Source organism: Mobula hypostoma, chromosome 18, assembly GCF_963921235.1.
Source record: "Mobula hypostoma chromosome 18, sMobHyp1.1, whole genome shotgun sequence".
Taxonomy (NCBI): domain Eukaryota; kingdom Metazoa; phylum Chordata; class Chondrichthyes; order Myliobatiformes; family Myliobatidae; genus Mobula; species Mobula hypostoma.
In genome coordinates, this window is record NC_086114.1 from 19,455,262 (window position 1) to 19,523,733 (window position 68,472).

Genomic DNA, 68,472 nt, shown 5'->3' on the forward strand with positions numbered 1-68,472 from the left:
CCACTACCACTTCACCACAGCTTCTAATAACACAGAACAACAGTACAGGCACAGTCAGGGATTTTAACTTAAACTTTTGGAGGGACATATGGAGAATCAAAACCAGGTTTATCATCCTGACAAAAGTTATGAAGTTTGTTGTTCTGCAGCATCAGTACAATATAGGCATGACAAATGAGAAGAATAAACGGCGCAAATGAGGGATAGTGAGATAGTATTCATCAGTTCATTGTCCATTCAGAAATCTGATGGCAGAAGAGAAGCAGTGCATAAAATATAATGAGCGTGGGTATTCGAGTTCCTGTAACTCCTCCCTGATGGTAGTAATTGTTGGAGTGGATTTCTTTTGGGTAGATGATTTGTTTACACTTAAATGACTTTGGCCACCAGACTTCTATTTTAACTGTTTGACAAAGGACTGTGGATTGAGTCCACAACAATGGACTTCCTAAAAGGGTGTGAATACCAGGTGTTCCTGGTGCCGTAGTTTGACCTGATGCTGTAGTTTCGAAGGCAGTGTCACCTATACATTACAAATATTAATTGTCTTCTATGTTAGCATCGGAAATGCCAAATAAATGTATCGTAGACTTAACTTGCATTTCTAAAGGCTGTGGATACCAACACAAACAACAGGAATTCTGCAGATGCTGGAAATTCAAGCAACACACATCAAAGTTGCTGGTGAACGCAGCAGGCCAGGCAGCATCTGTAGGAAGAGGTGCAGTCGACGTTTCAGGCCGAGACCCTTCGTCAGGACTAACTGAAGGAAGAGTGAATAAGGGATATGAAAGTTGGAGGGGGAGGGGGAGATCCAAAATGATAGGAGAAGACAGGAGGGGGAGGGATAGAGCCGAGAGCTGGACAGGTGATAGGCAAAAGGGGATACGAGAGGATCATGGGACAGGAGGTCCGGGAAGAAAGACGGGGGGGGGGGGACCCAGAGGATGGGCAAGAGGTATATTCAGAGGGACAGAGGGAGAAAAAGGAGAGTGAGAGAAAGAATGTGTGCATAAAAATAAGTTACAGATGAGGTACAAGGGGGAGGTGGGGCCTGAGCGGAAGTTAGAGAAGTCGATGTTCATGCCATCAGGTTGGAGGCTACCCAGACGGAATATAAGGTGTTGTTCCTCCAACCTGAGTGTGGCCGCACATTTTAATTCCAGATCCCATTCCCATTCTGACATGTCTATCCACGGCCTCCTCTACTGTAAAGATGACTACAGACCAGTGGCATTGACCTCCCACATCATGATGACCCTGAAGAGACTTGTTCTGGAGCTGCTTCGGCCTATGGTTAGGCCACACTTAGATCCCCTCCAGTTCGCCTACCAGCCCCAACTAGGAGTTGAGGATGCCATCGTCTACCTGCTGAACCGTGTCTATGCCCACTTGGTCAAGCCAGTGAGCACTGTGAGGGTCATGTTTTTTGACTTCTCCAGTGCATTCAACACCATTCGCCCTGCTCTGCTGGGGGAGAAGCTGACAGCGATGCAGGTGGATGCTTTCCTGGTGTCATGGATTCTTGATTACCTGACTGGCAGACCACAGTACGTGTGCTTGCAACACTGTGTGTCCGACTGAGTGATCAGCAGCACTGGGGCTCCACAAGGGACTGTCTTGTCTCCCTTTCTCTTCACCATTTACACCTCGGACTTCAACTACTGCACAGTCTTGTCATCTTCAGAAGTTTTCTGATGACTCTGCCATAGTTGGATGCATCAGCAAGGGAGATGAGGCTGAGTACAGGGCTACAGTAGGAAACTTTGTCACATGGTGTAAGCAGAATTATCTGCAGCTTAATGTGAAAAAGACTAAGGAGCTGGTGGTAGACCTGAGGAGGGCTAAGGCACTGGTGACCCCTGTTTCCCTCCAGGGGGGTCAGTGTGGACATGGTGGAGGATTACAAATACCTGGGGATACGAATTGACAATAAACTGGACTGGTCAAAGAACACTGAGGCTGTCTACAAGAAGGGTCAGAGCCGTCTCTATTTCCTAAGGAGACTGAGGTCCTTTAACATCTGTTGGACGATGCTGAGGATGTTCTACGAGTCTGTGGTGGCCAGTGCTATCATGTTTGCTGTTGTGTGCTGGGGCAGCAGGCTGAAGGTAGCAGACACCAACAGAATCAACAAACTCATTTGTAAGGCCAGTGATGTTGTGGGGTTGGAACTGGATTCTCTCACGGTGGTCTGAAAAGAGGATGTTGTCTAAGTTGCATGCCATCTTGGACAATGTCTCCCATCCACTACATAATGTACTGGGTGGGCACAGGAGTACATTCAACCAGAGACTCATTCCACCGAGATGCAGCACCGAGCGTCATAGGAAGTCATTCCTGCCTGTGGCCATCAAACTTTACAACTCCTCCCTTGGAGGGTCAGACACCCTGAGCCAATAGGCTGGTCCTGGACTTATTTCCTGGCATAATTTACATATTACTATTTAATTATTTTTGGTTTTATTACTATTTAATTATTTATGGTGCAACTGTAACGAAAACCAATTTCCCTCGGGATCAATAAAGTATGACTATGACTATTTATTTTACTCCTCAAGTAAACGGAGGGAAGATTCCAGGCATCAGACTTTCAGCTGCTATGCTCCAGTTCAGACTGGTCTGTAACCACTGCCTGAAAAACAATTGAAGGCAAGATATTCCTGCACACTGAATCTGAGATCCAGTCAATAAAACACTCTCCAGCTGACTACTGGAAAGCAATAACACTGATATATATTCTTCCACAGAATCCAGGACAATTGAGACAAAGTGAAATGAGGCAGCTTGAATTGAAATGACCTCTTCTCTATGAGCCTGTTTCTCAGTCACTGTAAAAGCTGAGGCATTAAAAGAACTTTTATTCTAAATCACCAAGTGACTTACTGGAATAGTTTGGCATAGTAAACTAAAAAAGGCATTTCAAAGAAAGAAATCATGGGGTGTTTTCCAGGAAACAATGAATCTTGTTTGTGCTTATTTATGTGTTGGGCCAAATAACCTCCCCTTAAATATAAACAAATAGTTAAATAAGATATTCAAAGTGAGATGGACATCATATGCAATGCTTTCCAGTAGCAATAGTGCTCCCCAACCTAACTTAGGGTTTATCTGGAAAGGGAATTCCATTGTGAAACAAGGAGGCAACTCTCCACAGTTGCTGTAGTGAAGTGGGCAAGTAACCAGAATTTTAACCTGGGTTGCTTCTAACTAATTCCCAAAGTAAAGATAATTCAACTTTAAACCCAAAACAAAATGGGTTCTGTATGGCATGGTTTCTTTCACAGCAGCACGTTAATAGTCTTGGCCTGAAGCATTGATTCTTTATTCCTTTCCATAGATGTTGCCTGCCCTGCTGGGTTCCTCCAGCATTTTAGACAGTCGTAAGAAAAAGTTTGTGAACCCTTTGCAATTACTTGGTTTTCTGCATTAATTATTCATATGTGTTCCGATTTTCATCTAAGTCACAATAATAGACAAACACAATCTGCTTAAACTAACAACACAATTATACTTTTCATGCTTTTACTGAACACATTGGTGAATCATCCACAGTCCAGGCTGGAAGAAGTATGTGAACCCTTGTATTTTAATAATTGGTAGAACCTCCATTAGCAGCAATAACCTCACCAAGCATTTCCCGTAGCTGCTGATCAGACTCACACAACAGCTAGGAGGAATTTTAGACCATCCTCCATACAAAACTGTTTCAGTTCATCAGTATTTCTGGGATACCTTGCATGAACAGAACAGCCCTCTTCAGGTTATGCTACAGCATCTCAATTGGGTTAAGGTCTGCATTCTGACTTGGCCGTTTCAAAACATGAATTTTCTTCTTTTTAAACTATTCTGTTGATTTGCTCTTGTGTTTTGGATCATTGTCTTGTTGCATCATCCGACTTCTATTAAACTTCAGGTGATGGACCGCCACCCTAACACTCTACAGTAAAATGTCATGATACAATTTTGAATTGATTGTTCCCGCAATGATTGCAAGCTGTCCAGGTCCTGTGGCAGTAAAGCAGCTCCAAACCATGAGACAGACATCAAAGTTGCTGGTGAACGCAGCAGGCCAGGCAGCATCTCTAGGAAGAGGTACAGTTGACGTTTCGGGCTGAGACCACTCGTCATGATGCTCCTTTCACCATGCTTCACAGTTGGGATGAGGTATTCACCAATGAGAATGAACTTGATGACGGTGAGGACAATATGAGTGAGGTTGATGTTCTGGAGCATGTTGATATTAAGGGAGAAGAGGTGTTGGAGTTGTTAAAATATATTAAGATGGATAAGTCGCCGGGGCCTGACGGAATATTCCTCAGGCTGCTCCACGAGGCGAGGGAAGAGATTGCTGAGTCTCTGGCTAGGATCTTTATGTCCTCGTTGTCCACGGTAATGGTACTGGAGGATTGGAGGGAGGCGAATGTTGTCCCCTTGTTCAAAAAAGGTAGTACGGATAGTCTGGGTAATTATAGACCAATGAGCCTTACATCTGTGGTGGGAAAGCTGTTGGGAAGGATTCTTAGAGATAGGACCTCTGGGCATTTAGAGAATCATGGTCTGATCAGGGACAGTCAGCATGGCTTTGTGAAGGGCAGATCGTGTCTAACAAGCCTGATAAAGTTCTTTGAGGAGGTGACCAGGCATATAGATGAGGGTAGTGCAGAGGATGTGATCTACATGGATTGTAGTAAGGCCTTTGACAAGGTTCCACACGGTAGGCTTATTCAGAAAGTCAGAAGGCATGAGATCCAGGGAAGTTTGGCCAGGTGGATTCAGAATTGGCTTACCTGCAGAAAGCAGAGGGTCGTGGTGGAGGGAGTACATTCAAATTGAAGGGTTGTGACTAGTGGTGTCCCACAAGGATCTGTTCTGGGACCTCTACTTTTCGTGATTTTTATTAATGACCTGGATGTGTGGGTAGAAGGGTGGGTTGGCAAGTTTGCAGACGACACAAAGGTTGGTGGTGTTGTGGATAGTGTAGAGGACTGTCGAAGATTGCAGAGACATTGATAGGATGCAGAAGTGGGCTGAGAAGTGGCAGATGGAGTTCAACCTGGAGAAGTGTGAGGTGGTACACTTTGGAAGGACAAACTCCAAGGCAGAGTACAAAGTAAATGGCAGGATACTTGGTAGTGTGAAGGAGCAGAGGGATCTGGGGTACATATCCAGAGATCCCTGAAAGTTGCCTCACAGGTAGATAGGGTAGTTAAGAAAGCTTATGGGGTGTTAGCTTTCATAAGTCGAGGGATAGAGTTTAAGAGTCGCAATGTAATGATGCAGCTCTGTAAGACTCTGGTTAGGCCACGCTTGGAGTACTGTGTCCAGTTCTGGTCGCTTCACTATAGGAAGGATGTGGAAGCATTGGAAAGGGTACAGAGGAGATTTACCAGGATGCTGCCTGGTTTAGAGAGTATGCATTATGATCAGAGATTAAGGGAGCTAGGGCTTTATTCTTTGGAGAGAAGACATGATAGAGGTATTCAAGATATTAAGAGGAATAGATAGTGGACAGCCAGCACCTCTTCCCCAGGGCACCACTGCTCAGTAGAAGAGGACATGGCTTTAAGGTAAGGGGTGGGAAGTTCAAGGGGATATTAGAGGAAGTTTTTTTTCACTCAGAGAGTGGTTGGTGCGTGGAATGCACTGCCTGAGTCAGTGGTGGAGGCAGATACACTAGTGAAATTTAAGACACTACTAGACAGGTATATGGAGGAATTTAAGGTGTTTGGCGGGGGGACGTTATATGGGAGGCCGGGTTTAAGGGTCAGCACAATATTGTGGGCCAAAGGGCCTCTACTGTGCTGTACTATTCCATGTTCTATTTGGTGTAGGTGTGCAGTGCCCCCTTTCCTCCAAAGGTAGCAGTGTGCATTTGTGCCAAAAAGTTAACTTTTGTCTCATCTGTCCACAGAACATTGTTCCAGAAGTGTTGTGGAACATCCAGGCGGTCTTTTGCAAACATGGGACCTGCACTAAAGTTGTTTTTGGACAGCAGTGCTTTCCTCTATGGTGTCCTTCCATTAAGACCGTTCTTGTTCAGTGTTTTTCTCATAATGGACACATGGACGGAGACTTCAGCAAGTTCTAGAGATTTTTGCGAGCTTTTTGCCATTACCTTTGGGCTCTTTTTCACCTCCTTCAGCATTGCACCTTGTGCTCTTGGTGTGATCTTTGCAGGATGCCCACTCCTTGGGAGAGTACCAACAATACTAAATTTCCTCCATTTGTAGACAATTTCTCTTACTGTACACTGAAGAACACTCAGGTCTTTAGAAATGCTTTTGTAACCTTCTCCAGCTTCATGCATCTCTACAATTCTTCCAAGGTCCTCTGAAAGTTGTTTTGCTCAAGGTATGGTGCACATAAACAGATCTCTCTTGAGAAGAGCAGGCTCTGTCAGTAACCTGACTTTGTCTTTTGTTTTTAAATAGGGATGGGTATCTCTACAACCCACACCTCCAATCTCATCTCATTGATTGGAACACCTGACTCTAGCTTTTGTAGGTTCACATACCTTTCTGAACCTAGACTGATTGTTTGAATGGAGTACTCATTTTTAACCAGAATTACAGTTGTTTGTGTGTTATTAGTTTAGGAACAGTTGTTTCTCTATTCTTATGACTTAGATGAGGATCAGACCACATTTTATGAGTAATTAATCCAGAAAGCCAGATAATTGCAAAGGATTCACAAAATTTTCTTGCAACTCTTATGCCTGTGTTACAGCACGTTCTTGTACACTAGCTGGAAAACACAATAACCTCGCTGGGGATAGAAACTCACACCTACAATGCACTTGTCCTGTCTTCAAGTTTTAGACAGCACTAACCAAAGTCAAGCAGCAATTATATTAAAATATATTTGGACAATGATTCTAAATACAGACCAGTTAAATTAGGAAAGTGATTCAGTCTACATTCCCACACCTTCAAGCCTTGATAATGGGCAGTTCCTCTTGTCTAATGAGAAAACAACATTACCTTCCTGTCATACCATAGTTTTGTTTGGGTTCTCATGTTTCCAGTTCATTTACCAATTGAACTTCCATCCATTTCACACTTGCTTGTTTTCACACAACCTCTGCAACTTCTTCAGCTGATGAATTTCTGGGATTCTGTGCCCCACTGGGCAGAGGAGGCTCAGTCGCTGTGTAGATTCAAGCTGGAAACTGATGTTTTTGAGTATTAAGGGAATCAAGGCAGATGGGGTGTGTGCAGGAAGGTGGCTCTGGCAGAACAGCTGTAAGCATGTTGATGCTAGAAAGTAGCCACTTTATTTGGTACCTGATAAAGTGGAGTGGCTACTGATGCCATGAACTGTGTACGTTTCTGGTCTTCTCCCGCTGTAGCACATCCACTTGAAGGTTCAATATGCTTTTGTGTTCAGAAATGCCCTTCTACACACCACTGTCATAACGCGTGGTTTTTTGAGTTACTGTTGCCTTCCTGCCAGCTTGAACTAATCTGGCTATTCTCCTCTGACCCCTCTTATTAACAAGGTATCTTCACCCATCGGACTGCCACTCACTGGCCGTTGTTTATTTTCCACGCCTTTCTCTGAAAACTCAAGAGTCTGTTGTGCGTGAAAATCCCAAGGGATAAGCAGTCTCTGAAATATGCAAACCATCCTGTCAGTTACCAATAATCATTCCACTGTCAAAAATCACTTAGATCACATTTTTTCTCCATTCTGATGTTTAGTCTGAACAACAACTGGACCTGTTGACCATGTCTGCATGCATTTAATCATTGAGTTGCTGCTGAGTGATTAAATACAGTGTTTGCATTAACAAGGTGTTCCTAAGATAGCAGCCACTGAATGTAAATGGTGCTAAATAGACTTCCTGTGTTATTACTTTATATGACTAACCCTTTCAAATAATAACTCAAGACAATTTGATATCAAAATAAGTTTACTCATGTAACAGATTTTGAAGAAAACTCAAATGTTTGATTTTTAGATAGGTTAAGTCTAAAGCAAATTTTGTGAAGTTGATTTTAAATTTTTTAATGTTCCAAACCCTTTCTCCAAAAATTTGAATTTGACAATTTTCTTTAGAAGCAAAATTAAATCCCACACCATCATTCAAAGCGAGTACAACCACAGATTGCATATGCACCAGCACCTTATAAAGAGTATTTGAAAAAAGTAATGTAAATGTAAATTCTTCAGATTGCCATCAATTCTCAAATACAGAAAAAATAGCGTATTACAATTAAAATAAAACATCGGAATTCTGGAATGACAGAAGTATGAATTATTTTATAGTATCCACAACAGAAATAACAACTTGAAACATCTGTATTTGTATGTTCTGTACCAAGGGAATCAATCTGGAGAAACTCAATTCCCTCAAGGATAATGGAAACTAAATCAAGAACGTTAATTATTTAGATGGATGTATTCTTTTGGGAAAAAAAAACAACTTTAGGTACCATCATTTGAAATAGACACTGCTTTATACAATGAGAAATGATTCAAACGCAGGAACCAATATTTACTCTTCACAGTAAAACCTTCAAAAGTCTGCTTGGGGTTGGAAATCAGCCTCTGATCAATACAAATACTGCATATAAAAGCTAGAACACCAGAGAAGGATTACATGGCAAAAATGCTTAACTGTATAATGAATTATCAAAAATAAAGATTAGTATCTGCATATACCAATTACCCAGATTATCAGAATAGATCTCTTTGCATGTAAAAGAATCTTCATCAAGTGCCTGCATTCTGAAACTGGCTTCTCTTCAGAGTGATAAATCTGTGGGAAAGCTCATTCTAAACGAAGCCATTAGTAGAACATAATCAATTGTGCATCATAACCTAAAATTCAGGGTCAGCCTTGGATGGTATAATTAATACTAAGGGACAACTCTCTCTTTCTCCCCTACAATTACTACTGCAGCTTTCATTGGACTTAAGGTGGTGCATACAAGTCTTCAAAGCTGTTTGCATTCTTCTAGATTATTTCTGGTCGGTGAAAAAAAGTTTCATCAATTGCAAACAAAATGCCCTGATTGTTTTATGTTGCACAGAATTAAGCAAATCCTAATTAGTTCCCAAAACTACCAGTGTCAGAAACCAAACACAACAAGCCAAGAGGCAATGATACAGTTTTAACAGAGTTAAACTCTTATCACTCCAAGCTGTCTCCTACACTTCAATCTACAAGAGGCCAATGTTCTTCCACTGAGATCCAAAAGTTCTTGGTCAATGAGTATAACTGCCATAGTAAAAGCACGGCATTAGCCAATATTGTTTAAATACAAAGGTATTTTGATAATTCTAAAATATATTTTTCCTATTCCACTGCTCTATTTCCAAAAGTATTGTAGCTTGTCCAAGTTTTAAAAGATTTGTTCACAGTTGTCAATTATATTCCCATTCATTTCATATTATACCCAAAATCAAAGCAGAAAAATACTCCATTGTAGCATTTACTGCTGGTAGGTGTCCCAATTGCAATTCCAGACTAGTACAAAAATTAATTCTCATTACACGTATTGGTAAATACACAGAACGCCACAGTGAAATTTCAGTTAGGCGCCACATTACTAATCAGACATAAAACCATTTTTGACGTGGGATGAGGTTCTGAAATGGAACAGAACCAGCTTTAGTCATCTGACCCACATCAACATTTCAACTTGTTGCTATTGCAGCAATTGTTACATAAAGCCACCGAGTATTCCGTAGTATAATTCTGCACCCAATCTGACCGTTGTCATACCAGAATCCACTTGAACATAATTCACTCTTGTATAATCAGCATTCCGTAATATTTAACAAAGAGGGTCTGTCCTCTGAATCTAGTCTAAGTAGCGTTGCCTCCGGAGTCCTTCAGTGCATCTTTCTGCCGACTGCTCGAGATGTTTTCCGATGTGAGCATTGCCCGGTCTTCATCACTGCTGGAGGAACTTTTCTCAGTTCTCGTTTCAGTGTTTTGCCAAAAGGCGTTAGCATCTACAAACATGCCTGGAATGTCACTACCAAAATAAATCTTGCTGTTTGATGATATTGCTTGGTATTTAATCATCTCCAAATACTCTTTGGTCAGTTTCATCTGTTAGGAAGGAACAGTGGGAAAACTGAAATCCTCATTTTATATTTGAATATGTCAATCACATTTTCATCCAATTACTGGGTGCCATGAAAGCAAGGCTCATTATCACCTTTACCCACTTTCTCACAAAACCTGAAGAAACTTTATTTGGAGTATTTGAGAAAAATTGCAAATTCCAAGGCAGTGCATTTTTCCTAACATTTACTAATACTGAGGTACTTTCTATTGGACAACATGAACAAACATTGCAAGAATCTTGCTCCTTCTATTTAAACCAGAATGTTGAGCGAGGAAGCCTATGCTTTAATAATTCAGTTAAGACCTGAGAATGCACATCCTTGTAAGCTTTATGCAAAATGAGAATGAATATTGCCCTAAGATCATAGTTATTGATCAGGAACAGCAATAGTAGATATGGCAGGAAACAGTAATGTGGAACGCTGCAAGTCCAATTCACTGATTTATTGGGAGCTGTCTGGTCTTGGTTAGAGCGAGGACTAGGCCACAAGCCGCGGTGTCACCTGTATACAGCTGCCAGGAGAGAGCTGTCAGAGCCGGTCTGCTCCACCTGGGGCACTGTGGTGTGGTGTTCAGGCTGGAGTCAGTGCTGCCCCCAGTGTTCGCTCGGCAGAAGACAAGCTGTATTGTGGTTGACTGCAGATTTCTGTGGCATTCCTAGACTCAAGGTGTGGAGTACATTTTTTTTTACTGATATCTTCTATGAGCTTGCTACCTTGCATGTGCTGTGTGACTGGTGATATTTGGCCCCAGAGTAATGCTGTCTCTTTTGGCTGTATTCATTCATTGGTATTCAGGTATGGTTCAATGACAATTAAACAAATTGAATTGAATGTTAGACTGATACACATAGATGGATGGACAATCAAAAAAGGCATTGATGGTAACTTCAAACAGATAAGAAGGCAAGGACATTGAGCTAAAAAGATGTTTGGCCCTTTGCGACTATTGTTGAGTTAGTGTGCGCACCCATTATGTTAACTCCCTTGCGATCAGACTTGACTCTCCTCGTATCAAGTTTAAATGTGGCTTATGATTGCAAATAATGGCCCTGTGAATAATACATTGTTTATAAAGGAAGCATAAAATGTTTAGATGAAGTTAATTTTGAGCAGCTTCGGCAGTGTGGATCCAGATTTCTGTCACACTCTTCAGGTAGCTTAGCAGGTGACAAAATGAAAAGTGAACAATCTAAACAGAATTGGGAGAGCGACATTTTTAATCAATGAAAACTGCCTTTCTCATCTCTAACAGCCTGTTCTAATTGTAATAGAAACATTGATGAAGTGTCCCTAAAGGGTAAGACTTGAAGAACATTGAAAGAATTCCAAATTATGTCAACAGATCGAGAAAGAGATGATGGCCAAGGATGTTGCTACACAGTGCTATGCTCCTAAGTATAGATAATTGTGAAATCTCCACTTTCATTAAACACCTATGCTGAAAGAAACACGCGCAACATTGTAGTTTGCATTTTTACAATTATCCTTGGAAATTAAGTGTTTCATACCTGATTTGCTTGTGCTGTTTTCTGGGCAGTGTAGAAATCTGCATCTGCTTTAGCTTTCTCTCTGGCTAAATAGGCAAGATCTACATGCAAAGCAAAATGATTAAATCCACTCCTCACTGAACACTGAAGTTCATTCCTGATCAGTCGTGCCATATGTGCACTGCATGATGCCAGCTCCCTCTACTGACTCTGGGAAATTTATTCCATTAGGTAAATGGACTAAATTTCCAAGGCAGACTGCTGTCATCGCAAAGTACTGTGTCAATGATACTGACTGAGAATGAACTTCTAAAGGAATAATTAGCATATTTGATCACTAACTTTATACTTAGCAACGACTGATGAATGTTGATTCACCAACGCATAGTACAAATGGATGTGTTCTATATGGGTAGTTAATAATTGTTAAAATAATCTCTCTTCTGGGGCCATTGTGGATAAACTATAACATATAAAATTTGTACAAATAATTACAAGTTACTTGAAGATTTAAAGTTGCCAATTGTTATGTAGAGACATCTCTAATTCATAACAGTACACAGAAAACAGTGAAGACTTTATATTTTTTTTCTCCAATGCTCTTTCTGATCAAGGAAAATGTGAATGTGATAATTATCCAAACTCATTGGGTTATCAGGCAATGATTAAAAACATAATAAGGGTCTGAAGAATTCAATGGGTGAAAGCTCATGGGTAATCAGACCTAGGGCTGTAATTACAATTTAATGTTCCACTTGTGCCTCATACACCAGAGAAGGGCTACTGTTTTAGGATGGGTGCTGGAAATCTTGAGAGTAGGAAGGAAACGGTGGGGGAAGCAGTGGAAAATTTCAACCTATGAACCACTAACTCTTCAAATGCAAGACTTTGGCGACTAAAGCCGTTAATACCATCCTAGATAATGGCTTTGAAAGAACTCTGGACTCTTAAGGGAAAAGTATCCTTACTTGAGGCATGCCTACTAAGAATTTAAGATGGTTGTATCACTAGGTTGCTGTCTTACAGAACGATTTGCCAGATCTGCCCATTGAGACGAGGGAGGAATAAAAGTTTTAGTGCTCCATTTCACAAACACCATTCAGCAAAAACATTCTGGAATGACTAATCATCACTGACCCTGGTGTACATATTGTCTGCTGGCACTCACTAATGACTGTTAACAGAAAACCATAAGATATAGGAGCAGAATTAGGCCATTCAGCCCATCAGGTCTGCTCTGCCATTTAATCATGGCAGATCTTTTCCCCCAACCCCATTCTCCTCCCTTCTTCCGCAACCCTTAACTCCCTTTCCAGTCAAGAACTTATCAATCTTTGCCTTAAAAACACCCAATGATGCGGCCTCTATAGCCCTCCATGGCAATGAATTCCACAGACCCATGACAAGAAATTCCACTTCATCTAAGTTTTAAAGGGGCGTCTATTTATACTGAAGCTATGCCTTCAGATCTTAGACTCTCCCACTAAAAGAAACACCTTCTCCACGTCCACCCCATCCAGGCTAGTGGATGCATTGAACTTCAGTGTATCCCTCAACGTGGCACTTATAAAACAGGAGGAGAGCGGAAAATGGAAAGGCAAATAAATGTAAATTAAGTTGGGTGGCACGGTAGTGTAGTGATTAGCATAACGCTATTACAGCACCAGCGACCTGGGTTCAATTCCACCGTTGCCTGTAAGGAGTTTGTACGTTCCCCCTGCGACTGCGTAGGTTTCTTCTGGGTGCTCTGGTCCCCTCCCACTTTCCAAAGACGTACAGGTTAGTAGGTTAATTGATCACATGGTTGTAATTGTGTGGCATGGGCTCGTTGGGATGGAACGGTCTGTCACTGCAGCGCAGAGGGAGAAGGGGAGGAAAGATAGATGGAGCAAGATGAGTGGTCATACAGTTTGTGAGCTATTAACAAGTGGATGACTACCTAATTCAATAAACTACTAGAAGTTTTGAATGTTTCCAAAAAAAAACTCACCTTCAATTTCTGAAATCTTCTTCTGTGTTTCTTTTTCCATAATCTTTTGCTGGAATTGAATCTGCGCTACCTGTGCAAATTTCTCTGCCTCTGTGTACAGGGATAAAACATCTCAATTCACTGCCATGCAAGTTAGCTTTCACAAAACCCAAGCAGGTAAAAAGGGAGTCAATATGCTTCTCAGCTTGCTAATGGCTCTAAGAACTACAGAGCTCAATAAAAGTAGCTTCTCTGATAGGGAAGACATTAGGGTGCTTGACCTGCTTTAAAGCATGTTTTCACCTAAATTGAATCTGAAGAAGTGCATGATTATGTGTAGCAACTGAATAGTTTGTATTAAGCTACTCTGGCTTGTTTAATAGCTCAAGATTAATATACATGTGCCTGAAGGATTCTGTTAAGATCTGCCCTTCTACCACACCTTTCATATCCCTGAACCTCAGAAACTTAAGCAGCTCTTGCATAAACAGCAATGTGATAATGACCAGACAAATATTTTCATGTTGTTGGCTGTGAGGCTAATATTGGCCAGGTTACTGAAATATCTAAGGGGACCTGTGTTGGCGCGTGGCAAAGTGGTTAAGGTGTTCGTCTAGTGATTTGAAGGTCACTAGTTCAAGCCTTGGCTGAAGCAGCGTGTGTCCTTAAGTAAGGCATTTATCCACACACTGCTCTGCAACAACAACGGTGCCAAGCTGTATGGGTCCGAAGGGGACCTGAGGGGGAATGTCTTTACTCAGAGGGTGGTGCAAGTGTGGAACAAGCATCCAGTGTAAGTGGACACAGCTTGATACACTCCACCGGTCAGACAGGTTCTATAGAAGTTGACAGAGATGCAAATTTTCAGATCACAGACCATTTGTCAGCATCCATAATGTTTTTGATTGCAACTTACTGGGGGAAAAATCTCTGCTCTTCCTCAAAATACAACTACAGGATCTTTTTACCAATATCTCAATTAAACACTCATCCAAAAGACTTCACAACTAACAATGCAGCACTCCCTAGGTACTCAATTTTTATGCTGAAGTCTCCTGAGAACTTACAGCCTCTTACTCATCAGCGTTCTACCATCAGAGTCACATAAAATAACAGAAATGCAAACCAAAAGGTCAGAAGTGAAATTTCATGCTTTGAAATTAATGAACTGTGTACAATCGTACCAATGATCACAATGTCTTGGCTGATAATTAAATCATTTTGAAGGGACTGAAGTCATTCACTAAAGTGAACAAGGACTCCAGCTGCTTTTGCAAGACTTGAGGTCTTGCAAAAGCAAGCCAATGCACCCGTGAGAAAAAGCTGCAGAATTCAGTCGACCTTTCACTCAGAGCTACGATTACTCGTTTGTGCCTTTAAGGCTTGAGATGTCAAACTCTAAAATAAAAACTGAATATACTGCAAGCAGCAGTATTGCCAGAATCTGTGACTAGGAGTGAGATTAGGGTTAATAATTCAAGTCAATGACTCTTCTTTACAACTGGAAAATTTTGTAATAAAGGCATGCCTAAACTTGGAGAAAAGACAGTTGGAAGGGCTGAGCCAGGACGGCACAATGTCTTAGCGGTTAGCGCAACGCCATTACAGCATCAACAACCCAGGTTCAATTTCACTATTGTCTGCAAGGAGTTCTCATGTGACCATTGGTTTCCTCCCATACTCCAGACATGCACAGTTAGTAGATCAATTGGCCACACGGGTGTAATTGTTTGGTGTGGGCTTGTTGGGTCAGCAGGGCCTGTTACCATGATGTATATCTAAACACAATAAGCAACCAGAAGAATGTGTGTTATAGGATAGAGACCAAGATAAGGCAGATTACTCAAGACGTTGGCCAGCAGAGTAGATTGAAAGCTTGCCCAAGGGAAATTGAGGGTGGAAAGGGGGCAGAACTCCTGCTGGAACTGTGTGAAATAAAGCACAACATTTGTAGGAAATATGAATTAAAGGACAATGCCAGAAAACCTCAGAAGTTCTGCAGCATCTGTGAGAAAAAAGTTACATTGTAATTGGGCATAGATTGAAAAGCAAAAAATAGATGCAAATGCAGGAAATCTGAAACACAAGGATAAAATTCCTGACGTTCTCAGCAGGTCATGCAGTGAAAAGAAAACAGCCCAGGCTAAAGCCCACCACCAAGTCATTAACTAAAAGTATGAATTTTGTCCCCTCTCTGCTGAGCGCCTCTAAAATTACCTGACTCTACATCAGGACTGGCCAGTTCTGCCTCAGACCTGAAAGGCTGGTTATCTGAAGCTGTTGAATTCAATGTAGAGGACTGAGGGCTGAATCATACCGAGATGGAATAGGAGTTGTCGTTCCTCAAGCTTATCTTGGCCTTTGGTGAAACAGTGTGACAGATGTCTTACACTTAAATAATAATTCTGTCACAGCACATAAAGTAGATTTAGAGATTTGACACCCTAAAGTCAAAACTGACTTGGGAATCAAGGCACAACAAAATTGACATATATAATGGTAGAGAAGAGAATAAATGACACAAGACTCAAATATTCATGGACAGATGATTTTCATCTCAGGGCTTCAAAAGAAATAGCAATGCGCTCAGCAGATGCCCCTACTAATGTTCTGAAATTCTCTCAATTCAGGAACTATTATTTTAGATTTGGACATTCACATCATCCTGAACGAACCTGCTTTGAAGTACATGCATACACAGCTAGTCTTTGCTAAATACTGTGCTAACAAGGGCTTACTTATTACGTAGGCCATTCAGCACTTCAGTTCTCAGTAACACCAACAAGGCAATCACATCAGCCCTACTCCTTCTTGCAGCCATACAATCTGTGCTCTCTCACTTGTTATCAATTCCTCAAACCTACAAGTGGTACTTTTAGTGTAACCAATTAACTTACCATCTTGGCGATGCGAGAGGGAACTAGGGCTTGCAAAAACACAGCATATCAGGTCAGGTTTGAACCTGGTCTGTGAGGCAGTAGCGTTAATTACTGGGCCACACAGCATCTTTCTTTCTGGTTCATGGAGATTGCAATGGTGCATCGAGCATAATATTGACAGCAGTGGGAAATGCCTGCTCATGGTTGAAGTTTAATTTTGAACTCAAAGAAGAAATTCTCTCACAGGAAGACATACCAATAATAGCTCGCTTCCTTTCCGTTTCAGCCTCCTGCTCTACAACCTTTTGCCTCTGTGTAGAAATGAGCAACTTTGTCTTCTCTGCCTCCCTAAATTACAAAAAAACAAGAGGTGGAGAAAAAAAGAAGACTAAGATATTCATCAATAAATCATGGCATTTTGTTTAATAATTACTTTGCACTTGGCAAAAATCTCATTAGAGACAATATCTGTACTCTGGACAAGTACCAAGTTTCCAAAATGACATACTTTAATTTCTAAACTTGGTGGTGTATGCATGTTAGTATAGATGTTTTACTTTTACGTTCAGAGATCAAGTAGAATGGAACTATTTGTTTTAGACTTAATCTACAAATTTTTAGAACAGAGATTGCCACAGTGATAATAAATAATGTGATTTAATGCACTAATTACATTCTTGTAAAAGATTCATGGTGAGAGATTGGCTTATCTGTAGTCGAGTTGTAATTGGTAAATGCAATGTGTTTTACCTAATCTAAATGGCAGCAGATACAGCTTCTTTGGAGCTATCTGATTAAAACATGGTGCAAACTGGTGCCAAAATGTGTGAAGATTAAAGTAAGAACTGTATGTAAAATTTTAAGGTAAGCTTAAAGACTACAATGTGATTTTCTACTTCAGTCTTTAATCAGATGCAGAAAGGATAGTCATTTAACCGTTTATAAATGTGAAGATGTGAGTACTCCTTGCTGAATAAAGCTCCAGAAACATTAAATATAAATGGGCAATTGATCACATACAACTGGTAATATATAGACCAAACAACTTACATAAGTTCAAAATTCCTTCGAATTGCTTCCGGAATTTTAGGCTTTGTAACTCGAACAGCCTGTTGGTACAATGACAAAGAAAATGAATCTCTGAATGGAAACTTGTTATTTTCCAAAAGAATATAAAATTCCAAGACTTCATTTTGTTCCAAGGGCAAAAATTGTTTTATATAAAACACCTGGCACTTAATCGTTGTACTACTTAACATATTTTACCTACTCCATCTCGCCTCGCAATTCTTGTCAATATTTTCTTTATTAAGCCATTTGACAACATAAAACTGGAATTAACTACATCAGGCCCAGATGGAATTTAAGCCATTAGAGTATTGGAATTAAAAAGCCTAAGAATTAGATTTGGCAGGTGTAACAAAAAGTGAATGCACATCAAATATATCTTGATAAGAAAATGTAAAATCAAAGACACTTTCATTTACCTGTATTGTAAGACCAGGTGCCATGACATTCAAGTCTTTTTGTAAAGCCAACTTGAGGTTTTCATCTATTTGATCTACAGCAAGAATAAATCCAAATGTAAGACTATAACATTGTTGGAAAATGCCTTTGAGCATCTATTTTAAACCATTATAAACAGTCCAGTGAAGACACCAAGATACATTCTCAATTCAACTATCATAGTTGGTCTGAAGCAAGAAATAGTTTCAGTAGTCCAGATTTGATTGGAATGAAACTTGCAGCAAACTGTACCAGCAATTCTATACAGGTTGAGTACCCTTTATCTGAAATGCTTGGAGCCAGAAGTGTTTCAGATTTCAGATTTTTTTGAATTTTCTAATATATAACGAGATAGCTTTGGATCGCCATCATTTTCAACTCTGAATTTATGTGCTAACAGTAAGAAGTCTTTGTCATGTACTTGTTCATCACACATATATACTTAACAGTAAAAATATTAGATACCAGTAATATAATGAAAATATAGTGTGTGCAGGTTAACAAAAGCAGCACAATAGCATTGGAAGAATACTTGAATCAGCTGTTGAACAAACAATGTCAGGCTTTCAGTCTCCACCTACAACATTGTGCTTTAATTAAAAGGTGCAGGTACACTGCATTTCTATTTTACTCTTTTTAAAAAAGCGAAGATGTTATGTAAGGTATAAAAATAATTAGCATTGTAGATTTGTTATAGTGTTAGATTTTCATCTGCGACTATCTTGGCAAACATAGTGATTTCCTTTGCTGCTTTGTGATCAGCAGATGCTTAAAATTTATTTATTTTTTTATTAAGTGCAATCGTGAACTTAGCCAGATAGCCAGATCAGAAATGCTCATTAAGTCAACTAGCTCCCAAAGAGAACTCTGACAGGCCAATCAGATGGTTCACTGCTGCTCAGCGATAGAACACAAAAAAAATCATATGTACAATTAAGGAACATTAAAATAGTAGAAATGCTGGAAATACGAGGAAATCTGCAGATGCTGGAAATTCAAGCAACACATATAAAATGCTGGTGGAGCGCAGCAGGCCAAACAGCATCCATAGGAAGAAGCACAGTCGATGTTTCGGGCCGAGACCCTTCGTCAGGACTGGAGTCATGATGATCATGACGAAGTCTGCTGGAAAGAGACATTTATACACATGCTGTCCTCCATAATTCAAAGAGATTGAAGGACAAGGTTGCAGGGTGACAAAACGTGGCAGGAGCACTTGGAACTAAAAACTAATCCCTACCGGGAGAAAACAGCACCTGTTCTTTCCGCACTGTTCTCCAGCAGTTTAAGGACTAAATCCAGCCGGAACATAACTCACAAGTGCTCTTGAAAGTCAGGTGTTAACCCTACCTACCAACAACCAAGCATTGCCATCCTGGTCCCCTTCATGATAGCTTATGAAGGAGCATGTGACTTCCCTCCCAGAGATGAGAGGTGTTTGTGCACTCGACCCCTGAAGGCTTGGACCCCATTGTCACAGATGTTTCCAACCACAACATCTGGAAGGCTGTTCCAAATTCTGATAGCACAGCGAAGGAAGCTTCTATCAGTGTGTAGGTTCTTGCATCTGGCATAGAAACAGCATGAGCAGGCATAGATAAACTTCACCGTGTGGTGTGCCGTCTCTCATAAGATGAAGGCAGCATGGCTCGAAGGTCTGCGGAGCTGTGGCTGGTGTGCATTTTGCATAGCACAGCAGCTGCAGCAACCTGTCGTCTGTGGTGTAAGCTACTGATGGCTAGCTTCTCACGAGCTGTGGCTTCATCTACACCTATAATCCTGAGAGCCTTTCCTTGAATGGAATCAAGCTGGCTGAGGACACTCTGTGAGGCATTCATCCATGTTAAGCAGGCATGCTCCATGATACTTCGTACCTGGGCTTTGTAAACCGTGGCTCTACCCTCTTTGTCTAGTTTGGATGCTATTTTTCTCAGAGCTCCAAGCCTTTGTCCAGCCTTGTTTGAAAGAGTGGAAAGGTGTTTATCCCACACCAACTTGCTGTCAATATTAACACCAAGGATTAGCTCCTTCTTTACATCCAGCTTGCAGTTCCCATAATACAGGTCGGGGTTAGATGGATTCCTCTTCCTAGACATCACCATCGCCTTGCACTTAGTAGGCTCAAAAGTGACATTCCAGTTGTCTGCCCAGGCTTTCATCCTGTCAAGATCCCTATTCAGGCCTGCTGCCACTGTATTACTCTCTCCTGCTCTAATTGGTACAAATAGTGTGGAGTCGTCAGCGTGCAGGTATAGCTCGTTACTGCATGCATCAACCAAGTCATCAATAAAGATGGAAAACAGAGTGGCCCAAGTATTGAACCCTGTGGTACAGATGCATTGATGGTTGAAGAATCAGATGCCTGACCAGAGATAACAACTTTGATGGTCTGTCCATGAAGGTAGCTCTGCAGCCATCTAAGCAGCTTTCCAGATATTCCCTTGGATCTCAGCTTAGCACAGAGTCCATTATGCTGTGACTTTTCTTAAATTTCTGCAATCAGCCTGCTGAATGTTCACAATTACCTTCAATTTTCATTGCGCTGTGCTAGATCTTTGCTTGTTTCATGATCAGGATACCATTAAGCAGCAATTGTTCACTCCAACACTGATGAATCCACTCATTCAATACTCGATCAAAATCTTCATTTTTTCCTTCATGTAGTGTTTTTCTATTCTTCATTAACTTCTGTTCATTACACGTGGGAGGTCACTTCTCAAAACTGTCTATGGTGCGCAGAAAACTGTGTATCACCTGGGAAACTACCCAGCACTTTGTGGAATTTTCCATTTGTGACATCACTTTCAACTTCAGAGGCTCTTGGATTTTGGATAAGGGGTTCTCAACCTGCCCACTATTTTGACAGTTTAAGTTAGAGGATGTCTAAGCTTTGATTGCTAACCCCCACCCCTCCACATCCATGTTTGCAGCTTATTTAAGTCTAAAGTTAGCACTTGCCATGATATTTAATCTTGCAAGCTTTTATTTAAACTATCAAACTGATGCTCTGTTTGCCAAGAGAAACTGACAATTAATTTTTAATTTATAGTTTTTAATCATTGTATTAATGGAAAAATTCTAGTTTATCATCTTTTGAAAGTAAATAAATTTCTTTTAAACCAAGCAAGCACACCTTCACCTGGATAGTAAACAGCCCTTACCAAAGTATTCAATGTAGACTTCCTGTAAGGTGTGTACACTGCAAAACTGGTTCAGTTCATGATGAATTTTGTTGAAAATCAAAGTCTTGTCGTAGTCTGCCGTGTAATTCTTTGCAATATCATACACTAAAAAGAATGAAAATAGATTGCTTAAAATTCATACACTAAGTCCTGATTTTGCATCCAGGTCATTAACATAAATTGTTAGCTACTTGAGTCTCAGTGTGAGTCTTATTTGCCCCTTCACTAGTAACCATCTGCTAACTTGAAGGAAGACAGTCTTTTTGCCTAAGGTATACATTATACCTAACCTTTCAGGCTTTAATAGAACATAGACAGTACAGATAAGGACCTTCGGCAAACAATGTTGTGCCTATTTTTTAATCTACACCAGGGGTAGCCAACCTTTTACATTCCATGCGTCAAATATTTTCACGCACGAGTTCAGACGTGATTTTTTTCAGGCACAAGTTCTATATTAACATATTTTTACAAGAATTGAATGAGGGTACAAGAGTTGTATGGCGCATCTGAACTCGTGAGTGAAAAAATTGACACATGGAGTGTAAAAGATTGGCCACCGCTGATCTACACCAAGATCAATCTAATACTTCCCTCCCACACAGCCAATGTTCCCTCTCAGGTGTGCACATGCACACCTTCAGCTACTAGCGCACAAAGGAATTTACACCACACAAAGGTTGCCACCCTTTACCTTATTGGCATGTTAAGCATATTTCACAATCCTACACAATTACATTTCCTTTTCCGATTTCTGATGTGGATGGGTGTTGACAATGTGAAGTTTGCGATGATTTGTCTGCAGATTTTAGAACTGGCTTATTTTTATCTGTTTTTATTGAAGAAATTACTCTTCAACATTTTGCACACACTGGCCATGACAAATTAGAGGGAACATTACACACAACCCTTCATTTTTCTTTCATCCATCTGCCTAGGTAAAATCTTCAAAATGTATCTGCCTCTACCACCACACCTGACTCTGTTCCACATTTTTACACTCTGTGTAAAAAAAACACTATCTCTGACATCTCCCTCCTAACCTTTCCTCAAATCACCTTAAAATTATGTTCTCTTATACTAGCCATTAATCGTGCATAATGATCTTTTGTTTGGTGGTAGTTCAACAGGAACTAAAATTGAGTTGCCTTGGATACCATTTGTAAAAAAGTTCAGCAATTCCCCATCATTTAGTGGGGATGCTGTATGAACAGATGGAATGTTGGACCCAGTACAGAGGATGTTTCTCCATCCATTTCATTTGAGGGGAACTGAGGAGAATGGCTGCAAAGGCCACAGGAGTTTGATTCAGTTTGAGTTGAACCTTAAGTGTAAGATAGTGGTTTTAGTTTAAAGTTTTTTTTCTGAATTCTTCTAAGCATCTTGGACCTAACCACAAGGGATCAAGCCGGCTCCCAACTACAAGCTGGTTCTAGGAGATCTGCAATAGCCAAGATGGTATAGTATTTGGTAAATGGCAGCAAGTGAAGAGCTCACTGCAAATTCTCATCTGTTCAGGAGGAGACCAATACAACAACTAAGTTAATCTTAACAACACCACATCATCACGTTCCAAAATACGTAAAGCAGAAATGGGGTAAGCATAGTAAACTTCCCAACATGAATGACTATTTATTGAAGTAGATGTTTCATTATCCACTGCAATATGCTGAAGATACAATTCTGGCCTCTCCAAAGAGGAGGGGGGAAAACGGGGAATTAGACCCAGTTATACTGAACTTGACATTTATCACCAGGAAAATGAAGACAGAGTGACTAAAAACACAACAATTTTCAGCTGATCAGAGAAAGTCAAAGATGTGATGACGAGGTCACACACAATAAAAATGCCTGAATTACTGAAGAGACCAAAATAGTCCACAGGGGAATGCCTATGTATAAAAGGTAAATGAATTTCCTAGGTAAAAGAACCTTTATAAAAGACCATTGGTTGAATTCCATGATCATGAAATTGTTGACCTATTTAAGAAACTATTTGATCAGAAAGAGTCAGGGAGTAAAGATAATGAGTACCCAAACTGCACTTAATTTTGCTCCTCTGAGATGCATTAAGATGTATCTGCTTGTTGTATTGATCAATAGCATGTTTGATTGTATTAAAATCAATATACCTAAATATACAAATGAAAGCAAATGAAAATAAAATATAATTAAAAATTTTTCAGAATGGGAAAAATCACATGAACATAAGGCTCAATATGAAATAGAGACATATGAACGATGAACCATGTAATTATACAAATTAACCAAAAAGGCACATAGATTGTTATTATTATCAGAGGATCTGATAATTGGGTAAAAGAAGGTAATCTCTAGTACATTAGGCCCTGGTTAGACTACACCGGGTGTTCGGAGTACTGCACCTCTGAAAGGAAATATCAACTTTATAAAGAGTGCAGTGTACATTTAACAGAATGAAACCAGACTCCAAGGGTTGAATTACAAGATGACAAAAGAACTGTGGCTGTAGTCTGTAATGTTGAATATTAAGGAGATTTTTGATCCAAGTTTGATTATAGGCAGACAAAGAGAAACTACAAACCCCATTTCCAGAAAAGTTGGGATATTTTCCAAGATGCAATAAAAACAAAAATCTGTGATATGTTAATTCACGTGAACCTTTATTTAACTGACAAAAGTACAAAGAAAAGATTTTCAATAGTTTTACTGATCAACTTAATTGTATTTTGTAAATATACACAAATTTAGAATTTGATGGCTGCAACACACTCAACAAAAGTTGGGACAGAGTTAAAATAAGATTGAAAAATGCACAGAATATTCAAGTAACACTGGTTTGGAAGACTCCACATTAAGCAGGCTAATTGGTAGCATGTGAGGTATAATGACTGGGTATAAAATTAGCGTCCATCAAAGGCTGAGTCTTTGCAAGCAAGGATGGGTCGTGGCTCACCCCTTTGTGCCAAAATTCGTGAGAGAATTGTTAGTCAGTTCAAAAGGAACATGTCTCAACGCAAGATTGCAGAAAATTTAGGTCTTTCAACATCTACAGTACATAATATTGTGAAAAGATTCAGAGAACTCAAAGACATTTCAGTGCGTAAAGGGCAAGGTCGGAAACCACTGTTGAATGCGCATGATCTTCGAGCCCTCAGGCGGCACTACTAAGAAACCGCCATGCTACTATGACAATTATAGCCACCTGGGCTCGGGAGTACTTCAGAAAACCATTGTCACTCAACACAGTCCATCGCTGCATCCAGAAATGCAACTTGAAACTGTATTACGCAAGGAGGAAGCCATACATCAACTCTATGAAGAAACGTCGGCGAGTTCTCTGAGTCTGAGCTCATCTCAGATGGACCAAAAGACTGTGGAACCGTGTGCTGTGATCAGATGAGTCCACATTTCAGCTAGTTTTCGGAAAAAACGGGCGTCGAGTTCTCCGTGCCAAAGATGAAAACAACCATCCAGATTGTTATCAGCGAAAGGTGCAAAAGCCAGCATCTGTGATGGTATGGGGGTGCATCAGTGCCCACGGCATGGGTGAGTTGCATGTATGTGAAGGTATCATTGACTCTGAGGCGTATATTAGGATTTTAGGGAGACATATGTTGCCATCAAGGCGACGTCTCTTCCCGGGACGTCCATGCTTATTTCAGCAGGACAATGCCAGACCACATTCTGCACGGTCTACAACAGCGTGGCTTTGTAGACACAGAGTGCGTGTGCTTGACTGGCCTGCTGCCAGTCCAGATCTATCTCCTATTGAAAATGTATGGCGCATCATGAAGAGGAGAATCAGACAACGGAGACCATGGACTATTGAGCAGCTGAAGTCTTATATCAAGCAAGAATGGACAAAATTTCCAATTGCAAATCTACTACAATTAGTATCCTCAGTTCCAAAACGATTAAAAAATGTTATTAAAAGGAAAGATGATGTAACACAATGGTAAACATGCCTCTGTCCCAACTTTTGTTGAGTGTGTTGCAGCCATCAAATTCTAAATTGTGTACGTTTACAAAATACAATTAAGTTGGTCAATAAAACTATTGAAAATCTTTTCTTGCAACACACATCAAAGTTGCTGGTGAACACAGCAGGCCAGGCAGCATCTCTAGGAAGAGGTACAGTCAACGTTTCAGGCCGAGACCCTTTGTCAGGACTAACTAAAGAAGAGCTAGTAAGAGATTTGAAAGTGGAAGGGGGAGGGGGAGATCCAAAATGATAGGAGAAGACAGGAGGGGGAGGGATGGAGCCAAGAGCTGGACAGGTGATTGGCAAAAGGGATATGAGAGGTTCATGGGACAGGAGGCCCAGGGAGAAGGAAAAGGGGGAAGGGGGGGAAACCCCAGAGGATGGGCAAGGGGTATAGTCAGAGGGACAGAGGGAGAAAAAGGAGAGAGAGAGAAAGAATGTGTGTATATAAATAAATAACGGATGGGGTACGAGGGGGAGGTGGGGCATTAGCGGAAGTTAGAGAAGTCAATGTTCATGCCATCAGGTTGGAGGCTACCCAGACGGAATATAAGGTGTTGTTCCTCCAACCTGAGTGTGGCTTCATCTTTACAGCAGAGGAGGCCGTGGATAGCCATATCAGAATGGGAATGGGATGTGGAATTAAAATCTTTTCTTTGTACTTTTGTCAGTTAAATAAAAGTTCACGTGAATTAACATATCACAGATTTTTGTTTTTATTGCATTTTGGAAAATATCCCAACATTTCTGGAAATGGGGTTTGTATTTCTGATGGATGGAGTGCCTAGGGCCAGGGGTACAACCAAAAAGGGTGAAGTTTCCTTTACAAACAACACTTGGTGCATGGTTTACTGTTAATTTTGCAACTGAAAGATAAATTTCTGACCAACAGATCATGGGATAAAAGCACAAATATAGAGTTAAGATCAGCTTTGATATCACCGACTGGCAGGACAAATGCAGAAGAACAAAAGAGAGGTACACTTCTGATAAAAATCTTCCTTTTTTTTTGCTGTTATGGAAACAGAACGCTCAAACATTTTTCAGGGCTTTAAAGTAAAGTTACAAATAATGTGTGAGATGCCATGCAAGAAACTGAGGATCAATCGTCTGGTTATCAGTTTATTGGATCAACTGTTTACTGAACCACAAAAAGATTGTTTTATCCCTAATTTATTAATCATTTGATTTCTAACTGGTTACAATTTTTATGGCTAAATCTAAATTTTTACCAAAACATGGATTCTAACTAAGTGCCAGAGATTTACGCTTGTGAACATGTCATGCATTTGGAAAAACAATGGCTGAAACTTGCACTAGTGGCATTTGGTCAATATGCATATATGGTAAAAATATACAGTGGGTAAGAAACTTGAAGCCTGGATGCCAAATGCAAGGAGACACAATTAAGTGTTTTTTGCTTGTTTCCTCTTAGCAAAGCAGCTTGGTCAAAAATTGCAGACCCACCATTAATATGATACTATGGATTTCCACCATTCCTTTAGCAAAGTGAAATTTCAAGGCAACTTTCTCTTCCAACTTAAATCCCAGCTGAACTACAAATGATCCTTTGGCATAAATATAAGTAGTGTTATTAAAAACAACAACCTTGGGGAAAAATAAAACGGAGCATAAATACCACATCACCGATGCGGTAGCAATGAGAAAAAAATATGCTGGTTGAAACAAGAAACCAGTTAAAGATATATTGCTGTAATCTAAGACCATAAGACATACAGTAGGAGCAGACCAATCACAAAGAAGAGAAAATTTGCAGATGCTGGAAATCTAAGCAACACACACAAAATGCTGGAGGAACTCAGCAGGCCAAGCAGCATCTATGGAAAAGAGTAAATAGTCAACGTCTCAGCCTGATATGTCAACTGTTTACTCTTTTCCATAGATGCTGCCTGGCCTGCTGAGTTCTTCCAGCATTTTGTGTGCGTCAGTAGGAGCAGAATCGGGCCATCTGACCCATCAAGTCTGCTCCACCATTCCATCATGGCTAACATCTTCCCTCTCAAACCCATTTTCCTGCTTTCCTCCCATAACTTTGACACCCTTACTAATCAAGAATCTATCAACCACTGGTTTAAATATACCTAATGATTTGACCTCCACAGCCGTATGTGGCAATGAATACCTCCAGATTCAGCACCCTCTGGCTAAAGAAATGTCTCCTTCTCTCAGTTCTAAAGGGACGTCCTTGTATTCTGAGGCTGTTCCTTCTGGTCCTAGACTTCCCCATTATAGGAAGCATCCTCTCCAAGTCCACTCGATCTTAGCTTTTCAATATTCAATACAATTCAATGAAATACCTCCTCATTCTTCTGAACTCCAGCAAGTACAGGCCCAGAGTCATCAAACGCTCCTTACGCATAAACCCTTTGATTCCTGGGATATTTCTCATGAACCTTTTCTGGACCCGCTCCAATCATTTCTTAGATAAGTGGCACAAAACTGTTCACAGTACTCCAAGTTTTCCAAATGCGGTCTGACCAATGCCTTAGAAAGCCTCAGCTTTACATGCTTGTTTTTATATTCTAATCCTCACAAAATGAATGCTAACATGCCATTTGCCTTCATTGTCGACTCAAACTGCGTTAATTTTCAGGGAATTCTGCATGAGAACTCCCAAGTTCCTTTGCACCTCTGCTTTCTAAATTTGCTCCCCATTTATAAAATAGCCTACATCTTTATTCCTCCTTCCAAAGTGCATGACCATAGATCTGCCATGTCTTTGCGCATTCTCCGAATCTGTCTAAGTTCTTCTATAGACTCCTTGCTTCCTGCCTCTCCACCTAAGTTAATATCCTTTGCAAACTTGGCCACATAAAGGCAGGAATTATGATGTGAGTGATCTTTTAAATAGACAGCCATGCATTGAATATCTTGTATAATTAAAAATGCAGAACTTCTAAAAGTTCAAAATAAGAACTTAATCAGTTAAGAACAGTTAGCTACTAGCAAATAGGGGAATAATTCACAATAACTCTTCCCCAACCCAGAGAAGCTTTTGAAGACTTGATGATGAATTTAATAACAGTACTTCTATTTTTTATTCTTTTCAATTTAGCTTGAAAGAGCTACTTAAATAAAAGAGCATGAAAGAAAAGAAAAATGAAGCACTTTTGCTGGAGTATCTCAGAAGTAATATTCAGGATACATCACAGATTGTGTGCATTTAATCCCACCTGAGAAAAGCATCACTTCAGAATCTCAGAATTCCTCTTCAAGAAGTGGAAAGCAACAAGAGTAAATCTGAAGTCACCATTACTTGTTTAAAAAGATTGGATTAAACAGTATTTTTATGGTGGTAATGTCAGTTTTCAAATTAAATTCCATTTTCATATTTTGTTTGTCATTTGAAATAATTTGCTCAGGGTTGTACGAGTGAGAAAACAGTTCAGTAAAAGTATCCAAAACTGTCAATTAACCATTAGGACTGAAATGTCAAAAACCATAAGGCTCACCAAATGCTGACCTGCACTTGGAGCAAGGCTATTCACCACCTCTATCCTGTCGAAATAGATCATGACCCCGCCACTGTAGAAAGCAAATGTAAAATATGTTTAGTATTATGATGTAACAGATATAAACAACTCAACTATTAAAAGAATATTGATTATGTATTAGTTGAACAAAAATACAGAATAAAACTTAATGAAAGATGTATCAAATAAAAAAAGAAATTGGCAGTTCACCATTCTCTTACTCAACTACAGAAAAAGGCTATGTTTTATGTATGTAGATGTTCACGTTACAAAATAATCACAAGAAGTTCTGAAAACACTCGGTAGAATAGACAACATCAGTGGAAAGAGATACCAAAGGTTTTAAGTCCAGAGTCTGGAGGTTGAAGCCTGCAGGTCAAAGATGAAAGTTGGGGAGCTGGGAGAAGGAGACCCCAAGGAGTTAGGGGGGGCTGGTAACCCTTAAAGTCACCGCGATTGGAGGTCCATGTGAATCCAGAAGTTGTGGCTTGAAGGTCAAACCTGTGATTGGTAACTCATGGGGGCTAGATCCGAAGGCCACACCTGTGATCAGTGAGTCCTGGGTAAAATGAAGTCCTAAGGTGGAGAACTGCTGTCTGCGAGTCTGAGAGTCCAGGGCCAAAGACTGGAGACTGGTTGGCCAGAACTGGGTTTTAAGGCCTCTCTATGCGCATGCGCGGGGGTGAGGGAGACTGGGTGGGAGGGAAAGGGGTGTGTTTTGGCGCTGTTGCCTTGTTTTGTTGTTGTTGTTGCTGCCGCTGCTTATATTGTTCTGCTGAACATTGTGGGCATGCTATGTTGGTGCTGGAGTGTATGGTGACACTTGAGGACTGCCCAATACATGAAAGGGAATGTTTGTGATAGGGTGAGATCAAGATTGCCATCCTCTCATGATACCTTCAATAAGCCCTATCCATTGGATCCACATCATACCCATAGTGACAGTCAGTTGTTTTCCTCTCTAGTTCTGCCGAAGGGTCTCTAACCTCAAACATTCGCTGTTTCACTATCCATAGAGACTTCATATGCTGCACAATGATTCTGTTTTTTTTCCCATCAGAAAAATATGAAGGAACACTGAAATTTTCATCACACCAATTTATCCAGCTTTCAGACAAAAAGAAAAGTGGCTCAAACCAAAGGGAAATTCATTGGTACAGAGTAATGATAGGTATCACTGCATGCCTTGGACTGGTGCACGTACAAGTTTTATCTTAAAGTAAGAAGAAAATTATTAGTATAGTGAAAGTGCCAATGCAAAATATTTACAACTTTAAGTGTAACAACTTCAATTGAAATAAACTGTATTCAAGCTGTTGATCATTTCCCATATTTTTTAAAAAAATAGTGTAATGGACATTAAAGGGCTCAAATCACAGAATGGAAACATTCACATACCTTGTTCCACAGGGAACATTTTTCACTTCATCTGTTTGTAAAGTTGTCTGCAACAGAACAGTTGAAATATGTTTGAAAAATAAATGTTAGCATCCTTACTGGCTGACAGCAAAGCAGGCAAAGAAATGGATTTGTACTATATATTATATGAATACTATTTCAGTCTCCAGCACCTATCCTTTATTAACCTATTTGTTTTTAATAAGCAATATCACTTCATTAGTATCAAGAGTTTGGGTAAACAAAACAATGATCGTGGATTAATGCCACCCTGGATTAAATTAATAATAAAACAACCTTATTTATATAGCACTTTCATACATTAAGGTTAAGTTCAAAGTGCTTTACATAGACTGTAAAGATAAATCAATATAGTCATAAAAATACAAAAAATTAAAAATTATAAGACAAAGATTATTAAAAATAAAATAATTGAATATAGCAAATTATATAAATGTAACCAACATCAACAGGCATTAAGTAAACCTATAAGTAGACCAAATTAATAAAGTAGGTTTTTAGAAGTGTTTTGAAACATCCCACAGTATCTCAGTCTGTACAGTATTCCAGAGTTTTGGTGCACAAGAACGAAAAGCCGCATCACCAGTTCTTATATACTTGGCTTTAGAAACACAAAAGTAAACCGGTATTCGTGGATCTAAGATTACGATTAGGGATGTAAGGGGATAGATATTCTATAATATATAGAGGAGCTAGATTATTCAGACTTGAATAAAATTAAGAGCATTTTAAAAGGATACAGTCAGCTAGTTTAATGATGCCAAAACTGGTGAAACTGTCTCAGATATTCTTTTTTTGGTTAAGATTGTTGTTGCTGTATTTTGAACAAGCCGCAGCTGATTATATCTTTCTCAAGCAGCACTGAAAAGAGTGCATTACAGTAGTCTAATTGGCTAAAAACAAAAGTGTGTATCAATTTTTCAGTATCTTGAGAGCTTATAAGAAATTGAACTCTTGGATTGTTTCTTAAATGAAGGAATGCAGTCCTAATAGCAACCCTCCCCCTCCTGTCTTCTCCTATCATTTTGGATCTCCCCCTCCCCCTCCCACTTTCAAATCTCTTACTAACTCTTCCTTCAGTTAGTCCTGACGAAGGGTCTCGGCCCGAAACGTCGACTGTGCTTCTTCCTAAAGCCTGGCCTGCTGCGTTCACCAGCAACTTCGATGTGTGTTGCTTGAATTTCCAGCATCTGCAGAATTCCTCTTGTATGCAATCTTAATAGTATGGTTAATATGTGATTTGAAATTTACCTCAGTCAATAATAATGCATAAATTCTTTACTTCTGGCTTGATTTGTAAGGCCAGATGATCAAGTATACTTTTAACATTCATACATTTCTTATTGCTACCAATAACCAAAATTTTGGGGTTTTTTTCCTTATTTAGTTTAAGGAAATTTGAACTCATCCATTCTGTAATGCTAGTAAGACACCTGAGAGTTCAAGAGCCTCAGGGTCATTTGGTATAATAGACAAATACAGCTGTGTGTTATCGCATTGCTGTGCTAATTGATCAAATCTAAGAGACCAAGAATTGATATGTTACCTGTGTCAGCATTATGCTACAAGTCATTAACTACTTTAAGCAATGCAGTTTCTGTACTTTGATTAAAATCTGATTGATATTTGTCAAGAATGAAATTATTAAGTATTCACTTAATTGTCAAAAAAATTATTTTTCTAGAATTTTACTTAGGAAAGGCAGGTTGAAAATAGTCTAAAATCGTCCAAATCAGAAGAGTTTTTAAACAGGGGTTTAATGTCGCAAAAACAAAGGAGCTCGTTGTGGACTACAGGAAGAATGGAGACAGGCTAGCCCCTATTGACATCAATGGATCTGGGGTTGAGAGGGTGAACAGCTTTAAGTTCCTTGGCAGAAACATCACCGAAGATCTCACATGGTCTGTACAGTTGAAGTCAGAAGTTTATATACACCTTAGCCAAATACATTTAAACTCAGTTTTTCCACAATTCCTGACTTTTAATCCGAGAAAACATTCCCTGTCTTAGGTCAGTTAGGATCACTATTTTAAGAATGTGAAATGTCAGAATAATAGTAGAGAATGATTTATTTCAGCTCTTATTTCTTTCATCACTTTCCCCGTGGGTCAGAAGTTTACATACACTTTGTTAGTATTTCGTAGCATTGCCTGTAAATTGTTTAACTTGGGTCAAACATTCTGGATAGCCTTCCACGAGTTTCTCACAGTAAGTTGCTGGAATTTTGTTCCATTCCTCCAGACAGAACTGGTATAACTGAGTCAGGTTTGTAGGCCTCCTTGCTCGCAACATGCTTTTTCAGTTCTGCCCACAAGTTTTCTACTGGATTGAGGTCAGGGCTTTGTGATGGCCACTCCAATACCTTGACTTTGTTGTCTTTAAGCAATTTTTCCACAACTTTGGAAATGTGCTTGGGGTCATTGTCCATTTGGAAGACCCATTTGCGACCGAGCTTTAACTTCCTGGCTGATGTCTTGAGATGTTGCTTCAATATATCCACATAATTTTCCTTCTTCATGATGCCATCTATTTTGTGAAGTGCACCAGTCCCTCCTGTAGCAAAGCACCCCCACAACATGATGCTGCCACCCCAATGCTTCACGGTTGGGATGGTGTTCTTCGGCTTGCAAGATTCACCCTTTTTCCTCCAAACATAACGATGGTCATTATGGCCAAACAGTTCAATTTTTGTTTCATCAGACCAGAGGACATTTCTCCAAAAAGTAAGATCTTTGTCCCCAAGTGCCTTGCAAACTGTAGTCTGGCTTTTTTAAGGTGGTTTTGGAGCAGTGGTTTCTTCCTTGCTGAGCAGCCTTTCAGGTTATGTCGATATAGGACTCATTTTACTGTGGATATAGATACTTGTCTACCTGTTTCCTCCAGCATCTTCACAAGGTCCTTTGCTGTTGTTCTGGGATTGATTTGTACTTTTCACGCCAAAGTATGTTCACCTCTAGAAGACAGAATGCGTCTCCTTCCTGAGCGGTATGACGGCTGCGTGGTCCCATGGTGTTTGTACTCGTGTACTATTGTTTGTACAGATGAACGTGGTACCTTCAGGCGTTTGGAAATTGCTCCCAAGGATGAACCAGACTTGACATCATTTTCTGACCTCAATCCGACAGAAAATCTGTGGGCAGAACTAAAAAAGCGTGTGCGAGCAAGGAGGCCTACAAACCTGACTCAGTTACACCAATCTGGAGGAATGGAACAAAATTCCAGCAAATTACTGTAAGAAGCTTATGGAAGGCTATCAAAAACGTTTGACCCAAGTTAAACAATTTAAAGGCAATGCTACCAAATATTAACAAAGTGTCTGTAAACTTCTGACCCACTGGGAAATTGATGAAAGAAATAAAAGCTGAAATAAATCATTCTCTCTACTATTATTCTGACATTTCACATTCTTAAAATAAAATAGTGATCCTAACTGACCTAAGACAGGAAATGTTTTCTAGGATTAAATGTCAGGAATTGTGAAAAACTGAGTTTAAATGTATTTGGCTAGTGTGTATGAAAAGTTCTGACTTCAACTGTGCATACCGGCTGTGCGGTGAAAAAGGCACAAAAGTGCCTCTTTCACCTCAGTCGGTTGAAGAGGTTTGGTATAGGCCCCCAAATTCTAAGAACTTTCTATAGGGGCACAACTGAGAGCATCCTGACTAGCTGCATCATTGCCTAGTATGGGAACTGTACTTCGCTCAATCGCAGGACTCTGCAGAGAGTGGTGCGGACAGCCCAGTGCATCTGTAGATGTGAACTTCCCACTATTCAGGATATTTAGAGACAAGTGTGTAAAAAGGGCCCGAAGGATCATTGGGGACCAGAGTCACCCCAACCACAAACAGTTCCAGCTGCTACCATCCAGGAAATGGTACCGCAGCATAAAAGCCAGGACCAACAGGCTCTGGGACAGCTTCTTCCACCAGGCCATTAGACTGCATAACTCATGCTGACGCAACTGTATTTCTAATGTTATATTGACTATCCTGTTGTAAATACTATTTATTATAAATTACTACAAACTGCACATTGCACATTTAGATGGAGACGTAACATAAAGATTTTTATTCCTCATGTATATGAAGGGTGTTAGTAATAAAGCCAATTCAATTAACTACTGCAGATTTTAAGGAATCTGTAAAAATGCCAGAAACTAGTGAGCAATTGACTATGTCGAGTACACTGTCGATTAGTGTGTTAAAAACTTCTTTAAGCCTGTGGGAACAGGGAAAATTAAAACCAATATCCTTTTTCATCTCCTTCACATCCCTGCAACCCAAATTTAACCTCTTCTTGGCTAATTTGCCAGCTTCGACTCAACTCTAAAGACAGAAGTTTAATTTTAAATTGCACATAGACTAAACTTGTGAGAACAGAATGAATTTTTAAAACACAATCTCAAGAGCCATATTCAGATTCCATTCAAATTAAATTCTGCCATTCTTAAGAAAAAGGTATGCCTTTAAACTTTTTTTTGACATACTGACTTTATTTCTTACATCATTCACATACATGAGTAAAAATCTTTACATTTTCAAGACTTTTCGTGTGATGTCAATAAGTCTGTGTGTGGACACTGGGTCATGAACACATACAACGTGGTGAATCTGTGGAATTCACTGCTATAGATGGCTGTGGAGGCCAATCCATTGGATATATTTAAAGCGGGGTTTGACAGGTTCTTGATTAGTAAGGGCATCAAAGGTTATACGGAGAAGGCAGGAGAACAGAGTTGAGAGGGGTAATAAATCAGCCACAAAGAAATGGCATAGCAGTTTGACCTGGCGATTGGCCTAATTCTGCTAAGTGTTATGGTCTCACATATGAGCACCTATCTTACTTGCTGAGCACATCCTCCTGGCTTGTGAATGATGGCTGCTTGGCTCAAGAGCTGCCAAATCATAAAGTTAATGTCACAGCTGAGAAATTGGCTTTCAACAGCAGCATAATTCTCATCTCACTTGATCACTGGCAATCAGCTTTAAGGCCATCTTTTGCAATTCTTTCACTGCTTTATCCGTCTTCTGTCAACTATCGTTTCATCACACTCTTGTCACGCTTTCTTTCATTTCCCTCTGTAACCACTTGCAATCCATTACATTTTAAGTGCTACTCACTGTTCCATGAAATGTAATGAGCATTATATATATGCAAATCTTTATTCTTACATACTTGGCAAAAAGAAAATGAACAACAATCAGATTCATTACTTCTCCTCTGGTATATTTAATTTCTGCCTTTGAACATCATTTAACCTGAAGTCTTTCATTTTTAAAAAATTTATTTCGAGATACAGCACAATAACAAGCCCTTTCAGCCCAACAAGCCTGCATTGCCCATTTAACCAAATAACCCAATAATCTATATATCTTTGGAATGTGGGAGGAAACTAGAACACCTGGAGGAAACACACACGACACGGGGAGAACATACAAACTCCTTACAGACAGTGATCACCAACACTTGCCATATCCTTAGCCCCATGTGCATGACAACTTTTATAATGATTTGTTCCTTAAACCAACTTGTATAGTGTGGCACTAAAGCATCCAGCTCCTGAGTGATTCCTGAGCAACAAGCAATCAGCTGGAAGAACTCAGCAGGTCAAGCAGCAGGGCTTCCACCTAAAATGTGGACTATTTCTTTCCTCGCACAGATACTGTCCAACCCACTTGAATCTCTTTCTCCAGATTCCAGCATCTGCGGTCCAGTCTCTTGTGTTTCCTGAATGATTCTTGCTTTGTGTAGGGGATCTCACTACTGGTGGACAGAATGCTGGGTTACTCAAGGAGTGCACAAAATATGAAAAAGTCACATCCCACTCTCTGTGGTGCTATTGTAGTTCTCACAAGAAACTGCTTCCATGTACACATTTTTCTTAAACACTCTCCATGATCTCTGAACAGCATTTAGTTAACTATGAATGATAGTTTAAAATTATGACATCAATGCTGCAAATTACACATGCAATACAATTCTTTAAAACTTCTTTCAGAATATTAATTTAGCATCAATTCTTCATCCACCATGCATTGATTGAAATCTGAACAAGCAGTGCTAACCTGAACAGATCTGAAGGATGTAATGAATGGTATCATGATATGATATCCAGGGCAACTTGGAGTGACCAACAACGCACCACCTCTAAAGAAAAGAAAAAAATATTGAATATGGTGACACTTGAACACAGACACAGACAGAAAGGTTCAAATAGTGAGTTGCTGTAAAAGAATGTAACTAATATTGATATGAATTATGTCTGCAGCACAGAACAGGTTCTCATCTGAATTTTAATTAAGCACATAGCACCTGGAAAATTACACAAGAGAGGTGCCCTTATGTCTGAAAGATCTATGCTGACGTTTCTGCCCTGAGCAAGCATCCTCTATCATCAACAAATTTTAAATGCTACTATCTACATCACTCTCACACAAAGCAATAAAAAGGTACATTTTGTTCTTGGATTACCTTTAGAACCCATTTCTTACAAAGATAAATATTATTAATATTCAAAGAGCCAGAAGGGCCAATTCTGTGCCGCATCTCTAAATAATAAATATAGTTTATATATAAATATAGTGTTAGAAATTTTAAACAGTACAAAGCACAACATTGAGGATTATGCAAGCCACAACCAGTTCCAGTGGTGCAAAGGTGGCCAAGTATTATTCAAAGCTTGTTCCAGAATACAAAGTAGAAAGCAGTTGAGGCACACATTTGGCACTGCTACAGAACGAATCTACCTCCACCCTGGATTAGACGTAGGCATTTTAACCTCACCCACCTAAGGGCCAAAATCAAAAAAGTGCGAGGCTATGATCAGGGGCATGCTTTTCGCTGAGGATGCATCAATGCCCCCTCTAATTTGTAATGAACAGTGTGCACAAAAACCTTGCACTAGTGCCTAGTGACAAGTGCACACTTGAATAATTTCTTCAATAAAAACAGTATAAATAAGCCAGTTATAAAATCTGCAGACATATCATCGTAAACTCATGTTGTCAACACCGTCCGCATCAGATCCCTGAAAAGGAAATGTGATTGTGTACGGTCGTGAAATATACTTAACATGTCAATGAGGTAGAGAGTGACAACCTTTTGTGTGCAGTTTAAATTCTTTTGAGTGCTAGTTGCAAAAGATATGCACGCACACAACCTTAGAGGGAACATTGGTCGCAACCTACACAAGTATGGTGAAGTACAGTACAATAAAAACTGACAAGTAGGTAAAGACAATGTGCAATATAAATTATACTGACGAGATCAATGCAAAAGTGGCGGTTTCTGTTGCAAAGATTGCATCGATAACTGGTCTCAGCTCTGCTGGAGATGTTGAGTTCCTTTCTACGGGCCCGTTAATCTTCTGCCGCTTTCAGGAATTTTCACTCACCTGAGTTAATGTGTGGCTTCAAGGTGCTTCTCCATCTGGTGTGGACAGCTTCAAGTTCCTCACAGGACTCAATGTTGATGTCCAGTGTCTTTATGTCCCGCTTGCAGACATCCTTATAACGCAGTCGCGGGCGACCGGCTGTTCTCGTCTGAAGTCAGCTCACCACAGAGGATGTCTACTGGAATGTGGCCATCCTGCACGCGGCAGACATAGCTCTGTCAGTGCAGCCTGCACTGCCTGAGCAGGGTGTACACACTAGGGAGGCTGGCATGTGAGAGAACCTCAGCATTGGGTCCTTTGTCTCTCCAGGAGATGCCTAAGATGTGACAAGGCACCTTAAATGGAAGGTGTTGAACCTTCTTTCCTGCCTAACATATATAGTCCAGATCTCACTGCTGCACATTTTTTTTTATAAATCAAACAGTGAAAAAGACTGCAAAACCAAGACCATTGTGCAAAAATCAGACACAATCTAAGTCAAGTCCATGGTATGGCAAGAGGAGAATATAATAAATGAACAGTCACATTAATTGGCTCTCATTTTAGCACTCTTGATAAGATCAGTAAAGGTATTAAGTGGTCACCTCCTCTATAGTTAAAGAGGTATCCCTGCCACTTAGCGGGCAGTTCAGGAATTGTCTGCTTTTAGACTTAATATTCTGTTTGTACATTCCAGGAGCCATCCCTTAACCACTAACAAAAGAGATAATTTAGGTGTCTTATGATTTGTGCTCAGAAACCTCTGCCTATCTATGGAAATTTGAATACTCAAAGGGGTTCTCCTGGCTGGGATGCGCTCCCATAGCAAACACGTTATTCTGCTAAAGTTCCCATTTGAAAGAGGAATCCCTAGGAATCGTAAAAAACTTGGGTAAGTTTGTAATATCGTTAAATGTCATACAAACTGGAAAGGGTTGAACGGAAAATACGTCAAGAGTGGAGGTGGTTTAAGGTCACATTTGAGGGCAGAGCAGTCATTATATTAGGGAAGTGTTTCGATTGCAAGGCATAACTAGTCAGAAAGGAGATAAATAAAGGGAAGTTGGAATGCAGGCAAAGTGCAAGAGAGCTGATTATAAGATCAGCAGATTCACAGCAGAAAGCTAAAACCATAAGTTAGTATACACTGTTGCAAAGAATGGAGGAAATGGCTGTCTAGCAAAGGAAAACAAGTCCATCTGTCAGCTAGATAGAGGCAACTCCTCAGGAGATAAAAACAAAGATCAAATACTTAAATAAAATGAATGTGAAATCCAGATATAACTACTGTAATGCAAATACCACAAATTGCTGGAATTTTTTTGGATCAGAGGACTATCTTTGAGCTCTTACTTGAAGAGATCCCTAGTGTACATTGTAATATGATCAACTTGTTAAAAGTAAATTTATTATCAAAGTATGTATATGTTATCATATACTACCTCAAGATTTATTTTCTTGCAGGTACTTACAGGGAAAGAAAAGAAATACCGTAGAATTTTAATTTAAAAAAGCTATGCACAAAGACTGGCAGACAACCAATGTGCAAAAAGACAAGCTGAAAATAAAAACAATACTGAGAAAATGAGTTGCAAAGAGTCCTTGAAAGTGAGTCCGTCAGTCATAGTGAGTGAAGTCATGCCAGTTCAACAGCTTGACAGTTGTACCCCTGAGCCTAGTGTTAAGACTTCCGTACCTCCTGTCTGATGGCAGTTGGGAGAAGTAGTCATGGCATGGTTGGTGGGGGTCTTTGATGATGAATGCCACTTTCTTGTGGCAACGCTCCATGTAAATGCACTCAATGACAGGGAGGGCTTTGCCTGTGATGGACTGAGCTGTATCCACCACTTTCTGTGGCCTCTTCCATTCCTAGGCATTGGTGTTTCTGTACCAGGCTGAGATGCAACCAGTTAGCATACACTCCACTGTGCAACTTTAGAACTTTGCCAACATTTTTACTGACATGCCAAAACTACGCAAACTTCTAAGAAGCTGTCATGCCACCTCTGTGATTACACTTATGTGCTGTCCCAGAACAGATCCTCTGATATGCTGCTACCAAGGAATTTAAAGCTACTGATCCTCTCCATCTCTGTCTCCCCTAATGAGGATTTAGATCATGGACCGCTGGCTTTTTCCTCCTGTAGTCGATAATCAGTTCTTTGGTTTTAGACCATAAGACATAAGAGCAGAAATAGGGCATCTGATCCATTGAATCTGCTCTGCTATTCCATCATGGCTGATTTATTATCCCTTTCAACCTCATTCTCCAGCCTTCCCCTTGAAACCTTTGACATCCTGAATAATCAAGAAACTATTAACTTCCACTTTAAATATACCCAATGACTCAGCCTCTACAGCAGTTGGTGGCAATGAATTCCATAGATTTACCATCCTCAGCTACAGAAATTCCTTCTCAGTTTTGTTGATGTTGAATGAGAGGTGGAAATTGTGGTACAACTTAATCATATTTTCAATCTCCCTCCAATATGCCAATTCATGAAGAAACTCATCACTGACATATGAAGATACAAGAGACTGCAGATACTGGAATCAGAAGTAATACGCAAAGAACGGGAGAAACTAAGCAGGTCAAGCAGCACCTACGGAGGAAAATGTATTAAGCATGTTTTTAATCCGGGCCATATGAGATTCTCTTTCTGTGATGTCACGATCTGAACCATAATGAATGGGAAAGCTGGGATCAGGATGAAAGCCACAAATATAAATCCCTCCAATATGTGGTGCTGCATTGGATAGAGAAGATCCCATATCATTGTGGGGCGGCCGCAAGTTAAGGCACTGAGAAAAACAAATCAAAATGAAATGATGCAAGATGGAAGCCGGGGTGGGGGGGAGGTGAGTGTCAGGATTTTTGCATGAGCAATGTCTTTCAGTGTCTGTTATATCAAAACTTAAAGGTTTAAACAATTTCCTGGAGGTGTCTGTGATTATATTTTAGTCTGTTTGGATCGTTGAGCAATAATTGTATTTTGTTTAAAGTGTGTGAAAAGTCTGAAGTTTAAAATGTTATATGAGGTGTGGCAATGGGAGTTCACATGAGTGAATGAAAAGGTGTTAACCATTTGTTTAATCTGTATTGTAAAACATCTGCTAAACATAAAATAAACAGTGGAGTGAGAATTCTTAAATACAAAAAATTATATATTTAAGAGATAGAGCATGGTAATAACCCATTGCAGCCCAATGATAGTGCACCCCTCCCCATTACACCCATGTGACTAATTAATCTGCTAACACTTACGTCTATGGAATGTGGGGAGGAAACCAGAGTATCTGGAGGAAACACTGCAGTCTCGGGGAGAATGCACAAACTCCTTGCTGATAAAGTGGGAATTGAACCTGGGTCACTGGCACTATAATAGTGTTATGATAACCACTACGCTGTTTTTTTAAATTTCAAAATATACTTTATTCAAAAATAAATATATACAATAAACCATTCAATAACTTTTCATCCTTTACATACGTTTCCATTATACTCAGTACATATCCGTATTTATAGCCACCCACGTGGCACTCCAGTAGTTCAGCTTACCATATCATTGTTGAGGGGTATACTCCCCGCCCACCGACCCCTCCCACTCCCACGGGTGGAGAAACCTATACTGTGGTCCTTCCCCACCGGGCCCTTGCGGTGGCTGCACCGAGTTTCAGTGCGTCCCTCAGCACGTACTCCTGGAGCCGAGAATGTGCCAGTCGGCAGCATTCTCCCACGGGCATCTCCATGTGCTGGTAGATCATCAAGTTTCGGGCCGACCAAAGAGCGTCTTTCACCGAGTTGATGATCTGCCAGCAGCACTGCCAGCATGATAACCACTACGCTGTTGTGCCAACCTAATCCTCCAGTATGAGCCAGATGTGGAGTCTAAATGCAAAATTCATACATAAATGCATGCAGCCACACATTTAACTTTGTGGTACTGACTGTTGAGAAACCCAACTTTGGTCAGAGAAGGAACTGCTGGAAAATATCCCACTAAAAAGCATTTGGGCAGGTTTTTGGATAGGAAAGGCATAGAGGGATATGGGCCTAATGTAAGTAAATGGGATTAACATAGATAGGCAACAACTTGTTTGCTATCATTACACTGTCTTCTGTCCACATCCCATGCATGAAGCTAGCTCATACAGATACCTTGGTTGGCATAGATGAATTCGGTTGTTTGACATTTACATGCCTTCCCCTTATCCTACAACAAGCTCACTGTCCTCTTTACCAATCACTTATCCCCCTATAAGATAACCACCTCAGTCTTCGGAAAGTAAAAAGTTCCAAATGCTGGAGATCTGGCATAAAATCTGAAAATATTCACCAGCTTTAGTATCCTTCATGCCTTCCAATCTGCGCCTTGTAAGCCATGAAAAGTGCCCGACGCAGGCCTCTCATGGTCTGAATCGACGTTCCCTCCTTCCCTCTAGTATCCAATGGTTCTATCACAGTCTCAACAATTAGTTGAAGATAAATGAAGAATCCAGATAAAGACCAAAGATACATTGTCTTGTAGAAGGGTTCAGCCCCCAACCCTTTATTCACATAAAAGAGTATTACAACCAAAGATTTTGATCTATTTAACTGAGAATCTTTGTGAAGCACATGCTCCTTTTTTCCACAGTACAACCCAAAAGACAGAAAATTGTAACACATGAAAAACTAAAAATTCAAAAAACTGAAATGTCAGCAGTTCACAAGTATTCATCCCCCTTTGCTCAGTACTTAGTTGAACCATCTCTCATAGATCTTACAGCCAGTAGTTTTTTTGGATAAGTCTCTATTAGCTTTGAACAACATAATGAAGCAAGATTTGCCCATTTCTCCCTGCAAAGTTGCACAAGCTGTGCCAGATTAGTTAGGGACAGGCAGTAGACAACAACCTTGAGGTTCTGCCAGAGATGTTCGATCGAATTATGGTCAGGACTCGGACTGGGCCACTCAAGGACACCAATTTTCTTCATTTGAAGTCATTCCATGGTTGCTCCAGCAGTGTGCTTTGGATTGTTGTCCTGCCGAAAGACAAACTTTCTCCCTAGTTTAATCTTTCTGACAGAGGCTAGTTGGTTTTTACCCAAGATCTCTCTGTATTTAACAGCATTCATTTTCCCATCAATTCTAACCAGATTTCCAATCCCTGCTGCTGTAAAGCATCCCCAGAGCATGATGCTACTACCACCATACTTTGGTAGGGAGGGTGTTACCTGGCTGATGCACAGTATTAAGACTTATACTACATGTACCGCTTAGTGCCGAGGCCAAAAAAGTTCCACTTCAGTCTCCTCCAAAAACAAGACCTTCTTCCACATCTTTACAGTATTTTCTAACTGATGCTTTGCAAAGCCTTTGTGGGCAAGGATATAGTTTTTTTTTAATATATATATTAGCCAGGGCTTCTTCCTTGCCACTCTTCCATAAATACCCTTTTTGTGCAAGATCTTAAGAGATTGTGGAGCCACGAACTTCATCTCCAGTTGCAGTCACAAACTTCCGAGCTCACTTAGAGTGACTGCTGGCACCACAGTAGCCTCTCTTACAAGTACCATTCCTCCCTGACAACTAAGTTTAAAGGGATGGCCTGACCTATGCAATGTGGCTGTGGTTTCTTATTTTTCCCACTTTTTTTTTTACGATGGACTGTACTGAGCTCTCAGGTATGTTTAGTGCCTTTGAGATGGTCCTGTAAACTTCCCCAAATTTGTCTTCTCTACTACAATTTCCTGGACTTGTCTTGAATACGCTTTTGTCTTCATTTTGGTTTGGTCTGTTGAAAATCTACCATACTACTGGACCTTAGAGAGAGGGGGCATTTATTCTTGTGAATTCGTTGAAAACAGGTGATCCTCCTATATTCCACATCAACAAATTGGGTGAGTTGGTATGGTAATACAGCACATTACACCTCAGGAAATTTAGCATAGTAATTACAAAGGGGGCGAATCCTTTTTCAGCCTCACAATTTTGCTTTTTTTAATTTTTAGTAAATTGTTGACAGATTTTGGAATTTTTCTTTTGATTTGACATAATGCAAAATGTTTTGTAGATTAGCTCAAAAAATAATCTTGAATACTTTTTGAATTTAGAAAATTAGACAGTAAAATGCGAAAATAGTTGTGGGGGCTGAATACTTTTTAAAAGGCACTGTACATCCATGCTATGGGAATGCCACTAAAAATGTTAAATAAGCATAATGTATATTTATGGATTTTCCAATATTCCTCAATTATAAGGATCCAAACACATTTGGAAGTTCACAATCTAATAGTGTTCAGCTTCATTTTTAAGAAAGAAGTCTCTTTATGCATTCAATCAAACTTATTCGGTCAGGCTCCGGTGAAGTACCTTAAGACACTTTACTACACTTAAGGTGCTTTAAAAAGAGAAGTTAGTTTTGAGCACTTTGCAGGAACAGTATTCAGACATCATACATGGCCATTGTGAATAACCGATGACAAAGGTATGGCAAAAAATGCAATTTATTTAACCCACAGGAACATTGCAAGAAAAAGGCTGAATCTAACAGATCAAAAATCTGCATAGCAACACAGGAAGTACAGTTTCAAACCAATTCCAGACCAATATGCTTACTATTTGAAGTACGGAATACTTTGTAAAAAAAAGTTGGCATTTCAATAAAAAAAAATCTATACAATAAAATCCAGAAATATTCCTGAAGGCACACACTCAGCGATTCAGGAACAGCTTCTTCTCCTCGGCCATCCGATTCCTAAATGGACATTGAACCCTTGGACACTACCTCACTTTTTTTAAAAAGCAGTATCTGTTTTTTGCACTTTTTAAAAATCTATTCAATATACGTATACTGTAATTGATTGATTGATTGATTTCTTTTCTCTTCTACATTATGTATTGTATTGAAATGCTGCTGCTAAGTTAACAAATTTCACCTTATATGCCAGTGATAATAAACCTGATTCTGATTCTAGATCCATGATTATATAGTGGATTACCATTAATTGGGCCATCGATTAACTGGGGCAGCTGCATACTTGGAACAACTCTTAAAAGAACAAAAACTGAGAAAGTTGCCAGGATTCCCTTTGCTTAATCGGGGGCAGGAGGCTGTTGCCGAACAGGTTCTAAGCAGCGTCAGTTTGGTGCACTTTGACACTACACCATGCTTAAAACGAACAGTTTTTAAGTAGTGACAGTTGCGTGTGTTTGTGTCACTGACTGTTGGCAAGAAATAAGCAGTAAGACAATTCAGAACTGATTTGCTCACTGCAGTTTCAAGCATTCAAGCTTGGAGATGCCAGAAACTGCCAGGAATGAAAATGAAAGGATTTCACTACTTCAACAAATTAGGAACTACAAATAGTTTGAGGTATCGGCAACCATCTTGAAAGTTACAAATGGAAATGAAGAATTAGATGATGCAATCGGTAAAAGGATTGAATTAAGGCATTCCATTATCTGCATTAGGTATTCTTGTTCATAGCATACACTGGATGGATTCCTCCATTGCTAACTATTGGGAACAAATACACTACCAATAGACTGAAAAAATACATAATTCTAATTTGTTCTGTATTTTATTTAAATACATAACTTGTTACTCAGTTCTTTTTTATATCTTTTTAACTGTTTCCATGACACTTCAGCTAATATGGGCAGCCACTAAATTGAACTAAAAAAATACTGATCCCGATGTGTCGCAATTAACCAGAATCCACTGTACTTATTAAGCATACAGATCAGTAAATGAAATGATTCACTTGAAATCATAGTTCAAAGTATGCAGGAAAATATGTGTTTTGCTTACATCCAATCATCTTGGTTAAATCCTCTAACATCAACCTAAATTCTGAGCTGGAACTAATAACAGCTCAAAAACAAATGAGTGTACTGCAAGGCCATACAAGTTGCAAGTGATCAGTTAAACATATCTTGTCACTGTGGGTATCAACAAGCATGTGCAAGAAAACAACATCCAAGACCTCCTCGTAGCTAACTCCTGATGGTTAATAAACCACAGATCATTCATCTAAAGAAGTGCCATTTCTAAGAGAAAAGAAAATGGCAGAAGGGGTAGTAAAAGCAAAATCTAATGTTCTGTGTTCTGTATTCATACATCATAATTTTCCATACTTTGAATGATGCTTTGTAGTATTACAAAAAAGTAAGAACACAAGTAATGATTTATAACTTCATACATTGTTCATGATAAGGGAATCCAATCTTATGAAACAGCCAGGCTTCACAATTTCCAAAGACAAAATGAAACCACTTGGGAAAGAAAGCCACTTCAACCAAACAGAATTTAACTAGAACAAACCACAAGATTCATTCTTGATAAACAAGGAAAATGAGTACAATGGATTTTGGCTAATAGGGCCATCGGTTAATTGGGGCAGCCACTTATTTGGGAGAACTCTTAAAAGAACAAAACCTAATTAATAAAATTGCTGGGATTCCTTTTGTTTATTTGGGACACTATGTTGCTTAAATGGAACAAAAGACTGCTGTTGAACAGTTTCTAACTAGCGTCATTCAGATGCACTTGTGTGCCTGTTAGACACTACACCGTGTTTAGAGTAAAAAGTTTTTAAAACAGTGTCAGTTGCCTGTGTTTGTGTTCAAAAAGCAGTGATTTTTGTCACTGATATTTGGCAAGAAATAAGCAGCAAGGCAAGTCAGAACTGTTTTGCTCACTGCAGTTTCAAATATTCAGACTTGGAGATGCCAGAAACGGCAGGGAGTGAAAATGAAACAGTTCATTTTAACCACTTAACAAGTTAGGAACTACAAATAATTTAAAGCTATTGATAATCATCTTGAATGTTACAATGAAAATGAAGATTTGGAGGATGAAATTGCATTGTAATAACGACAGTCCATTATCCATTATCGGATTGCGTCGCCCCTGATCTGGGCCGACATTTATGTGCCGGGTGGCACCTAATTAATTAGCTTGTTTATTTCTGCTTTTCTCTTAAAGAAATGCTGGGTGCGTCCTGGCCACCGCTGCACCCTTGCATGCTTCGCGGATCGGTATCGGTCGGTGGCCTGGAGGGTGGAGGCCACTGCACCACCCCAAACTCTGACTACTCAGCCTAACACACCATCATCAGTGTGCTCGGCGCTGTCTTCCCAATTCTGGTAAGTGATACTACACTGTACATACACTATTTCTACTTTATATAGGCTGTGTATTTTTACGTGTTATTTGGTATGATTTGGCAGCTTCATAGTTTAAAGGTTACTGGAGAGAGTGTTTCTGCTGAGAGCGCTTGCGTGAGAGTTTCGCTACGGTGAACAGTGCGGCAATGATTGTAGGAAAGTATTTCTACTTTATATAGTCTGTGTATTTATCATATCATTCCTGCTTTTACTATATGTTACTGTTATTTTAAGATTTGTGTGTTATTTGGTATGATTTGGTAGGTTATTTTTTGGGTCTGCAAACGCTCACAAATTTTTCCCATATAAATAAATGGTAATTGCTTCTTCACTTTATGACATTCCGACTTACGAACCGTTTCATAGGAACGCTCTACCTTCGGATGGCGGGGGAAACCTGTATGCCTTTTTAATTATTTCTATGAAACTTCAGGTAATTGGGCCAAAATGTACTGGTCCCGATACGCTCCAATTAACTGGAATCCACTGTATTTACTTCGTGCTGACAACTGGGAAGATGTAGCTTTGACGTATGTTAGTCAATCAACCCACCTTTCAAACTAAAGCAACTAAAGACTGAACATCAATAAGGTACATTAATTAAGAAGCAAGAGCATGTTAATTGTCTATGAAGTGGATGAGAGGAGAGCTCTGTACCTTAAAATAATGCTCCAGGAGGAAAATGGGCTTCAAAATTTACACATCATGTTGATTGGGTGACTCTCAGTTAAGACTGACCATCTAAATGATAGAAGAGCTTGTTTTGCACTGCTGAAGATTTAAGGGTTATAATTCCTACTTTCCAGAATGATTTAATCTTAACACATATTCTCCAGAAATCAGAGACTTACATAAGTTACTTTTTGCAGTATTTAGCCCCTCCCTCAGGTAAGTCACAATATTTCAAGGGAATAAAAATACGTTACAGAAAAGATCACTCAAAAGTTAAATGCAACACATAAGAAAAGCTGAGAAACTGTGTACATAAACAACTAATTCTGTACTGTATCGTTTTTGCAAAAAACAAGCATCAGTTTTTATAAAAAAAAATTATGCTATATAAACAACAGCATATTATACAACTGTTATAGTGGGCCTTTTCCCAAAATAGTTATCCCTTCAAGACAACATATTCAATTCCAAATTCTTAAGTCAAATAGAGGTTGTAGATAAAAGAATTTATTAAGTCTTGCTCTGAGTCACAGGAAACCAAAATAATCAGCATATTTGAAAAGAGAATTGACTACCTGTAGTAAATGCCAAGATGCCCTTCTTCAATCTTGTGTATGGAGGAGTAGAGGCAGAAAGCTACGAATGCAGTTAGTGCGGCCACAACTGCTCCAACATGCGTCATGGTCATGCTGCCTTATCTATAGGAGACGGATGCAAACAACAGCGTAAGTGTAAACATCACAGGAGAAAAATGGTATTTTAAAAAAATTTGACACATTCAAAATCCAATGCATTGATCAACATTTACATAACATGAAAACACACACATCTTATCATGAACACACTAAAGTCTTTTCAAATCTACACTTCATAATGTTGCGACAGTTAAGGCAGGCTTAGTTATACCTATATAAATGGAAATCATGCGTACACACCTCTTTTACAAGCTTAATTAAGTGTTAATTTTATTTAATAGCCAGGAACATGCCATCATCAATTTAAACACATCCAGTTCCAATAAACACTTTTGAACTAACTTCAATTCTTAAGCAACAGTAGCTTCGGCAACGTTGTAGAAATCACTTAACAAAAAGGCTTTTGCAAATCCTTGCACATTCTCTTTTCAGACGTCATCAAGTTTCCGCAACCCGATGCCTTTGTTAACCCGTAAGTAACCTGTCAACTGTAAAACAAATATCCTGCTTTTTCAGGTTTCTCAATGAGATTTACAGGAAGACATTTCTTGCTTGGCATTGTTGCCTGCCGCACCTCCAACAGTGCCCCTAGGTCAGCTGCATGGTCATCATCCAAGGACCACCATTCATTGATGTTTTGCTCCCTTAGCCCTGGCACATCTGCTGGTGCACAGCAGTGGCAGAGAAGTCTCCCTGAAGTGCCCTGCAGCTTCCAATGGTCAGTCCCCCAATTTCTGTCCTTCCTCCTCAGCCACAGCCAAAAGCTGCCCTTTCCTGCCTCTTCAGTCAACTCTCTGGTGGCCCTCCTGAACCTCGCTCCAGACACTGCCATATCACGGAGTAACCTTGTTGTTGATGCGCCGACCTCAAATATAGCATTTTCTGCCAAATTCTGGTGCATGTAGGACAACAGTGAAGATGATTCTATCCCACTAAGAATTTCTTACCATTTCCCAAAAATTAAACAAAAATGCAGGATAAACAATTGCGGTTTCTTATCTACTATGGATAGTCAGAAGCTTTTTCCTTAGGGCTGAAATGTCTAACACGAGAGTGCAGTTTTAAGGTGCTTGGAAGTAGGTACAGAGGAGATGTCAGGGGTAAGTATTTTTACTCAGAGAGTGGTGAATGCATGGAATGGAATGCCGGCGACGGTGGTGGAGGCAGATGCGATAGGGTCGTTTAAGAGACTCCTGGATAGGTACATGGAGCTTAGAAAAATAGAGAGCTATGGGTAACCCTAGGTAAGTTCTAACGTAAGGACGTGTGCGGCACAGTATTGTGGGCCGAAGGGCCTGTATTGTGCTGTAGGCTTTCTATGTTTCTGTTACTCTTATTCAGCAAAGCATCATACTTGTTTTTCAAAAACTCCTGCAAGAAATCAGTATGGGAGTACCAGTAAGGTAGCGTAGATTAGCATAACGCTTTATGGTGCCAGAAAACAGGGTTCAATTCCCACCACTGTCGGTGAGAAGTTTGTACGTTCTCTCCATAGCCAGGAGAGTTTCCTCCGGGTGCCCTGCTTTCCTCCAACATTCCAGAAACGTACAAGTTAGTAAGTGGTGGCCATGCTACGTTGGCCCTGGAAGCATAGCAACACTTGTAGGCTGTTCCTAGCACAATCCTTGGACTGCATTGGACACTGATGCAAACAAAGCAAACTATATAGTTTGATGAATAAGTGACAAATAAAGCTGATCTATCTATGCCAGTCACCACTTAAATTGCCTGTCAGCAGAACAACATGTTGTACACCAAACCTTCTTGGTTTAAAACTGCTCTTTTACCAAAATTCATACCAAATGAAATAAATACACATTTTTCCACATAATGCTCTACCTGTCACCACCTTAAATGCTCATTTAGTTTGTTCATATCCCTTTTTAGATTCTTGCCTCCCTTTCTCATTCACTTCCCCTGGCTCTGTTTCTCCAGTAAAGCTGGCAAAATACTTTTAAGCTGAATTTAATAGTCTGAACTATCAAGCAGCAACTCCAGAAAATAACTATCATTAAAGTGACACATACGCTCCATTTCATTGTTTAAATAATAATTCTAAGTACATGAATACTTACAGAATATGCTAGGATGATGTTTAAACTTATAAAACTTTTATATGGAATCAGTTCAATGTCTTCCAGCAGCGGTTCATAACATTGGTCCTGTATTGCTGTTGGGGACTGTCATGTGGGTTTTCATTCATAAGTTAACATCTGAATCTGAATAAAACATAAGGAAACCATTACAAGCAGAATGAAAGTGATTCGATATCTATATGATGTGAATAATCATGAGAGGTTATGGTCTGCAAAATATTGAGGAACAGCTCAAATGAAACCATTACTCTTGCATTACACAATGAAATACATGGACTTCTAACAATTTTAATAAAATAATGAAGTGTTAATACATAAAAACACAAGAAACTACTTTTACTGATGCATCCTAATGAGTTGTATCATAGGTTGGTAAGGTAATTGCTCTGCTCAAGATCACAATTGCAGAGCTGTAAATAAAGCCCAGTCCATCACACAAAGCAGCCTCCTCTCCATAGTCTACACTTCCCATTGCCTCAGGAAAGCAGCTAACATAATAGCAACCCTGGTTATTCTCTTTTCTCCCCACCTCCCATTGGGCAGATGATATAAAAGCATGAGAGCATGTACCACCAGACTCAAAGACAGCCCCTTTCCTACTGTTATAAGACTCTGGAACAAATCTCTCTTGCAATCTCCCTTGTCATGGTTGCATTCTATTTGTCTATCTGCATTGAACATTCTCAGTAACTTAAAGTTCAAAGTAAATTTATTATCAAAGTACATATACATCATCGACAGGAGCAGGGGCAAAGACAGATTACTGGCACCTTAAAACCACTCGCTTTGGACAGATGGGGCTCATCAGCAGTAGTTGGCAGATCATCGAGGAGAACAAAAACTCTAATCTTAAACCTCCGCTGCCTTGCAGCTATACCAGATATCCCACCTTTCCCGGAAGATCCGGGAGTCTCCCGCATATCGATAGTGGCTCCCTGACGCCCGGAAATTATATACAATATCCCGGAGATAGATTTTTTTGAGAGGGAGAGGGAGAGCGAGCATCCTGATTGGTCTCTCTTCGTGCTAAGAGTGGTCCCCAACCACCGGGCCGTGAGGAAACAATATGAAACGATATGAGTCATTTGCACCTTTCCTCATTCCCTGTCACGCACTGTTGAACTTGGACACATGCAAAATCATCACGCGCGCGTCATCCATGTCAACGCGGGAAGAAGATCAACTCCTCGAGCTTGTAAATGACAGCGGGCTGAAAAGTTTGTTTGACATAACATCTCTGCCGGCATTCTGGATCAAAGTCAAGGCTAAATATCCTGAGATAGCCACGAAAGCACTGAAAATGTTGCTTCCATTTCCAACATCATATCGCTGAGAAGCGGAGTTTTCTGCAATGAATGCAATAAAAACTAAATTGCGGAATAGACTGGACATAAGGAACCCCCTTCGAGTATCGCTGTCTCCCATCACCCCTCGATGGGACCATCTTGTTGCAGGAAAACAAGCCCAGGCTACCACTGATTCAGCGATATTGGAGTGTTGCAATGATTTTATATGTTCATACGGGGAAAATATGCGCTGTGTTTAATATCCAAACGTTACTTAAAATGTTATGATGCTATTGACTTATCACCTCTATTCCGGTCGTAATTAACCCCACCACCACCCCGGTCAGCAAGAATATTGTCAATATTAAACCGGTCTGCGGTGCAAAAAATGTTGGGGACCCCTGCTAAGTAGACCTATCAGTTTTTTCTGTGGGCGGGCTTTACAGTCGACCTCAAAAATAATGACAGTGTTGCTTGCTGCACTGTTTGCAACAGTGACTTTTCTATTGCCCACGGTGGGTTAAAATGTAAAAGACATGTTGAGGTGAGTTTAATGGGTGTCATTACAGCATAGCTAACGTTATTTAAACTAGCTGGCTAGCTGCTAAGGAGCTACGCTATTGTCCTACGTGATGAGGCCAAACTCCCTGTAGACTTGCTTAAAGTTGTAATAGAATAAACACGATAATATAAGTACATATTTTAAAGTCACATTTGCTGCATATACCCAACTTGGTTTACAGATTAGACAAAATCACTAAACAAAGTACTACATACACCCTTGGAGGTCGACGGGGGGGGGGGGGGGGCGCTACCTCCCTGAAATGAGTTTTTGCAGGGTGGGATGTCTGCTATACCCACTCATGGGGAAGGCTTCGGGAAGTAAACCCAGAGAAAAATCTGGAGCTGGAGTCCCTAAGGCAGACACACATTGATTTCAATGCTGACTGGCACCTCCTGCAACGCTGCTGGTACCAAATTGTATCAGCCTCTGCCACTTCCCTGGGTTCATCAGTTGCGTGGAGGCGGGGAGCTTGCTACATGGGCAACAGCTTGCTCTCCATATCGTACTGCCCAGGCTTGTGTATCTAGTCAAGTCAAGTCACTTTTTATTGTTATTTCAACTATAACTGCTGGTACAGTACACAGTAAAAACGAGACAATATTTTTCAGGACCATGGTGCTACATGAACAATACAAAATCTACACTGAACTACATAAAAAACAACAACTACACTAGACTACAGACCTACCCAGGCCTGCATAAAGTGCACAAAACAGTGCAGGCATTACAATAAATAATAAACAAGACAATATGCACAGTAGAGGGTAGTAGGTTGGTGTCAGTCCAGGCTCTGGGTATTGAGGAGTCTGATGACTTGGGGGAAGAAACTGTTACACAGTCTGGTTGTGACAGCCCGAATACATCGGTGCCTTTTGCCAGATGGCAGGAGGGAGAAGAGTTCGTATAAGGGGTGAGTGGGGTCCTTCATAGTGCTGTTTGCTTTACGGACGAAGCCTGTGGTGTAAATGTCTCTAATGGCAGGAAGAGAGACCCTGATGATCTTAGCTGACCTCACTATCCGCTGCACGGTCTTGCGATCTGAGATGGTGCAATTTCCGAACCAGGCAGTGATGCAGTTGCTCAGGATGCTCTCAATACAACCTCTGTAGAATGTGGTGAGGATTGGGGGGCGGGTGGGTGATGGACTTTTCTCAGCCTTTGCAGAAAGTAGAGACGCTGCTGGGCTTTCTTTGCTATGGAGCTGGTGTTGAGGGACCAGGTGAGATTCCAGATAGCTGAGACGCAATATACATGGTAAACTTTGACCAACAGAGGCCCTCATATGTCACACTAACCCTGAAATTCATTATCTTGCAGGCATATCTAATAAATTCTTAACAGTATAATATTCATAAAAAATCAATAAAAGATCACACCATGTAATCCTAACATGATGTTCTGTTTTCTTCCCCACTAACTCAATGTTATTATGTTTGACATGATCAGTATGGCTAGCACACAAAAGCTTTTCATTATAACTCAATACATGTGACAATATTAAACTTATAAATTGAAAAAAAAGGAGTAGGTAATCAGGCCCTTCAGGTCTACCTTGCTGGTTAATATGACCATCACCGATCTATACCTCTTCCTCTCCATCCCTCTTACTCCTTGATCTATCAAATACAGATCCACGTACACTTTAAATACTTCTAGTGAACCCAAAAAACACCGGGAATGAGAATTCCAGAGATTCACCACCCTCTGCAAGAAATTTTAACACACTTGTTTTTAAAAAAACTGGCTCCTCATCTTGTAGTTATATTCCCTAGTTTGAGACTTGCCCTCTACTGAAGACATCCTCAATTCTAGCCTGTCAAACCCCTTTAGGATCTTATACATTTTAATCAGCTTACACCTTGTTTTCCTAAATTCCAAGGGGTCTAAACCTGGAGAATAATTTGAGACAAACAATTCAAAGACTTAAATGTTAAGAAAGTATTGTCTTTGACTGGGTAGACAATTTTTACATTTGGATTTATTAACGTAATTAAAAATTTATTAGAAATAGCACTTATTGCAATCAACTCTAGGTGGCTTTTATGATATGAAAACTCAGACCATGAGTTTTAGGTATACAGCTGGGCCTTTTAAGTTGCATGCTACCAGTTTAGATATGTCGCCGAGTGCAAAGGTAGGGGGGTGTGGGGTAGAGGAGCAACTATAGATAAATGTAGATGGAAAATAAGACTGGGTTGGTGGGCCAGAAAGGAAGCAGCAGTTCAAATAGCCTTATTGGAAACAAGTGGATGAGGCAAAGGAAAGGGAAATTTAAAATGAATTGCAAGTTCGCCTATCAGTTCTACAATACCAAAATGGAAATGTATTGCTGATCATTTATCATCAATAGATTTAAATTCAGGATCTCCAAAACCCAGCTGCATTAACCACATCTGCAGTTCAAAAAGATGGCTTCTCACTCTTGTAAGTGCATTAGAAAATGGCCTATTAGTACATTTTGACACCATAGGGCAAACAAAGCAGAAAATCCTAGGCAGCTGGTTGTACAAAGTTCAGAGAGGAAGTAAGAAAAGGAAAAAAGCAGGCAGAGATGTAGCCTGAAATCAGCGGCAAAAAAAAACACAAAAAGTAATCCAAAACCTTCTGTGGATCACTGAATTGTAAATGGCTGTAAAGGAGTGTTAAGGACCATTAGGAACCAAAAAGATCACCTATGGCAGCTCACAGCCATGGATTAGGATTAATCTTTAGCAAGGATGATGCTGCATGAGGAAGATGTGACTGAGGCAGTGGATGGGCAAAACAAAAATATGGTTAGAAATTATGGATGTGATTGCACCAGAGAAGTACAGAGATCTGCCAGTTTGTTGCCTCGACTCGAACACTTAATTTAAAGTGAACGGTGGGATAGGCTGGGCGTGTCTTCCCCAGAGTGCAGCAAGCTGAGGGATGACTTGATAAAGGATGTAAGGATAAACCTACCAACTGCAGACCAGTCTGTTTCTCCCCAGTAGGTATACTTTCAGTACAATACCCAGAGACAAAATTTGCAATCACCTCAACAGTCTGAAATGTTGAGGATAAGTCAACACGGATTTGTTATGGGCAAATTATGTTTAATCAATGATGAGTTTTAGACAAGGCTCAATGCATACAAGATGCTGTAGGAACTCAGCAGGTCAGGCAGCATCTACGACAGGAATAAACAATAGATGTTTTGTGCCAAGACCCTTCATCAGGACTGGAAAGGAAGGGTAAGGGTAGAGAGAGGGGAAGGAGTACAAGCAGGTAGGTGATAGGTGAAGCTAGGTGAGGGGGGAGGTAGATTGGTGGGCGAAGGGGGAGGAAGTAAAAAAACTGGGTGGTGATAGTTCGAAGAGGTATTGAATATAGATATCTCTCCTCACCCTATTACTGCTATCTTTGGACTACCTAAAATTTCCAGTAATCTCTCCCCTTCAGCCCGTAGAATGATTGCATTTCTTACTTTAATGGCGAAAAGATGTATCTTACAACATTGGAAAGAGCTTAATGCTCCAACTACCTTTTTTTGGTTTTCTCAGACGATATTATGCTTGAACTTGGAGAAAATTAGAAGCAATCTTTATGACTCCTCATTTAAATTTGAACAGACTTGGAGATCTTTTATTCAATATTTTCATTTAATGTAATATATACCCTTCTTGTTTTTTTCACTGTTTTTAATGGAGGTCGGGATTGAGGACGTGATTTTAAGTTTAACTCTGTTTGGTTTCAAGTTAGCCCATTGCTTTGCGTTGCTTTTAGTTAGTTGCACGGTGGGTTTTTTTTGGGGTTTTTTTTTTCTTTTTCTCCATTGATATATATATAAAATTAGTATACTATTATGTTACCTTGGTATGTTATGTTTAAATTACATTGTTTGTAGTATTTTTTTTGTATTAATATCTTCTGTAATTTTATTATATTCTAACAATGTATTAGTGTCTATATGGCTTACCTTTTTGTATACTTATTTAATAAAAAGATTTAAAAAGAAAGATAGTTCGAAGAGGTAAAGGGCTGAAAAAGGAGGAATCTGACAGGACAGGACAGTGGACCATGGGAGAACGGGAAGGAGGGGCGCTAGAGGGAGGTGATGGAGAGGTGAGGAGAAAGCAAGGGGTAAGAGTGAGGCCAGAGGATGCTGTCCAAGTTGCATGCCATCTTGGACAATGTCTCCCATCCACTACATAATGTACTGGTTGGGCACAGGAGTACATTCAGCCAGAGACTCATTCCACCGAGATGCAACACAGAGCGTCATAGGAAGTCATTCCTGCCTGTGGCCATCAAACTTTACAATTCCTCCCTTGGAGGGTCAGACACCCTGAGCCAATAGGCTGGTCCTGGACTTATTTCCTGGCATAAATTACATATTACTATTTAAGTATTTATGGTTTTATTACTATATTTATTATTTATGGTGCAACTGTAATGAAAACCAATTTCCCCCAGGATCAATAAAGTACGACTATGACTATGAAAGAAGAATGGAAAAGGAGAGAAGAGGGAAGGGAGGAGAAATTACCAGATGTTAAGAGAAATCGACATTCATGCCATCAGGTTGGAGGATCTCAGCAGAATATGAGGTGTTGCAATGTTATCTCTATTCCCTTAGGAAGTTTGCTAAACGCAAGATGAATCACTGAGACAATAAAGTTAAAAGTGATAACTGATCTTCCCATCATGGTATATAGTAATTTTCAGAAGGCATTTGAAAAAGTGCCTTGTTATAGATGGTAATTAAAACAGACTGAGAGAAGTATGGAGAGACTGACATAACCTTGTTTGACACTGGTCTTCGTTGAGAACTATTCTCAGTGATGACTAGTAACCACTTTTACCTTTCTTGTCTCAATACTTCATCTTGTTTTACTGTTGTTGCTACTGCTTGTGGTGTTCTACAGAGCATCATGGACACACAATGTTGGCGTCTCAATATGTAGCAACACTTGCAGGCTGCCCCCAGCATATTCTTGGATGTGCTGATTGTTAACGCTGACGACACATTTCACTATATGTTTTGAAGTAAATGTGTTAGATAAATCTGAATCCAAATCAGAGCTAATAATTCAAGTCAAACCTCCTTTGTTAGAACTGGGGAGAACAGCATACTTCCAAGTCAGGACTGTGGACATGCTATGTTGACACCGAAATGTATGGCGACACTTGCGTGTGGTCCCTCATACACGCTTGATTTGTGTCGATGTTAACACAAATGATGCATTTCAGAGTATGTAATAAATAAATTAATCTGAACATCCTCACTGACTCTGAGGAATCTCTGGCCTATGACTGCTCAAAGTGGAGAGAAAGCATTTGGGCTGATATTGAGAAAGTTAAAGCCAGCATGAGGAGTAAGTCTCTAAACAAGTAGTTGTTGGAGTGCATGACCTCACAAACTCTGAGTGTCCATGCTGTCAGTGAACACCTGCCCCACCTCTGCTTAAAATGAAGTTTGAAACCCACAAAAAAAAGACACTGTAACTGCACGGATAAAAGATTGGCTAAGTTGCCGGAATTGCAACCTAGCCAATCTTTCATCCATGCAGTTACATCAATGCCTGGATAGAAATGTAAAGAGGAAGTAAAGCATGACTGTTTTACATAATAATCTACGATTACATGTACAGGTTTAATCTTCAAGTAAGACCATAAGACACAGGAGCAGAATTAGGCCATCTGGCCAATCCCTGCTCTGCCATTATATCATAGCTGATTTACTGTTCCTCTCAACCCCATTCTCTGCCTTCCCACTGGAACTTCTGACATCATTACTAATCAAGAACCCATCAACCACTGCTTTACATATAGCCAATGACTTGGCCTCCACAGCCGTCTACAGCAATGAATCCCACAGATTCATCACCGTCTGTCTAAAACAAAATTCCTCCTCATCTGTGTTCTAAAGGGACGTCCTCGTATTCTGAAACTGTGGCCCCTGTCCTAGACTCCTCGCTACAGAAAACATCCTAAGTCCACTCTTCTAGTCATTTCAATATTCAATAGGTTTTAATGAGATTGCCCCTCACTCTTCTAAATTCCAGTGAGTACAGGCTGAGCCATAGATGTTCCTCATATATAAATCCTATCTTTCCCAGTCTCATTCTTGTGAGTTTCCTCTACTCTCTCCAATGACACCGCATCCTCTTAGATAGGGTGCCCAAAATGCTCACCATATGTGCAAATAACTTGAGGCTTGGTGGCTTAATGATTTTTCAGGACAGGAAGCGACCAAGAGTATACAGACATGCTGGAAGAATGAGCAGTATGTGGCAGGTGAAATTTTACACAAAATTGCAAAGTATTACATTCTAGCAGAAGGAACAACGGGTGCATTTCTAACAAGGACAAAGAATCAGACAAGCTGGGGATAAAAATGTAAAGATCACTAAAAGTTGTGGGTACTCAGTGTGCGACTGTTGGCAGTGTGTTTTGCACCATGACCCTGAAGAAATGCTATTTCGTCTGGCTACATTCGTGTATGTTGTTGAATGACAATTAAACCTGTTTTTAAACGAGCATACAGGATCCGAGGCTTGGGGCAGCATGGTAACAGAGTGGTTAGCACAATGCTTTACAGTACCTACGACCCGGGTTCAATTCCCACTGCTGTCTGTAAGCAATTAGTACGTTCTCCCAGTGACCACATGAGTTTCCTCCGGGTGCTCCCATTTCCTCCCACAATCCAAAAACATACAAGTTGGTAGGTTAATTGGTGATTGTAAACTGTCCTGCGACTAGGCTAGGATTAAATCGGGGGATTGCCGGGCAGCGTGAGGTCACAATTAACTCCCACTGTGCTGGGTGCCACACTTTTGGAAAGAAATGAAGACCATAGAGAAGGTGCAGGAAACATTTTCCGCAATTATTCCAGGGGTGAGGGAATTTAAGGGACTGCTCAAGCTGGTCTCATTCTCCTTGAAACTGAGGAGACTGAGAGAAGTATTCACACTCAAAGGTTTGAATAAGAAATTCTCATTGCTGGCAGCAACCCAGGTTCAATTCTCACCGCAAGAGGATGCGGTCTGTAAGGAGTTTGTACATTCTCCTTGTGACTGTGTGGGTTTCCTCCGAGTGCTCCAGTATCCTCCCCTATCCCAAAGACGTACAGGCTTGTAGATTAATTGGTCACATGGGTATAATTAGGCAGCACAGGCACACTGGGTCAGAAAGGCCTGTCACTGTGTTCTTTCTCCAAATTAAAATAGAAATACAACAAAATAAACTGGGCTGTGTCAAGAAGCAGGCAATGTAGAATGAAGTCAGTTATGAAATTAAACAAAAGAGCAAATACAGCACAGTGGTTCAGCTTGTAGAGCTGATGTCTGAGTGTTACACTGACCTCGGTTTAAACATGGCCTCCAGGGCTGTCTATGTGGAGGTTGCATGTTCACCTCATGACATTGTTCCCTGGGTTTTTCCTCCCTCTGCAAATTCCCAGCGTTGAGAATATTTGTGATACCAGAAGAGATGGTTAGAGGGAATATTAGTTGTGTGTGGGGTGTGTGGGGGGAGGTCAACACCAGAGCTGAAGGAACTCATCATGTCAGGCAGCATCCATGGAGAGAAATGAACAGTTGACATACATTTACCTCCATAGGTGCTGACAGATTTGCTCCAGCTCCTTTGTGCACATCTCCAGATTTCTGGCAGTCTGTGACTCAATAGGCCAAAACAGCCACTTCTATGTCATAAGGAAATCTGGATTTAGTTTAAACTGAAGCATTTTGATTGGGAACACACACTTCAGTAATGTGTAGTGAAAGCAAAGTCCATCATAACATTCAAAAGAGAGCTGGGTAAATACTTAACATCGTGAAGACTCCAACACACCCTACTCATGGACTGCTTGTCCCACTCTCACCAGGGAGGAGGCTTCATAGCATCCACGCCAGGGCCAGACTCAAAACAGTTACTTTCCCCAAGTAGTAAGACTGATCAATACCTCCACTCACAAACCCACCCCTCCACAACCACTTTACTAAATTCCTGCCTTAGTCTCCTTAATGTACAGACACTCCTGTGCCTAGCGCCACTTTATGGACAAACAATTAAAGTATGTATATAAATTATCTTATGTATTTATATTTATTGTTTCTTTTAAATTATTGTGTTGTCTTATCCAGAGTAATAATTATTTAGTTCTCCGATACACTTGCGTACTGGAAAAAAAACCATTAAACAAGCTTGAATAACAAGGATATAGGTGGAATTGTCTGTTGAGAGTATAATTCCTGCAGGGAGAGGTCAGTAAGGGCAGGCGTTGGGACCAAAGTCCTGGAACAATTCGACGTGGCTCCGATGGTCACCGAGAGCGGTTCCTAGTGCAGGGATTCGGCGAGCTCAACGCGCCCGAAACCCGCAGCACAATGGGCAGGGACACCGACTCCGCAGGAGCCGTCGCCTGCTGTAGATTTCACGTTAAACAAAAACAGAACTGGGGGTAAAGGTCTGAACGGAGTGACACCCCCACCCTCCGTTTCTCGGCCTTGGGTCGCCTCCACCCCCCGGGCCAGGACCCCCACCCCCACCCTCGGCCTTCACCACCTACGTACCAGGTCGGCCGATGCCCGGTCTCCTCCTTTATCCCCTGGAACTCCACTCCTGATCCTCACTTCCCCGTCACTCACTCACCCTCCCTCCGGCCGGCCAGCGCTCCGCTTCACACAGGGTCGCAACCTCGACTCTCCCGCCCGTCCTCACTTCCGGCTCCTTAAAGGGGAGGATCATTCTGGCTGTTTGGCCGACATTTTTTCCATTTCAAACTAAACTTTATTCATAAGAAATGTACGCTAGGAATACCAAGAAGGCGGCCACGGCTTCCTTCACAGGCCTCCACCTCTGGACTGCGGTCTTATTTAGCAAAATTGCACATTTGATAATTTTATATTTTATTTTGATGGAATAACGTGCAGGCATTGTGGGGAAGAATGACAGTTCAGGGTTCTGTCACCAGTGGACACTGAGGGATTGGGTTCTGTGTAATAGCCCCTCAAATACTGAATTGCTTTATAGAGGAAACAGTTTCTCTTAACAGTTTATAAGAGAAATTATTGACAATGTAGAGAAGGGCATCCACCAAATGTATTTCATATCTATATTAATAATATATTTACTGAAATTAAAATAATACTTCCTTTTGGATGTGGATATTAACCGCAGGGTCAGTATTTGTCATCCATCCCTAGTTGCCCTAGAGCAGGTGGCTGTGAACTAACTTCTTGAATTACCACGGTGCTACCACAAGACTGTCGATTAGGGAGTTTCAGGAATTGGACACAATGCAAATTAAGGATCAGCAACATAATTTCAAGTCAGGATTGTGGGTATGCTATGTTAATAGGACATTTGCATGCTGCCCTGCCCCCAGCACTTCCTTGGGTGTGTTGGTTGTAAATGCAAATGGCACATTTCACTCTTTTTTTTATATGCACATGGGACAAATAAGTCTGAATCTGTATAGCTGGAGGCATTGTGCGCCCATGTGCCTTCTACTCTTGACCTTTGTAGTGATTGACCTGATCGATTTTGGAAGTGCTTTTGAGGTTGTCAGTTTCTAAATGGTATACACTAGCTCTGGTAATGGAGAATACAATAGGATGAGGAAGGATTTGGCTAGTGTAGACAGGGCACACAGGCTATATGGTAGGACAGATGAGGGACAGTGGAAGAATTTCAAAGAGATTTTTTGTAGTGCTCAACAAAAGTATATTCCAGTTAAAAGCAAGGGCAGTAAGGGTGGGGAGAGCCAACCTTCGATAACTAAGAAATAAAAGAAAGGCATCAAACCAAAAGCTCGTGCATACGAAGTCTCCAAGAGTAGTGGGAAACTGGAAGATTGGGAAAACTTTAAAAAGCAACAAAGTACCACTAAGTGGGAAATAAAGAAAGGGAAATTAGATGATGAAAATAAATTAGCACAAAATATAAAAATGGATAGTAAAAATTTTTTACATTATATTAAGTGGAAAAGGGTGGCTAAGGTGAATGTAGGTCCCTTGGAGAACAAGAAGGGGGAATTGATATTGGGTAATAAGGAATGGCCGAGGCTTTGAATTACTATTTTGTGTCAGTCTTCATGGTGGACGACACATCTAACATGTCAGAGATGTTATGGATGTGAAGGAAGGCGAGGACCTCGATACACCAGCTATCACTAAGGAGGTGGTGCTGAGCAAACTTGTGGGCCTAAAGATAGATAAGTCCCTGGTCCTGATGGAATGCATCACAGGGCATTGAAGGAAATGGCAGAAGTCATAGTAGAGGTTTTGGTGATGATTTACCAAAATTCTCAGGACTCTGGGCAGGTCCCAGCAGATTGGAAGATGGCGACTGTCACGCCACTGTTCAAAAAAGGTTGTAGGCAAAAGGCAGGTAACTATAGGCCAGTTAGTTTAATATCTGTAGTTGGGAAAATGCTTGAAGCTATCACTGAAGTAGAAATAGCAAGGCATCTGAAAAGAAATGAATCCATCAGGCAGACACAGCATGGATTCAGCAAAGGCAGGTCCTGTTTGACAAACTTACCGGAGTTGTTTGAGGATATAACGAGCGCAGTGGATAGAGGGGAACAGATGGGCATTATTTACTTCGATTTCCAGAAGGCGTTTGATAAGGTGCCACATAAAAGACATCCATAAGATAGGGATGCATAGAATTGGGGATGATGTATTAGCATGAACAGCAGAAAGCTCCCAATTGCCAATTGTGCATTAGTAACCAAGAGATTGAACAAAAGACCAGCTTTAATTACCTTAGTAGTTTTATATCACAAGATGCTAGAAGTAGAAATAAAAAGTAGAATTGCCATTGCCAAAACCAACTTCCAAAAAACGAAACCCATTTTTACCAACAGACACATTTCTATGACGTCAAGGCTTAGGCAACTAAAATGTTACATCTGGTCAATCTTGCTGTATGTTTCTGAAACATGGACTATAATACCAGAACTCCAAAGAAACTTAGAAGCCACAGAAATGTGGTTTCTTAGAAGAATGCTGAAAATATCATATAGAGATAGGGTAACTAATGAGACAACGTGCCCATACAGAAAGATCTTTAATGAGAACATTAAATGAGAGGAAACTTAAATTCCTAGGCCATGTTGTCATAAAGGGAGAAATAGAATGCCTTACATTACAAGGCCGTATGCCTGGGAAACGCGGTAGAGGAAGGCAAAGAAAAAAAATGGACACTGTGAAAGAACTAACAGATCTAAGAGTGCGAGATATGATTGACACTGCGAGGGATCATTTGATGTGGAGAGCCACGATTTCGTCCATGTGTAATGCACAAGGCACGTGAAGAAGTATTAGCATGGATAGACTAATAGAAAGCAAAGAGTTGGGATACATGGGTGTTACTCTGGTTGGCAATCAGTGGTGAACGGTGTGCCACAGGGGTCGGTGCTGGGCCCACAACTGTTCAAGATATACCTTAACAATCTAGAAGAGGGGACCGAGTGTAGTGTATCTACGTTTGCTGATGATACTAAATTGAGTGGAAAAGCAAATTGTGTAGAGGATTCGGAGAGTCTACAGAGAGATATAGAAAGGTTAAGTGAGTGGACAAGGGTCTGGCAAATGGAGTACAATGTTGGTAAATGCGAGGTCATCCACTTTGGAAGGAAAAATGAAGGTACAAATTATTACTTAAATCGTAAAAAAATTGCAGCATGCTGCTGTACACAGGGACTTGGGAGTGCTTGTGCATGAATTACAAAAGGTTGATTTGCAGGTGCAACAGGCTATCAAGAAGGCAAATGGGATGTTGGCCTTCATTGCTAGAGGGATTGAATTTAAGAGCAGGGAGGTTATGCTGCAACTGTACAGGGTACTGGTGAGGCCGCACCTGGAGTACTGTGTGTAGTTCTGGTCTCCTTATTTGAGGAAGGATATACTGGCTTTGGAGGCGATGCAGAGGAGGTTCACCAGGTTGATTCCAGAGATACGGGGGTTAGACTATGGGGAGAGATTGAGTTTGCCTGGGACAGTACTCGCTGGAATTCAGAAGAATGTGAGATCTTATAGAAACATAAAATTATGAAAGGGATAGATAAAATAGAGGCAGGAAAGTTTTTTCCACCAGTAAGTGAGACTAGAACTAGAAGACGTAGCCTTAAAATTCAGGGGACTAGATTTAGGATGGAGATTAGGAGGAACTGCTTTTCCCAGAGAGTGGTGAATCTGTGGAATTCTCCGCCCAATGAAGCAGTGGAGGCTACCTCAGTAAATATATTTAAGACAAGGTTGGATAGATTTTTGCATAGTAGGGGAATTAAGGGTTATGGGGAAAAGGCAGGTAGGTGGAGATGAGTCCATGGCCAGATCAGCCATGACCTTATTGAATGGCGGAGCAGGCTCAACGGGCCAGATGGCTCTGGCTCTGCTTGAATACCGCAACACACCGATTGAGGGTGTGGGGTTCTCTCCTGCGCAGCTGTTGATGGGACGTCGTCTGAAGTCCAAACTGCCAACATCCACAACTCTACTGACTCCTGAAGGTAATGCTCAAAAGTACATGACAAGCAAATAAAACAAAAGAGCTACTATGACAGACATACAAGACAGTTGCCAGATCTGCATACAGGTGAAAGTGTCAGAATACAGAGAGGAGACACTTAGCAACCAGCTGTGGTTGTGAACAGACATCAGCAACCAAGATCCTTCATAGTTCGCACGCCGGATGTTAGAGTCTACAGGAGGAACAGGAAGCATCTGCTGAAGACAGGCGAGAGGGAGTTTCCACGTACAGATGCACAGGACATTTCCACAGATACAGACATGGAAACAAACGACACCAAGAGTGATGCAGACCGCAAAGACACAGAGGCCACTCGAGAGACTGACACTGATGAAGGACAAGCACAGTCACAGTTGTATCACACACGGTCTGGGAGACAGGCCAAACTTCCAGCTAGATACAGAGACTAGACATACATACAGTCTCACACAGTTTGAGGCAAAGTCACACATGTTATAAGTTCCAAGATATGAAATAAAAGGTTTATTAGTCTATGTTAGCAAAAGAAAATACACTGCTGTTAGTATTGTAAAATACAATGCAGAATACAGTTAAGATTTTTTTTAGTTGATGTCATGGTTGTTGCACTGTAAGAAGGGCATACCTAGAGGCATTGTGTTGGTAATTCACAGTGTTGTAAAAAAAATCTTGAGAAGGGGGATGTAATGTATCGTGTGAGTATTCGTAGCATCAGAGGCGTATGATGTCAGGACCTAGAGAAGTGAAAAGCGGAAGTCTAGTGAATAAACGTGGTTGTTCAATCTACAGCGGTGTCCGAGTCACATCAATATTACACTTATTTCTTATATTCTTAAATGAGAGCTTAACTGCTACATGGGGAGGAAAGGGAGAGGATCCTTTGTCCTGGATGATGGTTCATGCAAACGTTGGCATAAAGCTCCACCTGATCTGGAAGGAAGCAGTTGGTAAAGGTTAGCCCTATAACACAGCCCTGAAAAGCTTCTGGGTCTCAGGGTTATTTCCCTCCAACAACCACACCCATCTTCCTTTACACTGGGGTGGCAGGGTGGAGATACCAAAGGAGGTGTAAAGTGCTCCTTCCCTCCACTATCCTGCAGGTCACCCTTGGGCAAGGTGTAACACCAGCTTAGCCCACCCGATCAGGGTCACGTGAAGCCATGAGAGCAGGTGGTGGATGGTCGTATGAGCAACCAGTGCACATCACAAGTCCTGGTTATGTGACCACTTATGCCAGGGAGACAATCCCTGAAGCATATTGATAATGGCTGGGGTCACCTGTCTTATAAAGACACTGCCTGGAAAAAGGCTATTGCAAACCACTTACAAAGAAAAAATTGCCAAGAACAATCATGGCCATGGATAGGAAAAAGAATAAGCAGATTAGAGACAGATGGAAAACCATAATTGCCCATGTCATACAACACAGCATATAATGATTATAGCAGGCCAGGCAGCATCTCTAGGAAGAGGTACAGTCGACGTTGCAGGCCGAGACCCTTCGTCAGGACTGTGTCTCGGCCCGAAGCGTCAACTGTACCTCTTCCTAGAGATGCTGCCTGGCCTACTGCGTTCAGCAGCAATTTTTATGTGTGTTGCTTGAATTTCCAGCATCTGCAAATTTCCTCGTGTTTGCATATAATGATAATGATTCCTTTACACAATATGTAATGTGCATTGACCATTTTTATGGGACTCCTTGATCCATTGCCACTGGAAAATGTAGCCTTTCCATGAGTGGTGGTACCAAGCATAGCAAGTTCTGTGTAATATTCCTATTTTGTTTTAACAACATAACTCTGATAAAAAGCACTGTCTGTAATGTACTAAATGTTGTATCTATTTTAGATAAATTCAGCTGTTCCTATCAAAGCTCAGTTACCTCTGCTGCTTAATCCCAGTCATTGGCTTCAGGTTACAGTTTACACGATAGGGACAGAGCAATAAGTGACAACGTAAAAACTGAGCAAGATGAATGAGCTACCAAGAAGTATTTCGGACCATGAAATAACTCTCTACCACCTGTCTTGACACCTCTGTTGCCTTTATGCTGTTTGATTTCTTGCCTAGTTCTAAATTAAGCCCCACTTCCATGAGAAATGAGAATGATTTATACTGGCTTTAGTCTATGATAATGTAGCGACAAGATTACGGGCGTTATGTATAATTTTGGTCTGCTATTTAGCAGTAGAATGGATCTCATTCTGAAAACGTTCACTAAATATATCTGAAGTAAGTCTTGATAAACTGTGGTGCCGACAGAGGCAGAAACTTCATTCATTGATAGTTACTACAATACTTAGCAGCATTTCATCATTTGCAACTGTTTGAACAATTAATGGGACACCCGGTGACAGACCATGCATTCAAACTTCCCTTTCTTTTCTACCCCATCACCAGGATTCCAGCAGGTTGTTAGTGTGAATATGTGAGACAGGTATATGCTTGTCGGTGCTTCCCTTCAGACAGTACATCAAAAAAAAAAATTGACTAAAACATTATTTTAAAGATTTCCTCCCCAGGAATGAATCAATCAGTATTCTCTATCAAATGTCATAAACCTATTATGCATTAAATTTTAATAGACAGTTAGCTAAATTTGTCCTGCTTTGATAAAATGACAAGACAAATTAATTTAGGGTGACAACAGTATCCAATTACAGCAATGATAACCACATGTGATATAGTGTTGCTTCTAGTCATCATCGATACTTCGGCAATTAACACTGGCGATTAACTAAATCTGAGGTGCCTGTTTTGGAATGAAAGTGAAATTCTGAAAAACAGATCAGGCAGTGTCCGTAGAAAGAGAGACCTAATATTTTTGGTCAAATTCCTTTCTGTTTTGGTAATATAGCAACCAAGGACAGAAATTAATCTTCAAAGTTCTCTTATGCTTCTTAAGATATATTTTGAAGCTTCAACTCCACTGAAAATCACAGCATTATCTCTTGTAGTTTTTTGAATCCTAATTCAAGTTAGTGATTTTATAAAGTCCTTAAAAAGTTGAGAAGAATAAATTATTTTTGTCCCCAATTATTTTCATTGCTCTTATTCTACAGAAGGGCAAATGATTGTCAGAATCACCTTCCAGTATACTGTCTTCCTCAGGTTATCTACCTTGTGATTCTCTGCGAAGGTTATTAGTTTTAAAAGACTGGTGACATGATCACAACACCAATTGGACACACACTTTGTTTTAAGTGTATTTTGTTTCCTCAGTAGCTTTTCTCTATTTCATTCTTTGATCATCAACATTGTGCAAGCAGATTACATTTTCTCACATTGTTAACACAATGAAAAGATCCAGAGAGGGGAAGAGGTTAGAGGAAGGAATGAGAATTCTGAAGAGGAGATGTTGAACTTGGCTAAGAAGTTGATGCGAACATGAATCCAAAAGAAAAATTAAATACTGGGTGTCAGATTTTCTTAAGTTTCACCTCTTGGTATACATTCTTCTCTGTTTTTGAACCTCTTTCAATTTATTTTCCATCCTCACTGTAGTTTTGAGTATTTTTATTTTTGGTGATTAACCAAGAGGGGGGCAACAACTATGATCATCACAAACATTCAGCAGCACCACCTCCCTGTCACACTTGTCCTGGTTCACAGCTCCATTTCATCCCAACATTTTCTTTTTTCCTGTGTCAAGAACCATGTGATTCAACAATTTTTTGTTGCCCAACAGTCTGCCAAATTCATTTTCCTTTCACTTCCCTCTATCCTTTCTCCAAATCTCACATTTGCACAGTTAAAGCCAATGTCCTCCAGAAAAGTACCAATCCACAATGAACTACATCATCGCCTTTGAGTTCAATCCAATGTTCAATTCTTCTTCTATCACCTTCTCTTCTGCATCAAGGGAGTTTTCCATCCTATCTTCAGGAATTTAATTCCACTGGTGTCAACGGCTTTTACACACTGCTAACAGATGATTGAATCAATCATCTTTTTCCGAAAGGAGATTGAATGGCCAGTGACATGGCAACATGTCAGTAAACTGGAGAGGTTTGAGCAGAGGAGGAGGGAAGGATTAGATTGATTGTTTATTTATTTATTGAGATACAGTCAGCCACGCCGCCCAGCAATCCCCTAATTTAATCCAAATCTAATCACATGATAATTTACAATGACCAATTAACTTGCCGACCAGTACGTCT

The 68,472-nt window shown here is 40.3% G+C and overlaps 1 protein-coding gene across 2 annotated transcripts; it reads right to left on the bottom strand.

Moving 5' to 3' along the window:
- Nucleotides 1–8,406: 8,406 nt before the first annotated feature.
- LOC134358369 (erlin-1-like) lies at nucleotides 8,407–60,582 on the bottom strand. Of its 2 annotated transcripts, none has more exons than XM_063070517.1 (13): nucleotides 60,446–60,582; nucleotides 49,955–50,098; nucleotides 47,760–47,882; nucleotides 36,052–36,133; nucleotides 29,966–30,012; nucleotides 28,558–28,619; nucleotides 21,089–21,214; nucleotides 17,909–17,982; nucleotides 17,472–17,530; nucleotides 16,678–16,769; nucleotides 13,564–13,653; nucleotides 11,595–11,674; nucleotides 8,407–10,066 (listed from the first exon to the last, which is right to left on the bottom strand). In XM_063070517.1, the coding sequence occupies exons 3-13, from the start codon at nucleotides 47,870–47,872 to the stop codon at nucleotides 9,818–9,820; spliced, it is 1,074 nt and encodes a 357-aa protein (XP_062926587.1). In that variant the 5' UTR covers nucleotides 47,873–47,882; nucleotides 49,955–50,098; nucleotides 60,446–60,582; the 3' UTR covers nucleotides 8,407–9,817. The 2 variants fall into 2 exon arrangements, with proteins under 2 accessions (XP_062926587.1, XP_062926585.1); XM_063070515.1 differs by having other exon boundaries at nucleotides 60,367–60,518.
- Between the last annotated feature and the right edge of the window lie 7,890 nt (nucleotides 60,583–68,472).

Excerpts from the sequence above, each read along its gene's own strand:
- LOC134358369 (XM_063070517.1), bottom strand. The coding sequence starts at position 47,872 with ATGACCATGACGCATGTTGGAGCAGTTGTGGCCGCACTAACTGCATTC. Across the intron at positions 16,770-17,471 it reads CGAAGGAATTTTGAACTTAT|GGAGGCAGAGAAGACAAAGT; the intron begins GTAAGTTGTTTG and ends TTTGTAATTTAG. Across the intron at positions 11,675-13,563 it reads GAAGATTTCAGAAATTGAAG|ATCTTGCCTATTTAGCCAGA; the intron begins GTGAGTTTTTTT and ends CTTTGCATGTAG.